Genomic DNA, 72,089 nt, shown 5'->3' on the forward strand with positions numbered 1-72,089 from the left:
CTTAGCCTTAATAATTGCAACTTAAGATTTCTGCACATAAAGTAAACTTACACAGATTAGAACATTATGGTGCATTCACCCCTGCTTTGCTCCTATAAGTGCCAGTTGAAAACTCAAAACACTAGAGTGTACCTTAAAAAGACAAGTGGCTTCCATCACAAATTTTAATATTCATATCAATTCACTGAGATTTTCATGCAAAGAATTTTGATCATATTCATCATCTATCACTAAAATTATCATAGATCCATCCCTACCTACCTACCCACACAGCAAATTTGAAATTACTTTATTTGCAAACCTATCATATAAGATTTGTGTTTGCCAAAGTACTATTGAGTGTAGGACCTATCCCTGAATGTGCTCAACCTACAAGAGAGCAGCACTGTTAAAGCAATCTGATCCTCTCCTTCTCCTTACAGTTATCAAATGCCAATTCCATTTCTTGTAGTGTTGGGTCTTAATGTCTACCTTCACCCTTCCAATACTGCAAAATACTTGAGTCATAAATGATGGAATCCAGCAGACACTGACTTGGACGTTTCATGTTACCTGATTAGCTTTACTACTGCTACAAGGTGCTATGCTCTCTACTGGAGATAACCAAAAGTCAATATCACCCAGCAAAGAACTATGAGAGTTACAAAAAGGACTCACCTGGAAAGACAGGCTGACTTCTACAACAGTGGAAGAAATATGACAGAAGTAAACAACCACAACATGATAGGATATTGTAGCTAAAGTTTTCCTGCCTTGCCCACAGACAGGACAAATCTCTGTCACCTGCCGGTCCCAAAGCCACTCAGACCCAAACAAACAAACAAAAGACATATATTTCTTACAAACTGTATGGCCATGGCAGGGTTCTTGCTAACTGTTCTCATATCTTAAATTAATCCATTTCTATCAATCTATACCTTGCAACGTGGCTCGTGGATTACTGGCATCTTCCCATGCTGCTTATCATGGCGGCTGCTGGTAGTGAGACCTTCTGCCTTCCTGTTCTTTCTTGTCTCCTCTCTGTTAGTCCCGCCTATACTTCTTGCCTAGCCACTGGCCAATCAGTGTTTTATTTATTGACCAATCAGAGTAATTTGATGTACAGACCATCCCACAGCAGATAGAAGGCCACTCAGTGAAGAGTCCATAACTACAATGATTAATGCAGCTGAGAACATGTGGCTAGCCTGACTATAGGCAATAATGAAGAATATACCACCATTATTCTGGGAAATGATCTTACCGCTAAAATAATACATATCATAAATTTTTAGATATACAACACTACAATGATACAATTTACATAATTATGATAATATTATTTCATTTTATATTCCTTATCCAGAAAAAGCAAAATCTGGAAATAATGGAATCATGACTCATCACATAGGGGCTTAAAGTAGGAAAAGACATAGAAATGATGGCTGTGATATTTATTAGCCACGAGTTGTGATTCTGAGAAATAGCAATGTAACCTTGTAAAATGGAGGAAATGGTATAAAAAGTGAGAAAGGTGCAAACCAAGACCAGGATGGTCTGTGTGGCTCTGGATTCAGGAGAGGTTCTGGGGGAGGCACGAGTGCTGAGGATGTGTTGAACCCTCTTCTTGTGTCCATAAAGTATGACAATTATGGAGATGCTGGAACATACAATGAACATAGAAAATACGACTTCAGGGAATACCCAAAATGTCGTATACAATGAATCTACTATTTTGTCACGACTTACAGAGAAGCAGAATTCAGAATCTGTATTTTGTGTCTTATTTTTGCTATTTCTTTTGGTAGACCAGGACATTGGAAAAATTGTATTTACTACCATGTACAGGATCCAGAAGAGGAAAATGGAGAGGCGAATATATTTTTGTACTTTGATTTTAAGATCTTTACAATAGGAGTCACAAGGACTGATAATGATGGCCTGGAAGATACTCAAGAGGCAGGTGGTACTGATGGACATGCTCCTGCCAAGTCTGAGAGCATATAAAATAAGTTGGCATCCAACGTCATTGAAGAACCATTACCACCCAAAAGCTCTCATTACCTGGGGCACTCCTGTAGAGAGAATGATCAAGGAGTTGGCTGTGAAGACATGTGTAAGAATTAAGTCTATAGTCTTTAATGTGTGTTTATTGTAGTAAATGAGTAGATAGTACAATAGAAAAGATACATTTCCCAGTATTCCCGTTGCACTCTGAAGTGAAAACACTATTCTTATTGCCAAGTTCCTGGAGTCCATTCTGTCACTGGCAATTTTACTTTCAAATTATGACTATAATTATGTCTCTGAGATAAATCATGCAAATCAGGCAATACTTGACTTTTTTGACATACTAGTTTCTTGATGTCTGCATGACACACTAAGTTGATTTTCATTTGTAAATTTCAGTGTCCTGGGCATTGTGTATCCTATATATTTCTTTTGTAGAAAAAAAGGAATCTTATTACTTTCACAAAAACAGAAACTAAGTTTCTTGTAAGGATTACTTGATTATGATTGATATGAAGTGTCTTCTCTCTAAGATGAAAGTCATAGAGCTATAGGTCCAAGCCAAACCTCTCAATAATATTAATATGATAAACATTGTGATATCATCTTGATACACATTAAAAATGATCTTGAATATTTTTGTATTATATGATATTTTAGATATAGAAATCATACAAAGGGAGGCAATTTAGAGAATATACAGATCCCTACAGTGAACAGTTTCAAAAAATAGTACAATGGGCAAAATATTCCGTTACTCACCTGGAGGACTGAGTTTACTTAGGTGCTGGACATACTGGCTAAGGATGGTGTTTTAACATGGCAGATATGTCAGGAGAGAAAAGAAATACCCAAAGTCACAGGAAATTCTCTATACTGAGATTCCAAGGCCTTAAATTTCCAATTCCTGTAGGTACCCTACTAGTTTCCAGTGGGTGTTGTTTGTCTTCAGAGCCACAAAAATTTCCAGGTTTGCACAGTGTGATCACGTTTATTAGATCAACTGGTGGGCAGAGAGCTCAGGTGGTACATTTACTATATCAATTTTTCTCATAAAGAAGTAATTACTGATTGAGTCGTCCTGGAATGATACTGAGAACTGCAAACATGGGTGGCAATCTATGAATCACTGTTACAATACTGTTCATCTGGCACCTCCTGTGACTTGCATAGCTGTTTGAAGTGGACAATACTGTTCCCTTCACTACCAAGACAAAACCTGAGGAAAAAACTTATAGATGATTGCCTAAAGCAAAACGGTCATTCTGAGCACTTCAAGCACTTTGAACCCTTGAAGAATGAGAACATGGCCTGGCTGCTTCCACAGACAGTCACTTAATGTTTTACTCAACAGTGATATATCAGTCAGATTTTTAAATATTATATTGCTATAAAATTTTATTTCTATTCTATCCTAAGTTGGCATGATACCAAAATTCAATTTATTCCTACAGAATCTGCCTGGGTCCAAGTTGGATTTGATGAATGCAAGAGATACCTAAGATTTCTTGTAACAGCAAACGGGTTTTATGATTGCTCATCTTAAAACATAAGAATATATCTCAAAGAATTGAACAGAATTGCTTTTATGAGCCTTGTTCAAGACTCATAATCATCTATGAAATATGAAAACTAGCATATAAAATAATTTTGTGCCATAGAAATTAATTTATTACAATGGTGGGCAGAGAGCTCAGGTGGTAAACTGTTTACAGTGTAGGTAAAAGACCTGTGTTCAGTCTCTAGATCTCACATAAAACATAACTGATGTGTTGTAGTACACTTGTAATCTAAGCTCCAAAGAAGCATAGATGGGAATCTGCCTGAGAATCACTGATTAGACAGTTTAGCTTATTTATAGAGTTCCAGGCAATAGCAAGAACCTGTTTCAAGAAGAAACAAGATAAATTACCTAAAGAAGTTCAACCGCACACCCAAGTGATAATCCTCCTAAACTCATAGTGCATAGTGCACATGAACACACAGAGAAAAAAGAACATTAAATTCTTGCTGATTTCAAATGAAATATTATATTTGATAATCTTTAAGTTTATCAAACTGATAGTAAGAAATCCAGTTTGTGAATTGCATTTAACTAAAAAATATATGTAGATAGAATACAAGAATATAAAATATATATGTTGTAACTTTAAACACACAAGAAAATATAAGCTGTGGAGACATTCCCATGGTAAACTTCCTACCCACTTTGTCCAAAGTATGGGTTCAAACAACTTCAGCTATCAATATTAGAAATTGAATCTCAAACTGACACACTATTCTAGTATCACTAAACCATAAGAAATGAGAGAATATGCATTTGTTCCAGATGAGTATCTTTCAAGATTAAAAATTACAATGTCAGCTCCCTTCAGAACCAGGTTCCCAAGTTCAAGAAGTTAAGCAGTCTCAGTGGTCATCAGCACTGAGTCCCAGGACAGACCCAGATCCTGTGGCAGTCGTAAGTGTAGTGCTGCCTAGAAATGTGTTTCCCTCAGAGGCAGTTGCAGATTCCAGTTCCTCCCCGGGATGAGATGACTTTGATAATCTTTATCATACACTTTAAGCTTTTATACTAGCATCTGTTTGTTATCCTGAGAATTTACCGTCAGGTTTATGTAAAAATCAGGAGTTGGAAATGGAAAAAGCATAATCACTGCCCTCCTTCATCCCCTTTGAAGTCAGATTCATTATCACTGGGATGATTCATCAATGGTCTGACAGTTATTTAGTTATATTGTTTTTACACGTAGGGGATTGGCACAAAGTAAGGGAAGCTTTTGCCTCAGTAATTCTGTTTATAGTCCAGAAAGCCTTCCTCTTACTTTGTTCAAATTTGCACTGTTCTATTTCTACCCAGAATAATTTTTGCAGACATGAGTGCTTACCAGACATCTCTTCTATGCTTGTTCTGCCTGCCAGACTGAAGCACACAATTACTGGATGCATTCCTTCTGCAAACCATCAGTTCATGATGCAGCTCCTGATATAACAGTCAGCTCTGTGGAAGTAGGAGGCAGTTCAACTCTGAGATAAAGGATCATAGCTCTATGACCTCATCTCCCTTCAGAACTACAGACTTCTTCCCTGTAAGTTGCAATGATTGCCCTAGCTTTGGGAGTCAAGGACTGTGCTGAAACATTTATTTTCCGATTTGATAATTAATGCCAATGAATGTCCTGTTTCCCAAAGGGAAAAAGTCTTTGGGGAGGCTGCTACTTTTTCATGATCCCTGAAGGCTGAGTGAGTGGGACTGTTCGAGGAACATCAAGCTCTCATCATGTGTTATGTCTCCATAGACTTGTTTTCACTGGATTCTTTTACACAAAAAGAAGTCACTTAGTAGTTTTCAGTTCTCTGTGCTGACCCACTTCCAACACTCAGCAAGGTGGAATCAGTTAGGAATTTGGGAATATCTCATGAAGTAGCAGTAAGAGAAAATCATAGCATCATGATTTGCACTAGAAATCACTGCAATCTTGGTACAACAAGATACAAATTTACTAGAAATGATGGTATGGAATATGCCAGTGAAAGTTATAAATACCATCTGGCTTTGATAGGAATTCTGATCAGAGACATATCCTAGAATAAATTGTATATATAACGTTCACAAATGAAGGCAACTATGTCCATTAAATTGACATAACCAACAGCTATCATTTGAACCTACAAGCCATGAATGGCAACAGGAAAAAATCTAGGACTTTCCCACTTTATTCAAGATTTTATTTTCATTTAATAAATGCTGGTAATGGCATTTCCCTTTCCTCTAACCCTTCAACTACCCTCTCACCTGCCCTCCAATGTGGATCGACCCCCATTCTGTCTCTAATTAGAGAAAACAAACAGGCTTTGTGAAAATTATAATATAATAACATGATAATATAATATAACATATACTTAATATAATAAAACAAAATAGCACCTCAGAATACAACAACACAGAAGGAAAAGTACTCAAGAAAAGAACAAGAAAGAGTAGAGGCTAAGATCCACTTGTTCTCATATAAACACAAAACTGGAAGACAGAGTGTAAACTCAAAGAACATATAGCATAACAAGACAAGAATAAAAACATTAAAAAGTTATAATATCATGTAATTAAAATGAAAGGAAGAAAAGAACCTGAGCAGACATTATAAGACAAGGAACCTTCAGAGGTTGACTTCATTTTCTGTTGGCACATCCCCTGCTGCACATGTGGCCTAGCCTCAAGTGTAGTTTATTTCCCCAGTGTAGCACCATTAGAGAAAAACTAAATTTTAATTTGCAAGTGGTAATCTATTGGAGATAGGTACTTAGATAACAATAGGAGACTGTGCCCACCTCTTCTTTCCAGTCAAGGTCTTCATCAGGTCCAGAAAGAGGCCTGTGTGCACTGTAATAGACTGTTTCCATGGATGTCTGTGCTGTTGTGATGAGAAGGCCTTATTTCCGATTGCAATGTACTCCTCTGGGTCTTATACTCTTTCTGCCTGCTTTTAGGAAGGGTTCTTTGACCCCTGAGGAAATCCTGTTTCAGGATGAATGTTCCAAAGTTTCTCATTCTCTGAATTTTGTCTGTTGTATTTCTGGATTTACTATCATCTTATTTATAAGGAATTTTCTCTGATGATGGCTGAGCAACGCCCTGTCCTCTGAATACAGCAGAATGTCATTAGGAGTCATTTTATTGCTCCATTCCTTTAGTAAAACAATATTATTGGTTTCCCCCTAGGCATGAGTTTAGCTCTAGTCTCAGGTTCTTGGCCACCAAGCCAGTGTTGTGTATGGATTCTGTCTCATGGAGTAGGCCTTGAGTCAGTTCAGATACTTGCTGGTTATGCCCACAAGCTTTGTGCTGCCATTGCACTAGCATGACTTGAAGGTCGGACACCATTGTATATAGAAGGTTTTGTAGCCCGCCTAGTATTTACTTTTATGCTTTGGTAGCATGCAGACCACCGTCCTACTCCAAGAACACTAACTCTTATGGTTAAAGGTTCTAGATATGAACAAGTTTGACGTCCCCGTGATCGATGAGTTGTGTATGTGGTGTCTTCAGCAATAGGGACTCTGACGGTTTGTAGAGAACAATCTATAGCCAAGGCAACAGCTTAGTTTGTTGGGGATTCCTGTGGCAACCATTTAGCTACAACTCAATTAGATGTAACACATCCTAGGCATTGGAAGCTTTATTTGGTGACATGAGATGTCCAGTTGGAGTTGAGTCTCCATTGTTATGTGGTGATTTCATTTAGATGACCTTCATAAACGTATATAATTTAGGAAGATTTTACTACATTAAGTTTCCATAGTACCTCCCAAATGGCCCTTAATATTAGCTGTCTCACCTTTTATTTCCTCCCTTGTCCCTGGATTCTCTCCCTCTCACCATTTGCTCCTCAGATTCAAGTCCCCCCTACAACTCATTCATGGCTATTTTAAATTCCTTTCACAGAGAAATTTCTCTGTCCACCCTAAGTTACTTTCTCTCTACTTATCTTCTGTGGTTCTATGTATTGTTGCTTGGTTATCATTGACCTAAGAGGTAATATCCATGTATAAGAAATATATACTATATTTGACCTTCTGTATCAGGGCTACCTCACTGAGGAGGTTTTTTTTTTTTTCATTTCACATGCCATCCATTTTCCTTAGAACTTCATGATTTCATTTGTTAACATATGATAATATTGCCTTGCATAAATATGCAGCATTTTCTTTATCCAGTCTTCGGTTGAAATACATTTAAGTTCTTCCGCAACGTCTAGCTAATATGAACAGAGCAGCAAAGAACATGGGTGAGTAAGTCTCTTTGTAGTACGATGAAGAAAGAATCCTTTGGATATATGCTGAAGATGGTATAGCTGGATTTTGAGGTATATCAATTCCCATCTTCGTCAGTAACCAATCTCACTGATTTCCATAGTGGCTGTAATGTTTACACTTTGACCAACAATGATTCAGGGTTCTCTTTATTCCATACCATAGGCATCATGATCTGTCATTCATTTTATTAATCTTAGCAAGGCAGGTTAAGATGAAATTTCAAAGTAGTTTTAATTTGCATTTCCCTGATGGCTAAGTCTGCTAAACATTTACTTAAGTGTTTTTAATTCATTGAAGTTCCTCTGAGAATTCTGTTTAAATCTCTACCTGATCATTAAAATTGATTGTTTCTTGATATCCTATCTTTAAATTCTTTTAATGTTTTGAATAGTGCCCCTTTAGCAAAGGAATAATCAATATAAATAAATAAATAATAAATAAATAAACAATTCCCAGTCTGTAGTCTGTCACATCTTAGCCCAGTAAAATCAACTGGGCTAAGATGAGTGAAAGTAACAGTGAACACAAATGGCCATAGTCAAATAAAGGGATTTGGGGAAGAAAGTAGCATGTTTGTATAGGCAACTTTTTGTCACTATAGTAAAATACCATGATAAAGCTCACTTATAAAAGAAATGTTTCATTTGGTCTAATGGTTGCAGAGTGAGTGAGCATAAAGGAGGAAGAAGCATGGTCCAGATAGGAGGCCAAGAGATCACACTTGTGTCCACACAGGAAGTAAGAATGGAAATGAAAGTGGGATAGTGTTATAAATTCTCACATTCTACCCCTAGTAAATACTCATTGCATAGAAACTACTGAAATGTTTCACACACTCCTTACATTTCACAGTCAACAAGAACCAAGTGTTCACATGCCTCAGCCTATACAACACATTTATCTGTCAAACAGCTAGACTACTTTTCTTCTCCATAGGTCTATGGATGTCTTATAATACAAAATTCATTATGTACAACTTTACAGGTGTTAACATAATTAAAAATCAAACATCTAATATTTCTTCTGATACTCAAGGCAATTTTTTAAGTCTCATTGCCCATTTAAAAGCAAAACTCATTAATGCTTGTTCCCTAAGAACACTTTTCTCCCAGGTCATCTAAAGATCAGGAGAGGCTTTTTTTTCTTTTTTCTTTCTTTTTTTTGACAGAGTTTCTCTATGCAGCTTTGTACCTTTCCTAGAACTCACTCTGTAGCCCAGGCTGGCCTCGAACTCACAGAGATCCACCTCCCTCTGACTCCTGAGTGCTGGGATTAAAGGAATGTGCTACTACCACCTGGCCAGGAGACTCCTTTTAATGGCATTAATCTGAACAATTACAGCATCTCTTTTAGGCAATTCGTATGGCTGGAGCGTTAATCTTCCTTGTATTCTTTGACTTTCCAAACCATACACTTTATATTTTATTCTGCCCAATGTGCTGTTTTTCCTGTAGACTAGTATAAGAGTTATCAATAATTAGGATTCTGTGGAGTCAGTGTTATTCTGTATTTAAATTTCCTGGGCAAAATAAATTAACCACTCACTCTAAAATTCTGCACCATATAAACTCTCAGTATGTGTCAATAAATAATCATAGAGTTTGTCATATATCACAAAAATGATTTTTAACACAGTTGATGTTAAACTCCGTGATTCATTCTGGAATCTCTTAAGCCAGTTTTCAAAGTTTACTTTGCTCTCTGTAAAAAACTTTTCCAGATAGCAAGTTGAGTGGCCCATTAAGCTCTGCCTATAGTCCTCAACTGCTTCTCTAATCCAAAGTTCCAAACTTTTTTACATGCCTCCAAAAACAAAGAAGGTCAGAGTCTTCACAGCACCATCCCACTCTGGTAACAACTTACACATTAGTTACTTTCCTGTTGCTATAATAAGACACTATAACTGGAAATAACTGACATTATGTAGAGTAAGTTTGTGCCTTTGTATCCATATAGCCTGTTCATCAAGGCTGGGTAGCAGAGCAGAAAGAAAAAGGCATGGCATCAGGAGCTGGAAGCTGAGTGCTCACATTTGAAGTAGGAAGCAGAGACAGCCAATTGGAATATACAAGCCTGTTAATATCAAATCCTTCCCCAGTGTAGTACTTTCTCCGGAAAGTATAGACCATCCAGTGTGCCCCAAACAGGATTAACAAGAGAGCAACAAGTCTTCATATTCTTGAGGCAATGAAGGATATTTCTCCTTCAGATAAACACATTTTCCATGTAACAAACAGTGACCATACACAGAACAGTTTCTATAACTGTAACTTATTGATGTGAATTACTTAAACTAAGAGAATTGTGTCAAATGACGCCCACAGATAAATCAGATGGACATTGTCTTGTGTGGACTTTACAGATCACATATCTCTCTTGGTTTTAAACACTCAAGAATTTCTCCTAGCCAGAAAGCAAATATTAAGCCTCTAACTTTTCTTTTTCTTCACTAATTGCAAAATTTAATGTTCCAAATTTGTCTTCAAAATTCATGGAGTATTGTTCTAGTTGGACTAAGTGATTTTTTATAATGAATATGTAGCCTTGTATTATGTACTATTTAAAGAACACAGTTGATTTCATTTGTGATAGTTTCATGTAAATTCTTTGATAAGTGGGCTGTGTTCAGATTTTCTGTTGTTGCCATGGTAATATTTCTAATTTTTCCGAGCACATTTCCTTATCATAATTCCATTTAATTTGTAGTAGTTTTATAAAGATTGCAATCGTTTTCAGTGCTGATTATGACGTCATGTTTTTCCTAATAGAGACACATGGCTGGATATCATAAATTTCTGACTAACATTGAGCAAGTGTGGTTACATTGGGAGGTACTGGAATCTGATCACTGAAAATGAACTTCGCTTTGTGGAGAAGAATACAGAGAAGGATGGAGGGGTAAGACACACAAATTTCTTTGCAATATTCCCACACATGAGACCTTCATATTCTCTGGGTCCTCTGTTGCTATTGTCCTTCAGGGATCATAAGAATTTTAAAAAGCCTCTTCAAACACTGTCTCTTTGGAGACACTGACAAGAATTTCATGATCAGCTTTTAGATAGGTAATTGCCTATCAAATAAAATTTGTGAAAAGTTGTTGACTCCCAAAGCAAGAGCTGTCATTGCCTCTTTGGTGAAACGAAAACTTCAGTTCAGAAGGGAGATGAGATCACAGCCACAGACCTTTATTTCACACTTAAGATGCTTCCCTCTCCTTGATGCTGCATTTCAGAAATTTCAGGATGTTATGAAGTGTACACTGACCAGAAATTTCTGCTCACAGAATCAGTCAAGTGAGTAGTTTGTATTTGGTCTGAGAAGCAAATCTAGCTACTAAGAGAAATCTTGGGAAGTGATTATATCTGAAAAGTTGATTCCGAAGTGGGAAATATATGCAGTGCAAATTTAGACTTCAGTTTCTATGAATATCTTGCAGTACCTTTCCACAATCTTGATTTGTTATAATATGTTTTACTTAATGAAGGGATTAGTAAATATAAACATTCAAATATGCATTAATGATAATTTAATTTCTCTCTCTCTCTCTCTCTCTCTCTCTCTGTGTGTGTGTGTGTGTGTGTGTGTGTGTGTGTGTGTGTGTGTGTGTGTGTGTGTGCTTGTATATGAGCATGTGGGCAGGGACATATAAGTTCAGGAGTATACTGTATGTGTGTGTGTGTGTTTGTGTGTGTGTGTGTGTGTGTGTTCAGAGAATAATCTCAGGTTTCTTCTTCTGACACATTTTGTATTTTAAAAATACTATTATAATATTTTTAATCAATTTCTTCAAGTCGCCTGGAACACTCTGAATGTTTTAGACTGGATGGAAAGGGAGCCCCATGGGTCTTCATTATTTTCCATTCCAGTGTGTAGGTGACAGGTGTGTACTACCACACCTGGATTTTTATTGACCTGTGGAGGTTCAACACAGGCCCTCACATATCCAAGGCAATACTACTCCTACTGAACCTTCTCCCTAATCTATAAAAAATTAAAACTTTAGGCTACACTATTCCATTAAATATTAGTTTTCCAGTGTAATATCTAAGAATCAGTGCATTATTTAAGAGTTAATGCCAGGAATCCAGAGTCTGAGTCAAGAGGGCTGCATAAAGTTATATTCAACAAACATTACAAAATGAGAGCCTTTGAGAAGTCAGTTACCAAAGACATAGAAATATAACATTTCCAATCGGCTTTGTCACAACCCTACATCATATCACTGATAATAGTGTCCAGCTGTGGTTTTTTTTTCCATATTGTATTATGGAACATGCAATCATATCTATAATAACAAGTAAGAGGCAGGATCAATCTTGATCTGTGCTTTGTTTTCTTTAAATACAATCATAAATTATGAACATTTGCACTTACTTTGTATCTGTTTGTTGTAAATTTCTTCCTCTTTCATTTATACTGCTTCAGAGCACAGATCATCTGATTATCAGCTATGACTGTGCTATTAGAGGACATGTGGGTAGGTCTAACCTTCAAAGCTCAATTTTACATCATAATTGTGACTTTGACAAAATCACAAGAATAGGATGACTGATGTATAGTTTTATATTCTTTCTATTATACCCAACTGGTCAGATTCCATAATGCTTTCTTCAATGTGATCACCATTTTCTGTGTGGAAGTTGAATGTCGTGTTTTTCCCAAGGAAAGAAGCAGGAAGATGACCAACCTAATCATCATGGCTCAATTAATTAAAACAAGCAATAATTAAAGTAACCCTTTTATATTTGTGTATTCAGACTACATTCTGCTGAGATGGGGTTCAAGAGTCCAGCCTTGGAAATAAGGGAGGAAAGGGACAAGGATTTTAAATCACAGGAGTAACAGGATTCCAAAGGAAGGATTTGACAGGCAAAATAGTTGGCCTTACAGGAGGAGAAGATAGGAATTACAAGTTAGTCATAATGACCTCAGGAAACAAAGATATAATTACAAAGTGATCATAATGTAGTCATAACAACAGTTATTCATAAAAATCTTTGAAACAAAGTTAGTGTTGCAAGATGGTCATAACTTTTTGAAACACATACATGGTTACTATTTCCCAAGTAGTATAAAAACCATTTGTGCCGGGCTTTGGTGGCACACGCCTTTAATCCCAGCACTCGGTAGGCAGAGGCAGGCGGATCTCTGTGAGTTCGAGTCCAGCCTGGACTACCAAGTGAGTCCCAGGAAAGGTGCAAAGCTACACAGAGAATCCCTGTCTCGAAAACCTAAAAAAAAAAATTGTAATCAAGGTTAAAGGTGGAGCTTATCCTTAAGCAACAGATATTAAATCATAAACAGGAATGAACCGTTTGCCTTTATTATATGATGTCTTTTTAGCCTAATATGTAGGCAAGCTTGTTCATCATTCTCTAGACTTATATATTCCTCTCAACTATTTGATAGATACTTAGCATTATTTTTCTGTGTGGGTGGATAAAATATGTAATCAATGTATGCAAGGCCTGTTTAGAAATTATGCCTGTTTGATTAGCATTTAAAGAACAAATGTAATATAGGTAACCATTTTTTCCCATTTTCCAGGGAATTTCCGTTATATCAAATATTCCAGCCCATTGTTGATAATAAGGGTGACCTATTTTCCTCTGTCTGAAATTAGGGTTCTATTGTCTGGGCCCCGACAAAATGAAAAATTCATCAAAGATGGGGAGGGTATTAGGACAATGAGTATTCATCAGAAGCATCTGCTTTGTTGACCCAACTGAAGAGACAAGGAGCAATTACATCGAATGGACTAGATTACATCAGATTTCAGTAAATCCAGGGCTTTCTGATTTTTGTAGAACTTCTGAGGGCTTCCACCATGTAGATCATCTTTGGAGCAATTTGTAGTCTTCACTTGATTGCTAGATAATGTCAACCAGCTGGGTGGAATTCTGCCAAGACACATATAGAGTAGGGACAGAAATTAAAGTTAAGGAACTTAAGGAAAACTTCCACATTTGGATTTTCATACTCAGGAATAGGTAATATTGGAGGCTTGTCCAGACCTAAATACATTGATGGATTAAGTCATAATTTTAAAATTACCTATATAACGATAAAAAACATTAGACCTGTGTTAGAAGTTTTAAGTCAAATTATTTACAGATTTTACATAATTTAATTATATATGAAAAACTTATAAATTCTGAGGTTCAAAAAGCTCATAAAATAGTCTTACAAATTTTGGAATAAGGTTTACACCTTAGCACAATTTAAACAGCTACATGAATCAAGTATTCTAATTTTTTAGCTGCTCTGTTTTCCTTGTTTTGTGCCACAAATCAGGTGGCTTTTCTAACATAGGACAGACACTATCCAACTCCAGGAGCACCTTTTCAATACAGCATAACAACATAAAATTATATTTTCAAATACCCATCCCAAGAGACATCTGAATCATTGCAAAACTGACCCAGTGATTATAAAAAGGTTAAAACTTGATTACTGAAGTAGCTGTGGTAAGATGCAGCAGAGGACTTGGTCCTGGGGTAGTGGAATGCACAAAGCTGCCTAGTGTGGCATACTGTGGAGGAGGGTGTCTGAATTACTCCAGCCCAGTAGTGTGGGAGTGATGGAAGCTAGATCTTGGCCTGTCTCCCATGTGTGTGTGTAACACAGAAACACATACAAGGGACAGAGACAGCAAAACCTAAACCAATACACAAAATGCTACAAGACATGGAGTCAGTGAGAACAAATTAAATTCATCATCAGGGACCATGACAACAAACATTGGGGTCTTCCAGAGTTTCACCATTCAAAAAAAGGAGCTTTTTAAGAAATAGGATTTTTCTCAATCATGTCCTTTTATATCCCAAGCACTAGGAATCCACCAGATGTTTCTTAGGTTTTGGCTTTCCTGGTGGAGGTAGGTCAGGTCTTTCTTATTTCTGTCTCAGTTCCGGTAATGCCTAGCATTCTATGTTGTGCCTATCCATTCACTTGGTTCCTTCTACTACAGAAGGGCCTCAATGTTCCTCAGTGTATGGCCTACCATAGTACCCTGACATTGTGTGCTCAAGTTCCAGACCTTATTTTTTCTTGTCCCTCATTCTCATTAGGGCATCCTCAACATCCCAAGGCAGGTCAGAAAAGGACTAGTGGTTCTGAACGAACTCCTAAGTAAGGAGAAATTGCCAGGTAAACTGTTAAATGTCTCCCTTGTTGCCCTTGATGAGTGAATGTTGGACCTCATCAGATATGCCCTCTGCCTTTTCACTAGATCAGTGTATCAGAGAACAAGAACAGACGGAACCAGGCATCACTAAAGGAGTTAGAAAGTTTTTATGACTACAATAGTAGGCTTCCATGAAAAACAAAAGATACTTGCTGTTTTCATTTTTTAGGATACTGCCATTTGTTCAGACAGTCCGACGCACTGAAGAATTACATTAGAGGCTTTGGAATATGTCTAATGTGTGGATTCCTGGGAGCATCTCTTCAGTTATGGTGGGTCATAGGATTCCTGAGAGGTCCTTAATGGTCCAGTTTCTGAATTTTTCAATTTGCATTAGGGTCTTGACCTCCAAATTTTAATCGTAAAGATGGGAGAAGGACCAATAACCCAAAATATCATTGCCAAATAAAGGAAAGCAAGCAATTCTTATTCCAATTAACCAGCTGCCTCTGTCTAAGTCAGGGTTCCACAGGCCAGTCTTAGATATGAGAAACACAAGGGTTTTGGGGGGTTCTATTTTTTAATAAGAGATTTTCTATTCATTTTAGATATCAACCACAGATTCCACTGTTCTCCCTCCTCCCACCCACCAGCCTTCCCCATCCAACCCAACTCCCTTTCCTACATCCTCCAAGGAAAGGTCTCCCTGGGGAGTCAGTAGAGCCTGAAATATTCAGTTGAGGCAGGTCCACCCCTCCTCCCTGCACCAAGGCTGAGCAAAGTGTCTCAGCATAGGCACTAGGTTCCAAAAACCCAGCTCATACACTAAGGACAGGTCCCGGTCTTACTGCCTGGGGATCCCCTAAACAGTTCAAACTAAACAACTGTCTCACTTATCCAGAGGGCCTAGTCTAGTACCATGGAGGCTCCTCAGCTATTGGGAACAAAAGGATTTTGCAGCTCAGGGGTTGAGATTTTCTAAAGGGGAATTTGGAAGGCAAAACAGGTGGGGTTACAGGAGCAGAACGTAAGCATAATAGAAGCATAAGTCAAAAGGGCCTTCAGAAAGGAAGATATGATTGCAAAGTGGTCATAAGATAGTTATAACAAAAGACAGTTGTAAGAACAGTTTCAAACAAATGTAGGCTTTGGAAATAGTTATAACATTTCAAAACAAATAAAGTTGCTGTTTCCTGAAAAAAGCAATACATAACTATATATAGTTATAATTGTAGATGGAGTATAGCCCAATCTTTAAGAAACAGAAGTTTAATCATACACAGGAACAAACCTAGTTTGTCTGAATCATAAGATGGCTTTTAACCATAAGTTGGAGGCAAGCTGGATAATCATCTAACTTGTTATGGGTATGTTCTCCTCCTGTAACCCCAACTATTTTTCCCACCAAGCCTCCCATCAGAAACCTCACTCTGATCTATAAAAATCTGTCTTTCTAAAATTCAAAGATGAATTCTAGAAACCCAACTAATGGGGAGGCAGCCTGTGTACATGAAACAAAAAGCTTGGTTTATTTAATTGCTTGCTTTCATTAATTTGCCCATGATGATTTGGATCAGTGGTCCTCTTTTCATCTTTGAGATTAGATGTATACCAAAACATAGGGAGAGCTGGTGTTTCCTATATGTTCATTACCTCACAATCACACCAGATATTGGATTTCATTAGCACTATTGGACATTCTTCATTCGTTAATTCCTTAGTAAGTGTGATCATTTTCTTCTTGATTTCCGTAAAGGTGATTCAATTACTTTCATTCCACTGTCCATTTAAAAGTTTGCTGCAAAATATTTCCTGTGTCTTTACTCCACAGTTCTTTATCTGTGAGGAAAAGTGTGCTAGCCTATGTTTATGTCTGTTTTTATAAAACTTGATGATACATAGCCCTTTTCATGATTCTGTTTTTATTGTATAATAAATGTTTTACTATAAAAGAACAGAAATATCCTCATTATGGTGGAGCTATATATTCATTTTATGTTTAAATTTCAGATGAGATATGCATAAGTTTCCTTCATGATGTTGCAAGAGTGGTTAAAGTCATTTTATCTTCAATATGACTTATAATTAGAAGTCCATTTTAAAATTTGAAAGCCAACATCCCTTTTGTTTGTACTCACTGGCCCTTGTTTCTGCAACAGCACTGTGGACTTACTGCTAACATTGACATTTTAAAGCAAAGTTCTACAACTTCTTTCAATAAATATGTACAATTAAAGACATCAGAAGTCTCACTGGAAAAAAATATTTTTTACAAATATTGTTGAGAAAATAATTTTGTGAGTCAGAGTCCTGTTTTATTGCCCACAGTATCTTTGAAGTCTTGAGAACATGTGATTTTCCCACACCAAAAACCAGGTCTCAAAATTTCAACTCACTCTTTTGTCTAGGGAAGTGATTTTTGGAACTGTTTAAGGAAGAAGTTCTAAATGACAGAATGGACCACAAGGATTTGACAATAGGAATAGTGTTCTTACTTCAGAGCACAGTTGGAATTGTTGGGAATTTCTCTCTTCTTTCCTGCTACCTCATCCATTACTACACTGAACAGACATTAAAGACCACAAATTTGATTCTTACACACATGTTCACAGCCAACTCCATGATCATTCTTTCTAAAGGACTACTCCACACAATGAGAGCTTTTGGGGTGGTAGGGTTCCTCAATGATTTTGGCTGCGAATTTCTTTTGTATATTCAAAGACTAGGCAGAGCCATGTCTATAGGCACCACCTGCTTTTTGAGTGTTTTCCAGGCCATCACCATCAGCCCTGGGAATTCTTTTTGGTTGTGTCTTAAAGTCAAAGCTCCAAAGCACATTGGTCTCTTCACTTCCCTCTGCTGGATTCACTACATGTCAATAAATATGGTTTTCCCTGTGTATATGTACACCACGGGGAACAGCAATAATCTGACACATAAACGTGGCTTGAAATATTGCTCCACATCAGGTCATGATGACCTTGGAAGCTCATTATATGCAACGTTTTTTGTTCTTCCTGAAATTTTGTTTTCTGTCATCATTGTTTGGTCCAGCAGCTCCATGGTTGTCATTCTGTATAGGCACAAACAGCGGGTTTGGCATATCCATAGCACCAATGTTTCCTCCAGAACATCCCCTGAATCCAAAGCCACCCACCGCATAATGGCCCTGGTGTCCACATTTATAGGTTTTTATGCCCTCTCTTCCATCTTACAAGGTTGCATTGCTCTCATATATAAACCTGGTTGGTGGCTAGTGAACATTACTGCAATCATTTCTATGTGTTTTCCTACTTTGGGACCCTTTGTTGTAAGCTGGGACTCACAGTGCAAAGGTTGTGCTTTTCTGGAGACAGGAATCCCAAAACCCATAATCTCACCACAGGTATAAATATTATATGATCTCTTCCCCAAAATATATAAACTTTAAGATTCTCTTTTTATATAAAATGTCAACATATAACTAATCTTATAGCCTCTTATCTTCCTAAGGGAAACTGTACTCTAAGTTTGGATTTTAATGTTGTTGAAACTTGGACTTGTAATATCATAGCAGAGGTGAATGAGATAGGTTGTTCCTTTGTGAGAAAATAGTACTGTTTTCAGAAATATTTCTTCATACAATATCCATTTTACTATAGAAGTTACAAGTTTTGTACTTTTTTCATTCAAATTTATTGCATCTCAACTAAAACAGAAATATGTCTGAATTTATTAAGAACTGACACACAAGGGTCAAACTTTATAGATTTATCTGTATTGTTATTTCATAAATTGAAGAAGGAATTTATTAACTTAATGACAATCACTTCTTCACCCTCACTAACTGTAGTTCATTCTCAAACTTATTCTAAAAATAAGAAACTTGACAATTCTATACTGAAAGTAGTGGTCAAAGCATTATGGCCCCTCTGAGGATCTATGAGAAAAGTATGGGGAATTCCCTACACCTATGTGTTTAAGATTTCCATAAATTAGACCCAGGAATGGCTGCAAAGAAGATGTGTATCCTAAACTATATTATATAACTCACATCGGTTCCTAGGTGAATGCCTCTACCGGCACAAAATCTCAGCATTTGCCTATCTACTATATTCCCAGCCAGCAACTATTGACACTGGCTAAGTAAGGTTCCTTGGCTGATTAACCCAAAACAATTGCATGATTACACCTCTCACTGCTGAGCCATGATAGAAGCAGTTAGTTTCCTTATTGTTAATTCTTTGTGCATTTGAAATATGATGACTACTAATTCTGAATTTCCATATTTTTAGATAAAAAGAAACAGCAAATGATCCAACAATCAATAACCTGTTACAAATTGTGACTCTAATTATAATTATATTCATTAAATTTATTTTTTATTTTTAATCTACTTTCATTTATTGATTACATTTTCCCAGCTTGATCACAGTCCCTGCACCCTCCCTTCTCTACTTCCCGTCTTTCTCTCCAACTTCCCATCTTCACACACTTCAAATCAACTCCTCCTTCTTTCTCTTCATAGTATGGCAGGCTTCATATGTATGACAGCCTGACCTGATATATCAAGTTGCAGTAATAACAGGCTTCTCCTCTCCTATTGAGGCTGGTGAAACAACCCAGCCCCATAGCCACTTGTCTTTCTAAGGGAAACTCTAGTCTGATTTTTTGGAAATTAGTGCCTATAACAACATAGCAGAAGTGACAGTATAGAAGGATGATGACACACAGAAACAAAAGTTATGGAAGTATAAACTACATATTGAAATTTGCATTAAGCAGAATATATCCACAGGTAACCCTTTATCAGTCACTAAACGACACAAAATTATTGACAGTGCTGGCAAAGCCATCTTCTGATAATTTTCTCTTATCAGTATGGGAGGCAGGAGGAAATAATTTTCACGTTCTCTGTTCTTCCCATAACTTGGTTTGTGCAAATGATGATATGAACAGTATCTGAAGACAGTCACTGACAATCATTGTACAATTAGATGTTTACAGCCATGACCCAGGGTAGCTGGGGGAGGTCAGAGTGAGAATTCAGCTCAGGGAGTCAGGGAAGAGGAGGCTGAGGTGTGTGCAGTGTCCGCACCTTTACATAGAAGTGGTCAAATGAAAAGAGAAAATGATACGAAGGGGGAAGTATTTTACATGTTTTCACAGGTTAGGTTGTCATGGATAGTGAACTAAACTTGTTATCTTCTTGCTAGAAAAAGGTCATTTTAAATCACTTCCACACTAGGACACATTCTATTTCATGCAGCTTCTGCACTGTATTACAATTTTTAATTTGATTCTGTTTTGTGTATAACCTTAGCCAAAATATCTTCACATCAAACACTTCATTTGTGTACCCTGAGTTTCAGGATTGGGGACAAAATGATCACAGAAGGAAGGTCTGGAAGCATCCATGCTTGGAAAGTGAATTCTGGAGTGTAAATAGAAGGAGTATAAATTGAGTAAAAAAGACGTCCTGTTCTGTGTGATAAGTTACTGAAGGAAATGCTGTTTGGAACTTTTTATTTAATTATTTTTACTAATCCATTATGTAGATAGAAAATGTGATGTTATCTTCTTTATGCATAGGGAAGTGTCAACTATGTTTATATTTTTTCCATTCAGCAGAAGATCACCACAGGTAAATAACATTTTCTATTTGACTTTAATATGGTATCAGTACTGTCCACTGGTTTCTTCTAACTGGACCCACATTAATGATCTGGCTAGAGACCGAGTTATTCCTCCATAGCTCACCCAATGGATCTTAAAGGTACTAATGTGTTCTGCCATTTACCTCACTCTAATCCTACCATACCATCTCTGCTCTGAGGTGCCATTGAAAGCAACATCTTTGCAATTAAAGAAACTGTAGAAAATCAACATCTAGAAGGCACTATTGGGGCAGTAATGACTACAAAGACCTTAAGAGCACATATCTGAAAAATTATTATTAACTAGTCAGATACCTTCAAGAAATCGATTCTCATTTTTGCAATAGCAAATATGTTCTCTTCAGGGATCGGTTAGTATAAATATTCATATTCCTGGAGAATCATTGATAATGGCTAAACACTGTGAAGTTTAGGGCAGTGATATAGGGTAGCTGTGAGAGGTCAGAATGAGAAGGTGCTGCAAGGAAACAGGAAAGAGTAGGCTTGGGGTGAAGAACAGAATCATGCCCATTAAGTTGAAATGTGCAAGGAAAAAACAAAAAAGAGACAAGCTGCATAATCATATTATGATGGGAGCAATGAACATGGCTTAAATGCAATGCCAAGCTCAGGATGAAAGGGAACCAGGAGAACAAGAGAGCTAAGTTGGGGCTTCAGATACTGGAAAGACAGTAAACTGGCCAAGAATCGAGCCATACAGAAACACTGCCTCACTCTCAGAGTTAACTGGACAAAGTAGATATAGTGTCACTCAAAGTCCTGGATAAAGTCCACTCCAAGCACGGATTATTTCTATGGTGTATAGAAAAGAAACCTATAAGACTAGAGGAGGATGTCATCTCTTCCTAGGTTTTAGATCAAGAGTTGAACACCAATAAGGTTTATGTTATTGAGAGATCTTTAAGCTATGCAAATTTGAGCATTTCTTCAACTAAATTAAGGTGCTGTACAATTTTGAATTCTGGAATAAGACCTCAAAAAAAATTGCCCTGGTCAACATAGTACATTGAACAAGCAAAATTTTAGGAATTTATTTTAGGCAAATTTTTTAAGCTGTCATTCAAACTGATCCAATGCCTATAGAAGAGGGATTGTCATTTTGGTATCCTGGAACATTTTAAGAAAACTTGAGAAACTTACTCCAGTTTCAAAGGACACTACAAAATGGTTGCAGTTGAAACCATAGAGCTCCCTTTCATGAGTCTGCAGCACTGGGATAAATGCCCTTCCGTCCATAACCTCCTTATAACCCTGCCTGCAGCTAATCATGAAAACTGTGCTCAAATTATATGAACTCTGTCACAGTTTTCCTTTATATAGTTCAGCAGGCAGAAAAGTCTCTACCATGTGACTCACTCAATAATTTTTGATCATCAAAAAATAAGGATCAACCTATGAAAGGGTTTAGATTAGTTCTTACATAAAACTTGAAGTAAAGTTTAGAGTTGGTAGCATGAGAGCCACACACATGCAAGGTTGTGATTGGTGGAATAGCAATTGGTGTGTGACAAATAATTGCTTCTTAGAGATGCTATTTAACTTTTTTGCCTAAAAATATTTCCCTAAAATTTTGCTTTATTTATTTTGTTGACCATGAATACACAGGCTGAGTATTTCCTCCTGAGCACACAAGGGCCTCAAGCTTCTGGCCACAGTGGCAAGAGTAGTGCCAGTAACACCAAAGATTGAAGAGTTTCTGGTACATAAGCGCATATCTGAGACTGGAAATAGGGACACATCAAAGAGCCAATTCTGTGACACAAGATTATTTCGAGAAGTAGGACAGAGATGAAATGGATTAAGAATCAGGTTATTTTCAGCTGGGCAGTGGTGGTGCATGCCTTTAATCCCAGCACTTGGGAGGCAGAACCAGGCAGATCTCTGTGAGTTTGAGGCTAGCCTGGTCTACAAAGCCAGTTCCAGGAAAGAATCAGGTCATTATTGCAAGGGCCTGTTCCCCATATTTAATCTTTCCTGTTTTAACTCACTATCAAATTTCTATAGACTCCCTACATAATTCCACCAACTGGAACCAATGGTTAAAAAAAAATTAGTCAGTCCGAAATTATTTCATCTCCAAACTGTATCAGGAAACAAGTTAGACTCATTGAGAAATGATAGATATGAAAAAGGATGAAAAGTACTCACAGAAAGATAAAGTGAACAGAAAATCTAGTGAACATAGGTGGGCTAAAGGGACCAGTGTAAAAATCAGGGACTACAGGGTCATTCAATGTGGGTCAGGGTTCACAGGCAGGGACACTCATTATTTCCACAAAGGTTTTAAAAATGACTGAAAATTCAGCATTATGGTTTCTGAGGTTGTTGGTCATTTGAAAAATAAAACACAATTAAGAGCTGTGATAATTTATTTGGGGATAGTTGCCAGGCAAGGAGAAGGGAGACATATTTGATGGCCAGTAGCATTGGTAGACATAACTGAAAATAACTAGGGTGCAGACTTAAGCCCTTGAGATAAAGAAAATGAATGTACACCTCAGAAGATTGAGAGGTAGGTGAGTACTACACACACACTAGAAGGGTTGGATTACAGTCAAGAAGGATGGGTTCATTTTAAACACAATAATCATGTTATTCAGGAGATAGAAGATGTGTTCAATTAAATTCTTCTCTCCTCCTGAAACTGGAATCCACTGTACAAGACATACTCCAAGGATCCTGATGTGGATTTGGATGGTATAGAACCTAATGGGACTCTATTTGGGGTGATGATCTGACACATATATTCACGGGGTTAAGCATCACTGGCCCTGAAAACTATGCTTTTAATCTTGCCACAGATATCATTGGCATGGTTCTATAGGCAGAAGATAATATCTGTGACATACCAAAGTATTTGATAAAGAAAACTAAAACAGAGGGAAACCACAGCAATGAAATGTGTATTATTCCCCCGTATTTAAAGGCAATCAAAGCACCACTAAAAACATGGGATAAAATCAACAGTGTGGTGAGAAGACATCCAGATGAAATAACAGAAGATCAGAGAAAGGAAAATGGCTCTAGGGTATTGGAAGGGGAGATTAAATCTTTTAATAAGATGAGAAAAATTTATGTTATTTTGATAACTTCATGGTGATCAACCCATTCTGTGAGATTGTTTCCTTGTGACTCTCAGCACTGACAAGTTGTCAAAATGAAAGAAAAAGAAAGAAAGAGAGAGAGAGAGAGAAGAAGAGAGAGAGAAAGAAAGAGGGAGGGAGAGAGGGAGGGAGGGAGGGAGGGAGGGAGGAAAAAATGAAGAAACCAGACCTTTGTATACTATAGGAACAGTCATTGTGGTATCATTGATACCTTAAGGATTTCAAAAAAATCTTGAAAAACTTCAGTCCAGCTTCAAAACGTATGGCCATTATGACTGCTGATGAAGCCTCATAAATTCCCTCCAAGAGGACTTTATCTGGGCATAACTGTCCTGGCCAGAGGAACTGTGAGAAACTTCTCTTCAGCCATACCTTCTTATAACCCATCCTGCTGCTGCTCTTGCAGACTGCAACAGCTTCTATGCTTCTTGTCATAGCTGTCCTATATATTGTCCATGTGAAAGAGGTTTTGATCAACAAGACTGACCTTTATTAGCATTGTGATGGGTTTTTATATAAAGCTTATAACTGGGCTACGAATAAGACTTGGAGCCACGAGTATGGATTGGAGGCCATGAGTATGCAGGCATATGATTGGAGAAATATAATTTGTGTGTACCAGTTTATGTCTTAATGCCAGATCAACAGGCTGTTCCTCATGGTTTTGAGTTAATCTGAAAGCCTTCTCTACTAGGTCTGCTGAGTCTCATTTTACCATGTTTCAAGAGAGCTTTCATGTGTTAAAAGACAGGATCTAACTTCAAGAACACACCCCTGATTCATACCCCATTGCCTCAAGTTAGCTCCCATCTCTGCAGTTCCTAAGATCTCTGCACAAGGTGGCATCAACTTGAAATCCAGGGTCAAAAACGTGAGCGTGTGGAGAGGATATTTGATCTTTAAACTGTATTAGTCATGATATGAGACTTGCTGGGATGTTCAGAAATAGAGAGAATAAAAAGGGGACAGGAAAATGAAGGGCACTAGGGAGAACAAGAGTTAGGAGAGGATTAAAAGATGCCAGGGGAAATGTCGGAAACTATAGAGATATGCATCAAGAGTCATAGGCTCAGGCAGGCATTAAAGTCATGAGCAATTGAAAATGACTGAAAGTTGAGCAAAATTACATCCAGGATTTTCAAATCAAGAGGACAGAGTGGGTGGGATAAGATATCTAGGCTGAGGGCAGGTACAGAGTATGGAGAGGCCAACTAAAATTTGCATTAATGTAATTGACTGGAGGGATTGAACTAAAATGCATCCCAGAGGGACAACATGATGGGGTGTACATCATAGACTAGAAGGTCTGTGTGAAAGTCAGGGATGTTGGGGTGTCTGAATTTCTAAATATCACAGCAGTTGGATGACAGAAGATAAGGAAGGTTACTCTGATCACAATGTCTACATCAGATCTATGAACCCCCATGCTCACTTGTCTCCCTAACTGTACTGAACACGGTCATCAGCAAGAACCTGTTACACTAGGTTGTCCAGCATCTCCTGAGATTCTAGCCTGGCATCTGATTTCTACAGATGGAGTACTGAGTGGTGAAAGATCAGGGTTTTTATTTTACTGGATACCTGTTTGTCTTGCTGCTAGACACACTCCCTTCATTACATCACCAAATAAGCCATTTTTTCTAGTCACTGTAATAAAAATGCTCAAAACAATTTATCATAATATGATAAAAATCTCTTATTTGTAATCATGTTGCAAGATATTCTGGGAAAAATAGAGAGATGAATATAGACAAAATATACTGTATGCATGTAAGAAATTTTCAAAGAATACATAAAACATTATTTTTTTACAAGTTCAGCACTCAAGTTGACAATTAATCATAAATATAGGACACAGAGTATCTCAAATGTCTATTGTAGATAGGCAGCAATTAGATGAATTGACATGTAGGTTACTTGACTAGTCCTTGCGGATTTCAAAAGGCCCACTACAGTTTATCAAGCTGGTTGGTAGATAATTCAGAAGCCAGTGTGGAAAGAAAGAAGAGAATCAAATTACCCTAGTCTGTAACATCTTATCTTATTTAAAGTTGGAGCTCAGAATAATGGCCCATTATTCACATAAACTGAAGCTAGGCCATAAAAAGAGTACTTTAAAAATGGCTAGTATTACCAAAGTGACCTATGCATTTGTAGATCTCTTCTAGTATTTCTAAGTACATCTGAAGGAAACCATACTTCTGGGTGCCCTTAGCCCTGTATACCCAATGTGGAGGCTACATCCCACATGCCTGCCTGAACCCTATGCTTTATCTATGGTATTAGATGCTCTTAGTGAAAGCCAGTAAACACAGTTTGCCATCTTCCCTTTCTAACCTGAAAGACCCACACCATGGGGAAGATGTTGTAGCTCTTGGTAGCAAATAGCAGCATATGAGGTCTAACATACTCATGTAAGTTTAAAGATCTATTGGGAAAGGGACACCAGTACCAACTTCAGAAGGTGTTGTCAAGGGTTAGCCACAGGGTTGAACTAGGACAATGGCAGCCAGTCTGGTTCATTGTTTTTCAATTTCCCAAGTAAGCAATGAGCTGCATGTTTCTAAAGTTATGGCTCAAAAGGATTTGTGAGACTTCAGTGATGATGGGGTCTGCTTGAAGCATTCTATTTTTATTTGTTTGTTACAGCCTTCTGTTCTGATACTGTTTAATTTATCCTCCTGTGTCATTCCCAGTACATGCAGGAGTGATGTTTTAAGTCTGAGACAGGAATGGCAGTTAAGGCTCAAAAGCAGTGTGCCAATATATCTTGTGTCCACACAATTTATTTTATACTGTCACTGGTGATGATTTGTGGAAAGTGGGATGTTTATTCATTGCTGTTGGCCATGCAAACTGTTACGACCACTGTAGAAATCAATGTGGAGGTTCCTCAAGAAGCTGAAAATTGAGGTACAATAATGTCAAATCATAGCACTCTTGGCCATATACTCAAAGCTTCCCACATCTTACTACAGTCATAAATGATAATCTACTTTCATTGTTTTCTATGCTTAATAGCCATATTATATGGAAACCTAGATATCTACAAATCAATGAATGAATGATGAAAAGGTGGTACATTTATACCATGGGATATTCCACTATTAATATGAATAAAAAATTTCAGGCATATGAATAGAGCTGGATACAATCACACTGAAAGAAAAGCATAACATGTTTTCTATTTTAAGTGGGTATTAGCTTTTAAGCTTTAGATATGAGTGTTGCATTTAGACTACCTACAGGGCTTAGACACCAGGTAAGAGTCCAAGGAGGAACAATGGGTCTTCCAAAGAAGTAAAAATAGGATATAGCCTTATAAGGAAATTAGAGTAGGAAAACTGGATGGGGAGGGACATAGGAGGGCATCATAGTGTGGGAAATAGAGGGAGGGGTAACTTACACTAAAGGCTTTTTAAAAGTCTCATAAAGGACACTCGTTTAGAAACTTTATATATATAATATATATATATATATGTAATTTATATATATATTATATATATCCAATCAGAGTGACGGCTTCCATCTCCATTCATTTTTAGCAAATTTCATACTTTTTCTTAGTGGGAATATAATATTCCATTTTGCAAATGTGTGACATTTTAAATATCTGTTCATCAGCTATGAAATACTAGGTTCCCCACACTTCTTCAATATGGTCAGTAAAGTATCAATGAACATTAATGTAGTAAGATACTGTGTCCTTTGGCCTCATGGCCAAAAGCAGCATGGCTCGATCATGTGGTAGATGTATTTCTAGCCTTTTGGGGAACATCCATATGTGGTGATATATTGTGTACCCTAATAAAATTGTCTGAGGATCAGAGGACAGAGCCAGCTACTAGATTAGACATAGACATCAGGCAGGAATGACATACACTCTTAACCCTATAACTCAAGAGGCTGAGATCTGTCAGCATCTCTGTGAGTTCAAGGCCACACTGGAAACAGAGCCAGACAGTGGTGGCATACACATTTAATACCAGTACTGGGAAGCACACATGCCTATAATCTCAGGAAGTTATATCTGGGCAGAAAAAATGGTATATAGGGCATGAGGAAACAGGAACTCACTCTCCTTAGGCTGAGGATTTAATTAAAAGATCATCAAGACTCAAATAACAGCCACACTGCTTTCTATAATGGCAGAAATAGTTGGTACACTAAATATAGTGAAGAATTGTCTCACTTTTGGAGATCCTCCCCAGCATTCGTGGTCACTTGTTTCAGTAATCTAGGCCATTAAGACAGGGTTACGATGAAATCTCAAAGTAATGTTAATTTGTATTTCTCTGCTGGCTAAGGATCTGAAATAATTTTTTGTTTCTATGTCATTGATTTTTTTGAGAACTCTATGTTTAGTTCTATACCTACCGACTTTATGATTTTCCTGCTACCCATCATCACTTACCTCATAGCAGACATTATTGCCTAATTTGCTTACACATTCATCTTATGATATTTCGAGTGCAACTGCTTTATTCATCAAGAAGCTTAGACCTGATCCTTGTCATCCTCAGACATCAGTGGAACCTCCATTATCTCTCATTCATATATCCCATTTCCCTGCTCTGCATCAACATGCAATGAAGTATTTCTGATGATTCCTGTTTTATCTATGCCAAACAAACCTAAAGAAAAAACCACTCAGTTTTCAGACATTTTTCAATATTCTATGAGAGCCCTATAAACATCTACTTATGAACAGAACATCTGCAATTTATGTGATATTTAACCCACAAAGGCCCTCTATCTTACCCTGTTTCACTCTGTTGTTCTTTTATCTTCCTTTGAATGTCCATCTCATTCTCCTAGGACCCATTTCTTAAACTGATAGAGAATGAGATTTCACCAACAAACAAATGTCTCAATTGCTGGGGTGCCACTGTTTTAGGAAGTAATGGAAATATCAAAAATAGGACATAGTTAGAAGAGTTGATCATGACTGAGTCTTTGCAGGTTGAATTCTCAGCTCCTATCTGTTTTCAGAACTCTGAAAATTTCAGAATAACTCAAGAACAATCTCATATTTTTGCAATGTCTCAAGTTCATGGTAACTCTCTTCTTAGCATCACCCAATGTCAGGCAATTACTGATGTTATCACTACATTGCTGAGAACCTGGGATGCTGCTAGAAACTCCAAGAACTTGTCTGATCTTGATGCAACCAGCTCAGCCTTTTCTAGCCAGAATAAGTATCAAAATGAGGCAGCATCTTTCACTGAGTGGAATATCACATAATTGGGGGTGGAGGAACAAAGGTGAAAAAGTTCCTGATAAAGCTATAAAGAGTGCTGAATAGATTGTGGAATGCATAGAAGAGTGGCATAGATTGCTTGGGCTATTATTATAAATCTCCAGTCACAGCCTTGTGAAGATACCATTACTCTTTCTCAAATACATGTTTTTATTTAGACCAATGAGAGGTACTATTCTAACTTGAGTAAGTGGTGTAGTATAGGTAGGAGCTGGCTCATGGCAGACTGTGGCTTGTACCTCTGGAGCAGAAGGCATGGTGATCAGGAGCTTTTCCATAACAAGAGATCGAGGCACTGATGTGCTGAAACAGATGTGAATTGACCAAGATTTATGTTTGAAAATGGTATGACTTAAATAGTAGCTGTGGTTGCAGTCTTGTGCCTGTGGAGTTTATCTTCCATCGAACAAAAAATATATCTACAGAGCATCTAGGATATTAAGAATCCATCCATTTGATGTCAAAAGTTATGATAATTTCTTGAAAACATTGATCACTTATCTTGCAAGGCAGTCTGGACCAAAAAAAAAAAGGCTATGAAATGTGTCGCATAAAGGCTATAAAACTCAGGATACCAAGGGATTTGTTATATTTGAATGAAAGGTCCACCATTGGAAAACACTTGAAAGATCTCTATAGTTTATCTTATACAAACAAATATTTCCTCCATAGAATTTTTGTATTTTTCCTTTTTCAAAAATTGGATAGTGAAAAAGCATGCAATTTATATCGCTATAAAAATATTAGAGGATTCTGTATCCTTTATCCATAAAAGCAAAGTCTGGAGAGAGGGGATGACTGACTCATAAGTAAGAAGGGACTCAAAGAGGGAAAACACAAAGTTATAATGTCTGTGATTGTCATTGGCCACCAATTTTGACGAGACAGTAGAGCACTGCAACCATGTGCAATAGCAGTGAAGGTATAAAAAGCCAGAAAGGTGAACACTAGAACAAGAATGTTCTTGGTAGCTCTAGACTCGGGGGAGTTACTGTGGAAGGCTGCAGTGCTACGGATGTGTTGAACTCGCTGTTTGTGCCTATACAAAAAGACAATCATTGAGCTGCTGGACCAAGTGATAAGGACAGAAAACACAAGTTCAGGAAATACAAAAAATGCTATATATGTGGAGATTGTGAATTTGTCATGACCTACAACAGTATAGTGTTTAAAATCTGTCTCTTTTGTTATGTTTTTCCTTCTTAATTTTATGGACATATACAAAGGGAAAAGAATATTTACCATGATGTACAACAACCAGCAGAGAGAAATGTAGACACCAATGTCTTTGGGAGATTTGACTCTAAGATTCTTCCAAAAGGAGTTCCTAGGGCTGATCATGATGGCCTGGAAGACACTCAAGAGACAGATGGTGGCAATGGACATGCTCCTGAAAACCCTTAGAACATACATAAAAAGTTGGTAGCTCCAATCATTGAAGAAAAGTTTCAACACAAAATTGATTATTGTATTGCCTATTCCTTTAGAGAGAATGATCAAAATGTTAACCATGGCCAAATGCATGAGAATTAAATCCAAGGGCTTTACTTTGTGTTTCTTGTAATAAATAACTAGGTGGTAGGCAAGAAAAGAGACATTTCCCAAAATTCCAACTGTATTCTGAATCAAGAATGTTATTCCTATTGCCAAATGCTTGGGGTCCATTTTTTACTGAGCAAAATTTACTTCAAAATGTGCCAACAGTCACTTCTCAAAGAAGAAAATGTATTTGTATAGTTAAGATGATCTTGTTTACCTCATGTCACAAATGCACCAGAATCACATTAGATGAAGACTGAAAACCCAAGGTGGTCAGCACAACATGATCTTAGCCACACTGCTTCTCATAGTTATTTTAACACCAAAGATAACAATCAGTAAGAACTGCTGGAATCTTCAAATGCATGTATTTATGGAGCAAATTCTCATTATATTTCTCACAAATGTCAACACTGAGAATAGGGTCAAGTTTCCTGGTGGAAGCAATGATCACTGAGTTCAAAACGAAAGTATGTTCAATGTTACAAGTCCATTCATACTGGAGAAAATATTTTCTCTTGTCTTCTTCTACAAGGAAAAAATTCAATGTGAATGCCTTTCCTTTATCAATATTAAAATTTAAATTGAAATATTACAACAGGAATGAGAATTTTTCTTTTCTTTGATAATCAGATTTGTTATTTAGCACTAACCATTAGGTGGAAATGATGAATTAGACAATGTTACATTAAGAGATAATGTTTAAATTCTACCCCCTACACATACACATGGAACAATATTGGGGCAGAGTTAAGATGAGAAAAGTAGACACATTCTGCCTAAAGAAATGTTTTCTAACACAATGGAGAAAAAACAGGGCAATGATTCCAGCAGAAATTAGTTAGAAGGATGCAGTACTCTATAAATAATACATAGAGGGAAGAATGTTCAGTGTTCCTATCTGATCTATTATCTGATGAATCACTCAGCGGTAGAAATGTGAAGCAGAAGTCATTGGAAACACTAGCTCTTGGTAAGCATGTAGCTAAAACAAGAATCCTGGCTATTATGTTTGCATTACTTCACACAATTTCTCAAATGAGAGGCTGACAGCTTGTATAATAGATGTACACCTTCCTGAAGAACACCTAGCTTTTACAGACTAGATGAGCCTTCACAGGTAATGCTCAGAACCTACATCCAATTGTTGACATGAAGGCAAATTAATGCAAACCTGTACTTTAGCAGTACAGTGATTGACTGACGTTTGTGCAATGCCATCCTCTACAACAATATAAATGCAATCAGAAGTGCCCTGACAGTACTCACATGCACTAAAATCCACTTTAAAAATGGAAGAAGAGAGCTCCCATTTGGCCCAGGGAGCTCCCATTCAACCCACAGAGCTCCCATCTAACCCACAGAGCTCCCATCTGGCCCAGGGGTAAATATGGCATGGGCTGTGGTTGTAACCTAAGTTTAAGCTCTTGCTTGATGTGTATGAGGCTTTAAATTATGGAAACTTCAGCAATGAAATGGGGACAAGCCATCTTGAGATTGCAGTGACCTCTGTATATTATGAAACAAGGGAAATGACAGAAACTGCATGTGTGCTAGAACAGAATTTTGCAAGACCCACATGACATTGCTACCTTTACCTTAACATAGTGTTTCCAAATTCAAGATGGAAAACAGGGACTGTTAGGAAGACAACATCCTGCTCAGTCAGATGTAGTACTTCCTAGAAACATTTCCTCCATGCAAGGCTAGATCCTAGCTCATTCCTAGGATTAGATGTTTTTCTTAGTTTCATTTCTAAGGTCTATTTATAAACACAAAGTCATTTTCTGAAATTTGTGATTGTCAGACTGCAAAATTATTCTCTGAATTGTGTGTAAAATTAGTGGAAATCTGAATCATGTAATTAACCGAATCCTGAAGCACCTTGGAAATCAGATTTTATCAGGTTTCACAGTTTTCAATAGGCAGCCTGAGAGAGAATTTAGTTACACTTTTGCTACATCAAGAATTAGAATAAGTTCAGGGATGTCTTCTCATTACTAACTTGGCCTATATCCCAGAAAGTCTCCCTGTCTCTTGGCTGAATCTCTACTCTTCTGTCTCTACCAAGAATCAATTTTAAGATTTGTGCACTTACCATAGAACATACCTCTCTTCCTGGCTTTCTTTGTCTTTGAGGATGAGAACAATATGCTCGCCTGACTTTTCCCTCTGCAGAATCTTCAGCTCAGGGTATAGCTCCTGACATGACAGCCAATACTATGAATGAGAGAGCGAGTCCAACCCTAAGATAATGGTTCATATATCTGTGACCTCAACTCCCTTCAGAAATGCAATTTTTTTTCTCAGCTGAAGACATGATGACAAAGCTAGCTTTGGGAGTCAAGAAGTTTTCTGAAAATTTCCACTTGATAATTACCAAAAACACTGGTGAATTCCTTGTAAAGGTATCCAAAGGAAAATTATGTTTGGAAAGGTTCATATATTATCCTGATGGATGACAAGTTCAATGAACATCAAAGTTTCATGTGAGAGAGTCCTCTAAGGAAGTTCATTTGCTTCTTTCAATGTGTCAGATCTCTTTGGGATCTTCTAAACAAAATCAAGTTAATTATTATTATTAACTTTTGGATCTCATGTGCTGCTCACTCTCAGATCACCCACCTGAACAGTCATTCATGATTTCTGGGAATTGTACTGAAGTACAAGTAAAAGGGACAGAGTGACATTATAATACATGCCAGAAATCTCTCCTTTCAATGGAACCCAATGCAAATAAATAGGAATTAATAATATGAAAATATGATTGCCTAGTTAGTTATATACCAAGCAACACCTGAAAGTCTAAATAGAGCTGTAACCTAGAAGAATTAACATATGCAATCATTCCTCACAAATGACATCAAATGTATCCAATAAATTTCACACAATGAATTGCCACTTTCTCTTTCTTAAAACACTGAATAGAAAACAGAATAATATATATTTATATATATTAATTAATCAGATAAAGAGAATGTATTTTTCAGCATTTTATGAAAAAGTGTAAGACTTAAAGGTTGAGAATTTACCTTCTGTCCTGCAGCATCTTGCTTTCATGGTTTTTCAACCAACATAGAAATGAGAGAGGTACAATTTATACCAGACCACCACCAATTTCAACATACAAAAAACCTTTGGTTTGAAGCTCTCTCTGTGCTTCAATAATTCTCTAAAATAAGTTAGGAACACAGAAACTGCCATAGTTACTACAGGAAAAGAATAGTTCTCAAAATGTCCCAAGTAGAATAAGATAGAATAAAATTCAGGATAGTAATTTCTGTGCAAAGCATTTTTGCTCGGCCATGCATATGCTCTACTACTTATCTATACATAATAGAGACATATTAGTTTTATAGGGGACATGAGGAGACCATTAGTATTCAGAGTTCCAAAAGTGGATAGTGTCTTGGCCATGGGGTCAACCCAGGTCTACCCTTGCAGGCAATACAACCACAAAGGTCAGGTTCAGTAAATCAATTATGGTGATAGGTATGAAGATTTACAGGATGTCAGAATTGATCATCTTGCATAATCTGATAAGTATAGACCCACTTGAGCCTCCCACTTGTGATCCTGTACTGGCCCTCCAACAATTTGGGCCATCACATAAATCAGGAGGAAGAATGATTTCCTTAGAACCAGAGTAATTTAAGGAAGACCTTACTTCACACAGGCTAAGGGAGAGTCATTGATTGAGGAAAACAACAAAGAGAAGATTCTGCTGCAGGGCTTAGTGGGTTTTGGATATGGCAAGAGGCATATATGACATGGAAAAAAAACAGAAAAGTGAGCAGGAAAAGAGCACAGAGTGTCTGGGGTAACATAGCAGGTATTACAGAGACTAGTGAATGTGTTTCTTTCATACTGCATAATTTGAATACCAGAAAATGTTTTATTACTCATTTTAGGTAAACATATAATCTTATATGTCACATTAAATGAAATATAATTGTATTTTTAATATACAGTGACATTTAGCTAAGTTGTAGATATTTCCTCTCTGTCCCCTGGGATGCAAGGTTGTTTGGATTTACAGGCAAGAAATCTAACAAGAAGGCCTTGGATATGAGAAGATAGAAAGATTTGTTAGACATTCCACAAGAAATTTCCATGATCCCAATGGACAGAGAAATCTAAACAACTTAGAGAAATTTCTGTAAATAGGGAATATCTTGACAATATAAGTATTTTCAAAAAGTTATATGAGTTGACAAGAAAAAAACAGTGTGTGTAAAGATAATCAGAAAAATGCAGGGATCATTCATAGGATATTTCACATCCTGACTAGTAATCTTGCCAGGAAATTTATGTTTAACTGGCCTATAATTTATACTGAAACATTCGTTTAAGTTCTTTCAGCTGAACCATTCCTTCACCATCTAAGAAGGATGAGTGCTGTATTTCCTGTACCAATAAAACTATTGTAAAAAATTACATTAAAAAAATCAGACTAGGAGGATGTACATAAATTTCTAAATGGTCTTATTAAATAAAAAAAGGAGCCAAATATAGGGGTGAAAGCCTGGGAGAGATCAGGGAAATAAAGAAAGTCACTTTACCTTACTAACTCTGGAGCTTCCAAATGCAAGTTACTTCCTGTCTACTCAGGTCAGTATGCCTTGCTGTTCTGCCCCTCTGACTTGCTCTCTCAGTTCAGCTACATCACTTCCTCTTCCTACACAGTTCTATCACATACTATCTGTCTGCACAGACCTCAAGACCTTCATGATTAACTAGTTTTGGAATTTAAGGCATGTGCCCTACACCTGGCTCTGTTTCCAGTGTGGCCTTGAACACACAGAGATCCTGCCTGCTAAGTGATAGGATTAAGGGCATGTGCTACTGCTGCCTGACTTCTTTGTTTACTTATAATAGCTGGCCTTTTTCCTCTGATCTCCAGGCAAACTTTATTTATTAAAGCACAAATAAAATATCACCACAGGAGAAATTTTGTCTAGTACATGTATCTGCTTAAAGTGTGGACCAAAATATATTACCAAAGATTTTTAAGCACTACCTGGCTCCAGTTATATATATATGGTGCACACCTTTAATCCCAGCACTTGGAGGCAGCGGCAAGTGGATTTCTGTGAGTTCAAGGCCAGCCTGAACTACAGAGCAAGACCCAGGATAGGCACTAAAACTACACAGTGAAACCCTGTTTTAAACACCGCCCCCCAAAAAAAAACAAAAAAAAAAAACCCAAAAACCTGGACAATGCATGAGGGAGATCCTGGATTTAAAGATGCTCCACTGCATGACTTGTCTTTGAAGAGATTGATGTCAGCTGCCCCCCTGTGGTTTTACTCTAGAACCAAGTGGGCCTGGGAATCAGGACTGCTAGAGGCATTATCCACTGAAGGTCCAAGCCTGGGGGTGAGAAGAGGAGGGGGCACTAGATTCCAGGGAAGGAGCTGGATGAATATTACTCAGTGTCCTGCTGGTGCCAGAGAAGAATCAAAGGAGGTCCAGGGAAAACCTGCTGTGGAAGGTACACTAGTGAGTGTCCTGTCTCTGTCCCTGCCTTGGGAAAGGAGAGCCCCAAGAAGGGCATTTGATAAATTTAGTTTCAAAATTTAGCATTTTAATGTCACTAACTTATACTATGGGTTTGGAGTGGGAAAGACAGAAGGACATACAATATGTAGTTTGGAAGGTTAAATGGGTCTCATGTGATGGAACTGGAGAGGAGAGGTGTGGTAAGGGGTGCAGTAAACTGTGACACATAGCTGTGGGCAACTTGACCTTCAAAAAATTAAGAATATAATCAACCCATTTATAAGTCACAACAGTCACATTCAACAAATGTCTCCAGATTGAAATCTGTCTTAGATAGTCATTGAATTGCTGAGATAAAATTCCATGACCAAAAGCAATGTGGTGAGGAAAGCATTTGTTTCATCTTATAGTTCCACATTAGTCCTTCACTGAGGGAAGACATGGCAGGGATTCAAGTCAGGAATCTGGAGGCTGGATTTGATTCAGAGCCCATGAAAGAAGGCTGCTTAACACTTTGCTCCAATAATGCCTAGGACCTCCAGTTCAGAGATGATTCCCTCCATAGTGGTGCCCTACACCTATCTTTAATCAAGAAAATTGCTGATGAGCTTACCTATAGGCCAACCTTATTGAGGCATTTTCTCAATGCAGTCCCTCTTCCTAGATGATGCTAGCTTGTGTCATGTTGACATAAAACTGACCACTTTTAAAGTGGTAAACAGAATAGTCACATTCTTTAATGAATATATTTCTAGCAAGATAGAGGCATGCTAAAGTCACCTTTTGATTTAGACAGCTCTTCCTGAGTCTGACACTCGGGGTATTTTTGGCCTGGATCAGGAATTCTTGATCACATTGATGGGGAAGGCCCAACCCATTTTCAGTAGGACCTCCTATGGGCTAGTAATCCTGGGTTCTATAAGAAAGCAGGCTGACAACAGAATGGGAAAAGATCTTCACCAACCCCACATCTGACAGAGGATTGATCTGCACAGTATATAAAGAACTCAAGAAACTAGGCATCAAAATACTGAACAGTCCAATTAAAAAATGGGCTAAAGAGCTAAACAGAGAATTCACAAAACAAGAACTACAAATGGCTGAAAGACATTTAAAGAAATGCTCAACATCCTTAATCATCAAAGAAATGCAAATCAAAACAACTCTGAGATACCACCTTACACCTGTCAGAATGGCTACAATCAAAAACACCAATGACAGTCAACTTTGGGGAGGATGTGGAGCAAAAGGAACACTCCTCCACTGTTGGTGGGAATGTAAACTTGTACAACCACTGTGGAAATCAGTATGGTGGTTTCTCAGAAAATTAGGAATCGAACTACCTCAAGAACCAGCCATCCTACTCTTGGGCATATACCCAAGGAATGCTGATTCATACCATAAAGATACATGCTCAGCTATGTTCATAGCAGCACTATTTGTAATAGCCAGAACCTGGAAATAAGCTAGATGCCCATCAATGGAAGAATGGATGAAAAAAATGTGGTACATATACACAATGGAGTACTACTCAGCAGAGAAAAAAAATGAAAGCATGAAATTTGCAGGCAAATGGATGGAACTAGAAAAAATCATCCTGAGTGTGGTAACCCAAACCCAGAAAGACAGTCATGGTATGTACTCACTCATAAGTGGATTCTAGATATAAAATAAAGAACAATCAGACCACAACCCATAGAACCATGGAGGCTATATATATAGCATGGAGGTCCCTAGGACGACTGTGGCTTATAATAAATTTCGGTTTTACTCAATTATTGAAAAAAAATAGCCAAATGAATGGAAACACAAGAACTATGAACCAAAGGCTGAGGTGCCCCCAGCTGGATCAGGCCCTCTGAATAGGAGAGACAGTTGATTGGCTTGATCAGTTTGGGAGGCAACTAGGCAGTGGGACCAAGTCCTGTGCTCATTGCATGAGTTGGCTGTCTGAAACCTAGAGCTTATGCAGGGACACTTGGCTCAGTCTGGGAGGAAGGGACTGGACCTGCCTGGACTGAGTCTACCAGGTTGATCGCAGTCCTCGGGGGAGGATTTGCCCTGGAAGAAGTGGGAAGGGGGGGTGGGCTGGAGGTAAGTGTAGGGTGTGGGAGGGGGGAGAATAGGGAAACCTGTTGCTGATATGTAGAACTGAACGGTATTGTAAAATAAAAAAAATAAAAAATAAAGATAAAAAAAGATAGAAAGCAGGCTGACCAAACCATGAGGACTTACCAGCAAGGAGCATTTTTTTACAGCTTCTACATCAACATCTGCCTCCAGTTTCTGCCATGTTTGAGTTCCTGTCCTTATTTCATTCAGTACTGACACTGATATGGAAGCATAAACCAAATGAACCCTTCCCTCCCCAAGTTGCTTTTACTCATAATTTTCTTTAATGGCAATATTAATACTAAGAGGGTATGCTGAGGTAACAGCTCTTCAATATTTTTATCCAGTTTACTGGAGGATTTCCATTTGTTAACTCAGCAAAGTCCTTCCAACTGACTGGCAGTGATCTTACTTCATTAGGCTAGGAGCCCAAAATGGGGATATGAACCTCCTATTCACCCATTAGCCCATTCAGAATTCCCAAGATCCCTACAGTCTGATCCCTAGGATCCTCCACTGGGTATTAAGAAAAAACTCACACCTGCTTTTCCTGGCCCACACCTCTCACTTTGGAGCTACCCAGAGTACTTAATTGTGCTTGTCTGATGTGGTGATATTGTGTTCCCCAATATATTGTGCACACTAATAAACTTATCTGGGGTCAAAAAACAGAATAGCTACTAGATATAAACGGCAGAAAATGGTGGCACACACACCTTTAATCCTAGCATTCCAAAGGCAGAGATCCATCTGGATCTCTATGAGTTCAAAGTCACACTGGAAACAGCTAGGCATGGTGACACACATCTTTAATGCCAGGAAGTGATGGCAGGAAGCAGAAAGGCATGCAAGGCATGAGGGCCAGGAACTAGAGCTGGCTAAACTTTTAGACTTTTGAACAACAGTACAGCTGAGATCCATTCCGATGAGGACACAGAGGCTTCCAGTTTGAGGAAACCAGATCAGCTGAGGAACTGTCAAGGTGAGGAAGCAGTGTCTGGTTCTGTTTCTCTGATCGTTCAGCATTCACCCCAATATCTGGCTCCTGACTTTGTTTTTATTAATAAGAACTTTTATGATTCGTGTTACAGTCCAAAGCCTTCCATCCCCCCTAAAATGACCAGAACACCCAAGTATGCCACTCACACCTCCCTTTCCAGCAAGTTTCATTACTCATCCAAGACTACACACATTCTTCTTCTCTCATGGGAACACCCCGAAGTCTTAATCTCTTTGTTCTAGGACCATGTTCCTCCTTCTCCATGCACAGCTCTCCTAAATATTTCCTCCAGCTACAGCTCAGTACATTTACCTTTGTTTCTTTTCTATCAATAATTACTTAAATTATTGCAAATCCAGTCAAAGACCTTGTTCCACCTCTTATTGCTCCTCTATACTCATAAAATCCACAATGTCCCTGTACTCTTCTTGATGTGTAATAAATTTCTCCTGCTCCCTTTCCATACATGGCCACAAAAAAGCAATGATAGCTGCCAGTCAGGGGCTATTATCTCCCTAGATATATGCCTCACCAGGACCTGTTCAAACAATTAAGGAACATGGTGAGGCTCCTGGTCCAGTGACTTCAGATATGAGGGAGTAAGTGACATGAAGAAGAAGGACTGCAATAGAGCCTGCAGCCCTAATCATAGCAAGAGAAGCAAAAGAGGGAAAACATCATAAAACTAATGAATGATGGGTATAGGAGAGGAAGAATACTATTCCAAACCCTTCAGTTATATATATGGACTCTCTCTGTTCAAGTATTTCAACGCAGAGAAAATTATTAAATATTAATTTTTGCCAATGTAAAAATGGTTGTTCATTTTCTTAATATTGAGGTTTAAAACTTCATTGAAATAAGTCAAGACAAACTCTTTAAACAGAGATACAATTTTGAGAAAATTTCATTCTGCTATTTAACTGATCGTTTAAGTTTTCTTAGAATTTATTTTCAAAAGCAACTTATTTCATTGGAAGAAGAGGCAAAATGTTGTTGATCTTTCTTGGCTTAAGAAAGGACGATCCTGTTAAAAAAATCTTCAGTGGACAGATTGTAATGACTTCCAGACCAGGAAAATGAAGTTTATAGTCAAAATACTGGTTTCTTTGAATGTGAGTGCCCCATGTCCTACTTCCCGAAATTCTTCTGGTCCTGTTCACATGCACTGCCTTTTTCCTTGTTATGAATTTTTAAAATACTTACATCATCTACATTTCCCTTCCATACTGATAATTCTCTAAGACTTCTATAATTTTGTGGCTAGCTGAGTCCTGGACATTTCTGCTGGAATGCCTAACAGTGATGACCAACCTCAAAGTCTAAGAGTAACTTGGTTTGCTTTGTGACATGTTATTTCCAAACAGACTTCCCCAGATCTGGTGATGGAAATACTGAACATTATATGGCTTTCAAAAACTTAGTATACATTTAAGATATTAGATGTATATCACCTACCGCAATATTTATAAGTGTTTCATTTCATGTGGTATTGGACAATTATGTTTATTTAAATTGAGTAAGAAAATACAAGGTGGGGTGAGTTTAATGAGAATGGTCACCATAAGCTCATATATTTACACGCTTAGTTCCTAGTTGAACGATTCCCAAAGGATTAAAAGGATTAGGAGGTGTGGTCTTCTTGGTGGAAGTATAAAATTGTTGAAGGAAGTATGTTACAGGGCATGAGTTTTGAGCTCTCAAAAGCTTACTCCAGACTCAGTGTCTCTCTTTCTCCCTACCTACTCCCTAAAAATCAGGATGGAAATCTCTCAGCTACTTCTCCAGGACCACACCTCTATTCTTTCCAGCACATTCTCCACCATGATAATGGACTAATACTCTGATGTTGTAAGCAAGCCCCCTATGAAGTGCTTTATTTTCTGTAAGTTTCCTGAGTGATGGTACCATTTCACAACAGTAGAATAGTGACTAAGTCCCCCCACCTGCAGTTTATCCAAGAGATCTTAATAATTTCCCCTTCCTGGAGTCCTCCATGCCTGACACTCTTAGGGTCCCCCTTTTTACCTAGCTTCTCTGGGCTTGTGGACTGTATCCTGGTTATCCTTTGCTTTGCATCTAATCTCCACTTATGAGTGAGTACATACAGTGTTTGTCTTTCTGGATCTGGGTTACCTCACTCAGGATGATTTTTTTCTAGTTCCATCCAATTGCCTACAAATTTCATGTCATCATTTTTTATCACTGACTAATACTCCATCTTGTAAATATAACAGTTTCTTTATCCATTCTTTAGTTGAGGGGCATCTAGGTTGTTACCAGGTTCTGGCTATTATGAATAATGCTACTATGAACATAGTTGAACAAGTGCCCTTGTGGTATGATTGAGCATCTTTTGAGTATATGCCTAATAGTGTTATTACTGGGTGTTGGTAGGTTGATTCACAATTTTCTGATAAATCCTCATACTGATTTCCAAAGTGGCTATACAAGTTTGCACTTCCACCAGCAGTGGAGGAGTGTTCCCTTACCCATATCCTCTCCAATGTAAGCTGTCCTCAGTGTTTTTTTTTATCTTAGCCATCTTATAGATGTAAGATGTTAGCTCACACTCATTTTGATTTGCATTTCCATGATGGCTAAGGATGTTGAGCAATTCCTTAAATGTCTTTTGAACACTTGAAATTCTTCTATTGAAAATTCTCTGATTAGATCTGTACCCCATTTTTAATTGGATTATTTGATATTTTGATATCTAGTTTCTTGAGTTCTTTGTATATTTTGGACAAGAGCATTAGTGAATGGGATGGTTGAGCTGGGGGAGGGTTGGAGTAGGAGAGCAATGAAATAGATATCTTAATAGAGGGAGCTAGTATGGTGTTAGCTAGAAACCTGGTGATAGGGAAATTCCCAGAATCTACAAGGATGACCCCAGGTAAGACTACTACCAATGATGGAGAGGGTGACTGAACATGCCTATATCAGTAATCAGATCAGGGAATAACCTAACTGTCATCATAGAGCCTCCATCCAGTAAATGATGTAGCAGATGTAGAGATCCAAGGCAAAGCACCAGGTAGAGATCCAGGAGTCCAGTAAAAGAAAATGAGGGAATATATGAGCAAGGAAGGGTCAAGATCATGATGGGAAATTCTACAGAGAAAACTGAACCAAGCTCCTGGAAATTCACTAACTCTAGTCCAACAACTGTGGAGCTTGCATGGGACCAAACAAGGCCCTTTGCCTGTTGAAGACAGTTATATAGCTTGGTCTTTTTGAAGGACCCTTGGAAGTGTGATCAGAATCTATCCCTGGTGCATGAACTGGCTTGACAGAGCCCATTCTCTATGGTGGGTTGCCTTGCTCAGCCTCGATGCAGGGGTGAAGGGTTTGGTCCTGAGTCAAGTGAATGTACCAAGCCCTGTTGACTCCTTACCTTTTTTGAGGAGTGGATGGGGATGGGTTAGGGAGGATGTGGGGCAGGGGAGTTGGGGGAGGGATGGGAGAGGGAACGTCGTTGGTGTGTAAAATTTAAATAAATAAAAAAATAATAGAATAGTGACTAAGGGATGTATGTTCAAATTTACTTTAACAGGTAAAATAAAATGGTAATAGGTCTTATTCTTACCTGGTATGCTTCTATAGATTCAATATTTACTTCCTGTTGTGTTGTCAGATTTCCAGCAATTCTGTTCAAACACCAAGGCCTCTTTCCCCTTACCTATTCCCATCAACTGCAGCATCAACATCTTCATTTTACTCCTTTTCCTCAACCTGGAACTTTCCCCTCAGCTGCCAGCTAAAGGCTTTTTTTTCAGGCTATATTTCTCTGGAATTGCAGTGTTATTCTTGAATTCTGTGATGTCTTAAAAAGCTAGACAAAATTGGTTGACCCTAAGAGTCTTCTTCTACCAGATTAATAGGGTGGACAATTCTAAGTTTTTTGAGAGTCTCTTAGCCCCTCATCATATTTGGCTTACACCATCCTCCCTCAGTGATTGTGATGCCTTCAGGGGTTAACCTGTCTTCCTCACCCCAGGACACTATTGACTATTAGAACTACAAGTGCTGTAGATATTTTCATGACATCTATAAACCAAATGTGCCTTCAACTGAGATGTAGATAATTTGTAGATAACATGCCTGTCAAGACAATAGTATTTTCTGCATAATGCACAAATTATTTTCTGTGATTTTAATGTATCTTGTTTTACTCAAATCATTATGAGAACTGTCTTTTCCTGTAATAACTGTAGCAGCTTTCTGTGTTTCTAACTCATTTTATGGAATTAATAAAACCTAGAGAGGTCTGCAACAACAGGGATTTCAGGTGGGTAGGAAGTAATGGTGGTCTGGATTTTATCTATATTGTTTGTTTGTCTAAAATTCTCTAAGGGGGATAGACAGACAATTAAATTTTCAACCTTAAATTTATGTGTCTTCATTAAATGATAGAAAAGAAATTCTCCTTATTTTCTCAGGAAAAAAATGACAGTATCTTCTCTGGTTCAATTCAGTGCTTTTAGGAGAAGGTAGTACTGGGCCATGTGATATATAATGCATAAAGGTGAGGTCATTTTGAGGAAAGATTGCATATATAGAATTCTCTAGGAAAGGGCATCATTCCTAATTCTAGTCATTGCTGAGATATAGCTGTAACATTTCACAGCATGTGTAAAAATTTCTAGTGTATTTTCACTCAGTTTGCAAAGAATAAAACAAAGACTATGATTTCTAGTGTGGATTGCAATGCCATGTATTTCTTTTTCTTTTAGTTATTCACTGGAAATTCCATACACCTAACTGACTGTGTTCCTTCTTTTAGTTAATCTAAAAGGAGCAACACCCAGATCAAAATTTAACAATTTACTTGTTTATTTAGAAGAACCTAGAGAATATTTGTCCCACAGGAAAAAAATGTACAAACTTCTATTGTAAGAATCTAACACATGAGATTTTGATATTCAATGCACCTTCCCTCAAAGTGGGGATCAGGGATCCCGAAGACATAAGAGCCTGTCCAAACACTGTCTCATTGGATACACTCACAAGATAGTCTTCAGTAATTAGCAACTGTAAAAGTTTCAGAATGTTCTTGGATCCCAAAGCAAGTGCTGTCATTGCCACTGCAGGTGAGATGAAGATTGCAGTTCTGAAGGGAGTTGAGGTCGCAGATCTATGGACATTTATCTCAGGGTTGGCCTGCATCCCACTTCAATAGTGTTGGCTGTGATGTCAGGAGCTGCACACTGAACTGCACATTCTTAAATGGGAACAGTTCAGGTAAGCATTTAATTTTTAGTCTCAAACTCAGAGAAAGTCAAAAGAGGGAGTCTGTTAAATGTTCACATCAGGAAACAGGATTCTGTATAGGAACAGAACAGTGATAATTTTGTCAATGACTAGGAATATTTTCTTAGATATTAACAGAGTTACTAAGAAAAATGCTACTGACTTTGTACTAATTCCTAATGTAGCAAGATCTTCTCTTAGGCAGTCTACAGGATACTGCAAATTGCAATGAAATCTGATGTTGAAGGCTCATAAGAAATTGTTAAATATTTCATTTATATTTCCATCTCCTTATCATTTACGTGAAACATCAACTAATTTTACAGTGTAACATTCACAGAATCTGGTACAAGACTCAATGTTGATAGCAATATTACTACTGAACGATGAAATTCATCTAATCCTGCATGTGCATAAATTAAAAAACAAACAGTATCTGCACTTCTTCAGGAGTATAACACCTTTCTGGGCAGCACTGCAACCACAACTGGATAAAGAGCTGTGTCTGTCCTAAAAGTCAATGGTGATCACCATCGTGGCTTTGTTTCTGTTTACCTGGGCTATACAATGTACAGGTGAATTTGACATTGCCATTGTTAGTCCTATACAATACTGATATGGGACAACTCTCTCTTTTGTTATTTCTCCTTGCTTAGTGATATTCTGGTCTGACTAATATCTCAGGATAGGTTTTCCAATTTCTATTGCTGATGCTGCTGGAACTTAGAACCTTATGCACGACTGGTAGGAATATAACCATCAGGTTGCATCTACACTCAATACTTACCTTTTTGCATTCAATTCACAGATTTCATAAGATTTCATATTCATCACATTCTATGTATATGATATTATTTTGGTGTCATTCATAAGTCTTGATTTATTAATAATAGTTTGAGTTGACCTAGGGATTAGTAAATAAAGCTTTTAAAATAAAATGGCTTGCACCTTCACATCTTTTATGTGTACATGTGTGCCTCTATCTGCATGCAGGTGCTCTTTCTTGTTCATGTGGAAAGGTACTTTTGTGGGACGGCTTCCTTGGGTAATTTTTCAGACATGTTTTATGTTCTTCTATTTGAGAAGTGCCTTTTGCTTATCAAGTAGTCTCAGAGTATGTTAGTCTTTCTATTAAGCCAGCCCTCCACACCTTTCCAAAATCCCTCAGTGTTCATCCTAGAAATGCAGATCAGCACAGTCAAAATTTTATGTGAATTCTGGAGACTGAATACAGTTCCTATCTGGTAAGGAAAGAACTGAAAGTGATTAATGAAATCCTCAGTTTTTAATACTTTAATGTGTAGGCCACACTCAAGTATTAATTTTCACATTTTATACCAGATACAGAAAGTAACATTGATCAATAATTTATTTAAGAGATAATTTAGTAATTTATCCCCTTGAAATATATACATATGTCTGGTGGAAAAATATATTTTGTGTCTCTGCTATGCTTATCAAAACTGACTCAGACCTAGGCAGTTTTTGTGATATTAGAACACTATTTGTAATATTAGAACACTATTTGAGCATAGCCTTTAATATACTGCCAGTGGTTGAGTACAAGTTATGAAAAGAAACATAGTATAGTTTGAGCACTAAAGACTATGACAGACATACCACTGCAGATCAAAAATTTTGCTTTAATTCTGGCCATGTTCGTAATCTCAAGTTTCTCCACTGCCCACATGGCATTATTAATTTTGATGGTGATTTTCCAAATATTCTGTGTAGTCTTGTATTTTCAAATCAGAGAAATTCATTTTGTACAACAAATTGTTATTCAAACCATAGAAGTTATAAAATGAGCAGCATTGTAACAGTGATTCAAAGATTGTCACTTTTATGCATTTTTCAGTTTATGTCTGGAAAGCCCCTAAACACAACAAAACCTTTAGTAATTATGTTTTATAATTTGATATGATATAACAAATGCTATGGCTGCTTCTTGTGAAGAATCCCTTGACTCCCAAGAAAAATATCAGTCACGGGGAAATGACAGAGTGCCTCTAGGCTTGGAAGAGCCAGGAGTGGTGGACAGGTCTCAGGGCAAACATGGATGCTTGATTGATTAACCTTTTCTCATCATCTCTTCCTTGCTTCACTTACTGAGGGTTCAGGTCCTTATTTCTGATTCTTAAACATAGGGTGCATAGTGCTGCTCCACATTGTCTTCCAGGTAGCTCCAAGACCTTGTCACCATTTATGTCACAACAAATATCAATGAATTTGTGATTTTATTTATATCTTAACTGATCTTAAATGACAGTTACCTCATTATGTCCCACATAGAACAAAATACAAAACATTAGCTTGTTGTGTCAATATCAGGAAACCTAACATGAAAGCAGGAGAGTGTCAGAACACACTAATCCCTTCTGCAATACAGAGAAAGACAATGTTTGAACACACCTGTCCTCCTACAAATGAGATCTTGCCAACTAACTTTCTTTCAATTCCAAGTCATCAGATAAGTAATAGTGTACTACTGGGTTATTTGCAGGAATGAAATTGATCGAACATTGGTTCATATTTCTGCAGTCTTTTTTAAGAGGACAGAGCACTACTTCCATGTGTTGTGACTTCCATGAACTGAAACTTAACGAAGAATTCATATACTTTTTGAGGTATGTTCAATGCATCTGAGTTTTATGAACTGTGGTGATATTGTGTTCCCCAAAATATTGTGCACCCTAATAAAGTTATCTGGGGTCAGAGAACAGAACAGCCACTAGATATAGAGGCCAGAAAATAATGGCACACATGCCTTTAATCCTAGAATTCTGAAGGCAAAGATCTGCCTGGATCTCTGTGAGTTCAAGGCCACACTGGAAAAACCTAGGCATGAGGTGACTCATGCGTTTAATCCCAAGAAGTGATGGCAGAAAGCAGAAAGGTATTTAAGGCGTGAGGACCAAGAACTAGAGCTGGTTAAGCTTTTAGGCTTTTGAGCAGCAGTTCAGCTGGGATCCATTTGGTTGATGAGTCATAGGCTTCCAGACTGAGGAAACAGGATCAGCTGAGGAATTGGCAAGACCCTTTAGGATTCATGCTACATCGAACACACTGCTGATTTCATGTACATCACTGCAAAGATGGCATTGACATGAACACAAGTGAACAACAGTACTGATGAATTCATATATGTGTGAATTTCTGTGCTTTCAAACTATTGCTTAAATGCAAATTCTGAGCAGCGTGTATGAATATTCCTCCAAAAAAGTAAAGTCATACATGTTTTGCCTACACACTGACTTTCATTTGGGAATTGGATGAAGGAATGTGAACACCACCAGAAGTTCTTGAAATTCTGGCATATATTGATCCTTACTAATTGCTATCAAAAACAAATTTTATTTTACATTTCTATTGATTGATGACACCATAATTTGCACCAAAAACTGGTGGAATTCTTCCCCTATTTATTTTTCCTTTGACACAGTGTTTGCAAAATTTCTGTTGGAATGGATCACATATTTTCACTCAATTGTGCATTACAAACCCTCACAGAGAACCCGTCCTCTCCCAACACTCTCCTCACACTAACTGTAATGATTTAGACATGAGTAAGAATATATGTGTTTGTGAAATAGGATGATATTTTTCACTCTTAATGTAACCATATTAAAATTATAACTTGAACACAGTAATTAGTACTATTTAACTGACGAATGAACAAAATTTTGCTGGTTCTATCCTTTTTATTTTTCTGTTTAAATTAAGACAAAAATGAACTCACAATGGATTTCTTTAAAGGAGAATAAGATGACAGAAGACTTTTTCTTCAATATGGGTAGACATGTTAAATTCAGTTTCCTTCTTAATTGTAATTCACAGATCGTTGTTCTCCTAGGATAACTTTGCAATATTTTTAAATTTGATTTTTTAAGAAATAAAATGAAAATCCTCTCTCTTATAATGTGCATCTGAAGACATCAGCAGTTACACTGAAAGTTCTTATGCATGTCAAGATGACTTTGAGTTGGAATTTGGAAAGGTCTTGCACTGCTGTCCACACAGGGTTTCTAGAATTGAGCTAATGTGACTTCCTTAGTTTACTCCACTGCTTCATGTATACAAAGTTCATCACTTTACTCTCAAAAATGACTGTGGGAGTATTTTGAAGTAAAAGATGCTCATTGACGAAATGGACTCCAGGAATTTGGCAATAGGAATAATATTCTTATCACAGAGTACAGTGGGAATACTGTGAAAATTTTCTCTTCTTTTTGACTATCTAGTCTTTTACCAAAACAAAAAGAAGTTAAAGCCAATGGATTTGATTCTCATGCACATGATTATGGTCAATTCCTTGATCCTTCTAATTAAAGGATCATCCAACACGCTGGCAGCTTTTGGTATGAAACAATTCTTCAATGACTGGAGCTATCAACTCTTTCTGTATATTCTTAGAGTTTTGAGGAGCATGTCCATTGTCACGACCTGCCTCTTGAGTGTCTTCCAGGTGTTCACCATCAGCCATGAGAACTCCTGTTGGAAAAAACTTAAAGTCAAGTCTTCTTGGGACATTGGTCTCTATATTTCTGTGTGTTGGATTTTTTACATCATGGTAAATGTCATTTTCCCAGTGTATATAGCTATAAAAGGTATTAGAAAAAAACATAACAAAAGAGAAAAATTTTGAACACTATACTGTTGTAGGTCATGACAAAATCACAGTCTCCTTATATTTAGCTTTTTTTATGCTTCCTGAAGTTCTGTTTTCTGTCCTCATCACCTGCTCCAGCAGCTCCATGATTGCCAATCTTTGCAGGCACAAGCACCAAGTCCAATACATTCACAGCACTCATGTTTCCCACAGAAGATCCATGGAGTCCAAAGCAACCTACAACATCTTGGCCCTAGTGTCCATCTTTCTGGCTTTTTATACCTTCTCCGCAATCTTACATGTTTGTGCTTCTCTAACATATGATAAAAGTTCATTGTTGGTGAACATCACAGCAATCTTAACACTATGTTTTCCTATTTTGGGCCCCTTCATCCTTAGAGCCAGGACTTTACCCTGTCCAGTCAATGCTTTCTATGGAAAAAGGATATAAAACTGTCAAGGTGATTATAACAATATAACTATAGACTTTTACAGAAAATCAAATATTTTCAATTAATACACAATGCTGTAAATACGTTGCACTGATTGGTTGATAAGTAAAATGCTGATTGGCCAGTAGCCAGGTAGGAAGTATAGATGGGATAAGCAGAGAAGGAGAATTCTGAGAAAAGGAAGGCTGGGTGAGAATATGTAAGCCTGCCATCCACTGAGCAACATGTAATGGCCCACAGGTAAGGCCACAGAACACGTGGTGACAGACAGATTAACAAAAATGGGCTGAGTTTAAATGTAAGAGCTAGTCAGTAGTTAGCCTCAACTAATGGTTGAGAAGTTTTAGTTAATATAAGCCTCTGTGTGTTTACTTCAGTCGGAGCAGCTGCAGGACTGGCTGGTGAGAGACATTTGTCCTGACCATGGGCCAGGCAGGACACAGAAAAACTTCCAGCTATAAACAGTAGCTAAGCTATTTGGACATAGGCCTTTTGATATTTTAATTGACATTTTTGTTGCCTTTCCTTGTGACAGACTGTCTTGAGGAAGACATGCTCAATATATTTTCCCCAATTTGTCATCAGGTAGACAGATACATAGTATCTTGGCTGCTCTAAACATTTCATAGTTTGAGTGTAACTAGCCCATGTAATCTCACAAGTGGCACCATTAAAAAGTGTGGCTGTTTTGGAGTGAGAGTAGCAATTTGGAGCAAGTGTGTCACTGCAGGCAGGCATTGCGGTTTTCTGTGCTTGCTTAGAATTCTGCCCAGTAAGTGAGTTGACATCCTGTTGTCTGCAAGAAGTAGGACTCTCCACTACCATTTGCCAGAAGGCTGACATGCTCCCAACATGAAGATAAAGGATTGAACCTCTGAAACTGTAAGCAAGCCACCCCAGTTAAATGTTTTTCCTTTAATGAGTTGTCATGGTCATGGTATCTTTTCGGAGTGATAAAACCCTAAGATAAAAGACATCATAAGGAAGCTACATTCCATGGGCACAAATCTCTGCAAGCACAGTTGCTGATAAAGCCATGAACATTCACTATAGGAAACCTTGCTTAATTCAAAACTGCTCCCCCATACCAACCTCCCAAACTCACTGTCGTTTATAAACCCTTAAACATTTTTGCTGAACCTATTCCAAGTTACAAGGTCCTTCTGCTGTGATCCTTGTAATATCTATTGTCAACCAAGTATGAAAGTAGGTATAGAACTGTCACAGGAGCCCAGCGGAGCGAACACACCATGGCTGCCCTCAACTTGATGGAGGCGGTGAAACACAAGATCCAGGCCGTGCAGCAGCAGGCAGAGGACTCAGAAGACCACATGCAGGTCCTGCAGCTTGAGCTGGGACAGCTAGCACAAGCAGTTCCAGAAACCTGAAGGAGATGTGGCTGCTCTCAAACGCCGCATTCAGCTGCTGGAGGAGGAGCTGGACTGTGCTCAGGAGTGACTGGCCACAATCCTGCAGAAGCAGGAGGAGGCAGAAAATGCAGGAGATGAGCATGAGAGAGGCATGAAGGTGATAGAGAACCGAGCCCTGAAAGACGAGGAGAAGATGGAGGTCCAGGAAATGCCTCTCAAAGAGGCCAAGCACATCGCTGAGGAGGCTGACAGCAAGTACGAGGAGGTAGCATGTAAGTTGGTCATCCTGGAAGGTGAGCTGGAGGGAGAAGAGGAGCGTGCGGAGGTGTCCAAACTAAAGTGTGGTGACCTGGAAGAGGAGTTCAAGAACGTCACTAACAACCTCAAGTCACTGGAGGCTGCTTCTGGAAAGTATTCTGAAAAGGAGGTTGAATATTAAAAAGACATTAAGCTTCTGTCTGACAAGCTGAAGGAGGCTGAGACCCAAGCTGAGTTTGCAGAGAGGACAGTTTCCAAACTGGAGAAGATAATCGGTGACCTGGAAGAAAATCTTGCCCAGGCCAAAGAAGAGAATGTAGGCTTACATCAGACATTGGATCAGACACTAAATGAACTTAAATGTATATAACTCAAACCAGGAGAGTCCTGTTCCAACACCAACATGACTCCAGAGAGTGTGCCATGTCTTCCTCTCTTGTAAGAAGTTCCTCTTGTTACTGTGTCTCCACCTTGCTGGAAATGCCAAGCAGATAATGAATTCATGACCAAATATTTTGTCAAGCTTTGAGTACCACTTAAGTTTCTTTCCTTTTCCTTTCAAATGGCACCAGCTGCTTCAGCTAGTCTTATTCTTAAATTGTGCTTATTCCTAAAATAGGCAGGGAATTTCACACTGAGTGTAGTTGCTTAAGGCTGAGGACATTTGGTTCCTGGGAATTAGTCAGCCCCACACTTTCAAGCACAGGCTCAAGTATCTGATAGTATCTGGTCACCATTGGGGGAAGTTATGGGAGGCTGGGGTTTGTCACAAGAAAAAGTGTAGGAATTTTCCACCTAGAGAAAAAATTAAAAACGGTGTGCTATGGCAACTCAAGCCTGATCACACTGAGTCGGCTCCACACTCCACTGTGCAGAACAAACTTCCTTTAAGCATTCCAAGTGAGGATGCTGGGGTGATTGACCACAAATATATCCTTGATGCTATTCCGTGCACATTTTCCTTTCACACCAAAATTGTTCTCTGAGGAGCAAATGTCTTATTCTGTGACTGGTCTGCTGTGGTCTAATGACATGCTCAGCAAGGAATATGACCAATTCCAAGCCTTTTCAGATCAGTCATGTCAAAGATTGCTAGCAAAGCCAGGCACAGTGGGGCACACCTTTCATCCCAGCACTCGGGAGACAGAGGCAGGTAGATCTCCGTGAGTTTGAGGCCAGCCTGGTCTACAGAGTGAGTTCTAACCCAGCCAGGGTTACATGGTGAGATCCTATCTCAAATAAGAAACAAAAATGCTGTTAGTCATCAATACATTGAGGAGACTGTTTTAATAACAAATGCTGAGCAACAAAAGGCCTCACCAGCAGCAAGGTGATAGAAAAATAAAGTGGTTAAACTTCATCTCCATTGTTCAGGGAACAACAAATTGAAGCTTGACTTTGCCAAGGCTTGAATTCCTTCAGGAATGACACTAGTAAAAGACCAAGAAACTCCTGATTGAACTGGATGTGGAGTATTCTGCAGCCTGCACTTTTTTTTTGCTCTGTTGTAGTTTTTCTTTCTCAGTTAACATCTCAGACTGAAACATTCCACATTCCCCAGCACCATAGGGACAACTCGAGTTTATAATCCTGACTGAAAATCACCTGTTTCTAGCCTATCTGAACACCTGCCCCTCACTCCTATTTATTAAGCATCACACTTCCAGGGAGGTGAACTTTTAGCTAACTGTGCAGTTGAATAAACCTACTCTGTTCTTTAGATTCTTGCAGTTGTATCATATGTAATAATATCACTTTTTCTACATTTTGGTCAAATAAATTTTTACATAAACAAAAACACCCAAAACAAAACAAAAAATAAAGTAGGTATAACATTTGCAAAGGTTCTCAGCAAAACCCATATTTGAAAAAGACTAAGTGTGCCTATATAAGAATTATGACTTCAGATTTATAACCTGAGTTCAAGTATTCCATACCCATCATCTAAATATGCAACAATCTGTCCACCGTTCCTTTTAGATTAGTAAAGAAAGCTTTTTTTCTGTATTCCTCCATCACCAATTATGTAAAACTCCACTCAGTAGAAGACGATGCCTCCTTGTGGTCTTTATTATGGGTAGAGAAGACTGAGTTGGTATCAGGAAGAGAAGACACAATATTGGACCATACTTCAGCTCCCAGCAATGTCAGTGACAACAGGAGTGACAGCTTGAGGTTACTAAATAGTTGTAGAGAGTGACAATGTGCAGCTTATACTTCATATCTTGAAGATAAGACATTTACAAAGAATCGAGACTCTTCACACATTACTGTAAGGGTTCCAAGGATCTGACAAGAGTTGGAAGCTGAGAGCCTAACCTGTAATGATTCACAGCCATTTCTTCTAGTAGATTCCACTTTTTGATGTTTCCATTATATTCTAAAATACTGCTACCTCAATATTCAAGATGTATTTCTTTTGGAGAAAAAAAAGGTTCATACCATATCAGTCAAGGAAATGGAGCCTATTAGGACAGAATGAACAAGGAAGATAAGAATAATATGCATGAAGACTGAAGTATTGTAGGCCAAAGCGTCTGTGTGGGTGACTAGGAACCAGAAGAAAATGACATGTATTGGGCTCCAGGTAGAAGTTTACATTGGTTTTGAGTAATTCAAATGTCTAAAAATTTGGAAAAGCTCCATTATATTTCATCCATATCTTCCTTGTTGCTGGATCCTAAGGGCTCCTGGGGGAGGGTGAAAAGTTGCAGCATCAGGGACACAGACACTGGTAGTCAGTTGAAGACAAACAGGAAACTTGTTTACTCAATAATGGAGAAGGCCTTATTATAACCTCCTCCCAGGACCCAAGGTGTGTCTGAATTTGTTGGAATTGGATGGTCATCTCTCATTTGTAGTGGGTAGCCATGCCAGCTTTGATCTGGAAGTTCCAACCCCCATGAATGGCTACCTATTACACTCATTGACTGGTGATGATTAGGAAATCTGAGAGCAATCAGGTACTCTCACAGCACCTGTTGCTAGGCCTTTAGGTAAGCTCCGGGTTGGCTCATAAGGAAGTACATTGTGTGTATGCATTGGCAACTTTTTTGAGCCAATTTCCTTGAATCTATGGGCCTATCCTACTACAGTGAATGACTGTGGGGTCACCTTTTTCCTCATGGTCTGTTGGCCACCAGTCCATAAGGACAAGGACAATAAGCAATGACAGAGAATTTGTATGGCCTGTGAACATGACAGAGAGATTTCTGGGAGACACCTTCTGTGAGCCTATTCAGCTTTATTCCAGAGTACAGGGAATATATAGAATTAGTTAAGGTAGATGGGGAGGCACATAATTTGCATTAAACAGCACACTCCTATCATAAAACATCTAGTACACATCTTATTTGTCATATAGAGAAGCATGGTCCCATCCTAATGCTTCTAGCATTAGTGACTAATTACAATATGGTCAGAAGGGGAAAGTTTCTGCAGAGAACTGCATCCAGGGTCATACAAGAGATAAGTCAGGCAATTCAGGCCTAAGTCTCCAAATAAGGCCATAAAGATAACAGGAAACCTTCCACCAAGGGGGAAGTGATTTGCTCATGTTGCTGAGCTCAGAGAGAGCTGCCAGGCCATAGTAGACTGCAACCTCCAACCAGCATGGACTCCCAACAAGTGACTATATCAAAAGATTATTTTTCAGATACAGGGGGAGCTGTTATACATATGAACTCACAGTTGTTGTGATGTCACACAAAATACCTATGCAATCTCAAGCCAGACAAAATTCCAGTATGGAATGTGGTAGTAGTCATGACATGTCATCTCTGTCTCAGGAGATATTGATAATTTATGACTTTTGGGAGAAAAATGGTGCATTCTCATGAATAGTGTAGCTCAGAATAAGTTGACAATACTACAGTTGAAAGCCACACATTCAAAAATATATGGGTAGCACAATTGGCCTTGATGAGTTTCCTAAGAATAAGTATACAATGTTCAGTGGCTATGAAATGTAGAAGAGTTTGGGGAGAGGAGTAAGAAAGATTAAAGTTCAATGAAATGTATTATCATAAACTTACAAAATGATAATAAATAATTCTGATAATGGAAAAGAAATAAGAAAAAATAAAGCTATAACATGGGGGTATTGAAGACTGATGGGCTGCTGTGATCCTCATAACACTCATTGAGTTCTGGGATCATTGCTCATTGAAGAACCTGACTATTTCGTAATTTATCACAAAGGCTGTAGTATTGGCATATAGATGCTAAAAAACTACTACAATAGTGCTCCTTGTATTGGTACATATAAAGATGAAAATCTGCTGCCAGTGGCACTAAGGATATTTATCTCCAATCTCTGTAACACAATACTTATATGTGTCAGTGGACATGGCCACTTAACAGTGGCAGCAGACAGAGAAACACATTATATCAGGCAATTAATATAGTCCTACAATCTTGTGTAAAAGTGAAAGAGAGTTGTATACTTCTCATATCTCTGTTTCTATTGGCAGTGTAGGAAAATATATTTGAACACTAGATACATAGGAGACTGCTATAGATACAATGCTCTCCTCTCAGTCTCAGACTGGCCATCTACTGGTATGTTGGCTTCATATGCTGGAGCCTGATACAGAAGGGTGACTCAAATGCTGTCAGAACCAAAGGCAATAAAAAAAACTATGGGTATAGACTGCTGGAAGGAGAACCAATTATCACTGAGATACCTGAAGTGTTATCAATCATAGATGTAGAAGTGCCCATTTGTTCAGCTACACTAACTATTTTAAAAATAAAAAATGTCTGAATTAAAATTGCATGCCAACAACTGCTGCCTGCTTTCAAAAACATTGTTCATTTTAAATATCCTAGGTGCTACGTATTAGTGATAATTATAAAGTCATCAAATCTACCATCACCTAAGAGATAAGCCATACATCCTTGTGAGAGACTTTCTCCTTAGGCTCAGATGTGCCTGTGAAATATGGTTTTTAATTGCATAATCAAGTAGGAAAGCCCATCCCATAAATGAAATAGAACCATGCAAATTTAATTTTTAAATAACAATTTTATTATTATTTAAATTGTCACACATGTGGGCAATATTCTGAATATATTCCTATTCCCCACTCCTCAACACGTGTACTGTTTTTAAACAATTGAATCCAGCTGGTGATGTCCATATAGTTAGGACTGTGGGATCATCCACTGGGGCTTAAACAACCATCTAGATGTCACAAACTACAAATAAAAGTTACTGTCCGTATCCTAGCAGCCACCAATTGCCAATTGCTATTCAGTTAAGTGTGATACCTTGGGAGTCTATTGACCATTCACATTGGAATTGTTAAATGACTTGATCTTATCCAGGTTTTAAGCAGGTAACCACAGCTGCCAATCATTTGTGAGTTCAATATACATGAAATGAGCTGCAGACAGCATTTTAAAGCATTCATTATTTTTCACTTCTCAGTTCTCATGATTTTTTCTTTAACTTCAATGATGATATCTCTGATTCTTGGAGTGTAGGGTGTGATATATAGATATAGATAAAGATAAAGATATAGGTATAATTATAGATATATAGACATAGAGATACAAAGGTATATAGATAGATGATAGGTAGATAAATCAATAGATAGATAGAGATAAATAGATAGATCACCCCACAGATATATGTGTGTGTATGTGTGTTTGTGTCTATGTATGTTGTATGGGGCTGTGTGTCTCTGTGTGTGTCTGAGTGTGTATCCCATCTAGGGTTGGTCACTCACAATGGTCATGAATTCTTAACACTTTTGATCACTGTCTCCTTTAATCACTGCAGACTGAATTAAGCAACTTCATTCACCAATGTTTAGAGCAGCATAACTCTCTAGATATAAACATATAAATTAAGAAGAAATTTTTCACAACCTTCTGGATTCATGAAAATTCATAAAAGCCTTCAGAGTTCTCTTTCTTTCTCCAATGACTGCTAAAATCTAATTTTCACAGTTAGGTTCTTGCAATGTGAAGTTTTTAAGTATAATTAATATCACTTTCAATGTGTTAGGAGTAGGGCAAAAGAAAATGATTCAAGGCTCACTCAAGATCTGAGCACAGAATTGGCAGATTTAGAAAGGGTTCCTGACATCCAATAAAGCCTGCAAACCGAGGCTGAGACAACACATGGATACATGGCTCACCCCTCCATACCAGTTTCATGATCCATGATTTCAGGTACTTGTGATCTACCTTGGGTCTTGTGAAAAATCTTAGAAGTAAAGACTGTTTCTGTGTGGTGTGTTATTTTTTAATTAATTAATTTATTTTATTAAGGAATATTTTATTAATTTTCCATACCAATCACAAATCCCTCTCTCTTCCCTCCTCCCACACCTCCAACTATCACCCAACCCACCTCCCCATTCCCTCCTGCAACAAGGTAAGGCTTCTCCTGGGGAGTCAGCAGAGGATGGTCTATTCAATAGAGACAGGTCCAAGCCCTCCTCCCTACAAAAGGCTGTGCAAGGTGTCCCACCATAGGTATTGGGTTCCATGCCTGATGATGCACCAGGGATCAATCCTGATCCTACTGCCAGGGAGCCCCTTAAGAAGATCAAGCTACACAACTATCTCAATTATACAGAGGGCCTAATCTAGTCCTATGCAGACTCCATGGCTGTTGGTCTAAAGTTCATGAGTTCCCACTAGCTTGATTCAGTTGTCTCTGTAGGTTTCCCCATCATGAACTTGATGCCCCTTCCTCAAAAAATCCCTCTTCTCTCTCTTCAACTGAACATTTGGTGCTCAGCCTGGTGCTTGGCTGTGCATCTCTGTATCTACTTCAATCAGATACTGGATGAGGCCTCTATGATGACAGTTAGGGAATTCACCAATCTGACAACAGGGGTAGGCCATTTCAGGTACCCTCTCCACTATTGCTCATAGTCTAATCTAGGGTCATCCTTGTGGATTCCTGGGAATTTTCCTAGTACCTGGTTTCTCCCTATCACCTTCCTTAGAGATGTCTTCCTCTATCATGGTATCTCTTTCATTGCTCTTCCAGTCTATCCCTGTTCCAGCTTGACTATCCCATTCCCTTATGTTCTCATCCCTCTCCCTCTACCTTCCATTGCACCCCCTCATCCCCAGTTTACTCATGGAGATCTCATCTATTTCTGATTCCCAGGGTGATCCATGTGTCCCTCTTAGGGTCTTCCTTGTTAGCTAGTTTCTCTGGGACTGTGGGTTGTAGCCGGGTTGTCCTTTGCCCCACATATAGTATCAACTTATGAGTGAGTACATACCATGTTGCCCTTCTGAGTCTGGGTTACATCACTCAGGATGATATTTTCCAGCTCCATCCATTAGCCTGGAAATTTCATGATGCCATTGACTTTTACTGCTGAGTAGTATTCAATTGTGTATATGTACCATATTTTCTTCAATTGAGGGGCATCTAGGTTGTCTCCAGGTTCTCACTATAATGAATAATGCTGCTATGAACATAGTTGAACATAAGTCCTTGTGGTATGATTAAGCAGTCCTTGAGTATATGCCCAAGAGTGGTATAGCTGGTTCTTGAGGAGATTGATTCCCAATTTTCTGATAAACCACCATATTGATTACCAAAGAGGCCATACAAGTTTGCATTCCCAACAAGAGTGGATGAGCATTCTGCTTGCTCTGCATTATCTCCAACATAAGCAGTTATCAGTGTGTTTTATCTCAGCTATTCTGACAAGTATAAGATGGTATCTCAGAGTTATTTTGATTTGCATTTCCCTGATTACTAAGGATGTTGAGCAAATCCTTAAATATCTTTCAACTATTTGAGATTCTTCTGTTGAGAATTTTCTGTATAGCTCTGTAGCCCAATTTTTATTTGGTTTGGTCATTATTTTAATATCTAGCTTATTGAATTCATTATATATTTTGGAGGTCAGCCCTCTATCAGATGTGGGATTGGTAAATATCTTTTACTATTCTGTAAGCTGTCATTTTGTCTTATTTACTGTGTCCTTTGCCTTACAGAAGCTTCTCAGTTTCAGGAGGACCCATTTATTAAGTATTACTCTCAGTGTCTGTGCTACAATTAAGGAAATTGTCTCCTGTGCCAATGCAATTAAAATTACTTCCTAATGTTTCTTCTATCAGATTCATTGTAACTGGATTTATGTTGAGGTATTTGGCCCATTTGAACTTGAGTTTTGTTCATGGCAATAGATATGGATCTATTCGCAATGTTCTACATTGCACTCATGCCAGTACCATTTGTTGAAGATGGTTTCTGTTTTCCATTGTACAGCTTTGGCTTCTTTGTCAAAAATCTGGGGTTCATATGTGTGTAGATTATTGTTACAGTCTTCAATTCAATTGCATTGGTCCACCTGTCAGTTTTTATAACAATACCCAGCTATTTTTATGACTATAGCTCTATAATAGAGTTTGAGGTCAGAGATGCTGATGCTTTATTATACAGGATTCTTTTAGCTATCCTGGGATTTTGTTTTTCCATATGAAGTTGAATATTGTTTTTTCCAGGTCTGTGAAGAATTGTGTTGAGATTTTGATGGGGATTGCATTAAATGTGTAGATTGCTTTTGGTAAGATTTCCATTTTTATTATGTTAATCCTACCTATCTATGAGCATGAGAGATCTTTCTATTTTCTGAGATCTTCATCAATTTTGTTCTGCAGAGAGTTAAAGTTCTTGACATACAGGATTTCACTTGCTTAGTTTGAGTTACCCCAAGGTATTTTATATTATTTTTGGCTAAGGTAAAGGGTGATATTTCTCTGATTTATTTATTAGGCAATTTATCATTTATATATAGGAGGCTACTGATTTTTTTAGTTAATCTTGTATCTTGCCACATTACTGAATATGTATGTTTATCAGCAGAAGAAGATTCCTGGTAAAATTTTTGGGGTCACTTATGTGTACTATCATCTGCAAATAGTGAAATTTTCTTCGTTTCCAAATTTATCCCCTTGATCTACTTTTGTTGTCTTATTAATTTAGATAGTACTTCAATTACTATATTGAATAGATATGGGGAGAGTGGACTGTCTTTTCTTCTTCCGATTTTAGTGGAATCACTTTGAGTTTTTTTTCCATTTAATTTGATATTGGCATTGGCTTTCTGTAAATTGCCTTATTATGTTTATGTATTTTCCTTGTTTTCCTGATCTCTCTGGATCCTTTATCATGAAGGGGTGTTGGATTTTGTCAAAGGATTTTTCAGTATCTAATGAGATAAACATGTGGGTTTTTCTTTCAGTTTGTTTACATGAATTATTACATTGACAGATTCTCATATGTTGAACCATCCTTGCATCTCTGGATGAAGCGTACTTGGTCATGGTGCGTAATTTCTTTGATGTGTTCTTGAATTCCATTTGCCAGTATTTTATTGACTATTTTTGCACCAATGTTCATGTGGAAGATGGGTCTGTAATTCTCTTTCTTTGTTGAATCTTTGTATGGCTTGAGTATCAGGGTAACTGTAGCCTCACAAAAAGAGTTTGGTAATGTTCCTTCTATTTCTATTGTGGGAACAATTTGAAGAGTATTGGTATTAGCTCTTCTTTGAAATTCTCATAAAATTCTGCACTGAAACCATCTGGCCCTAGGTTTTTTGTTGTTGTTGTTGTTAGGAGACTTTTAATGTCTGTTTCCTTGGGGGTTATTGGTCTATTTATTTTGATTATCTGTTCTTTATTTAATTTTGCTATGTGGTACCTATCCAGATAATTGCCCATTTCTTTCAAATTTCCAATTTTGTGGAGTAAATTTTTTTGAAGTGTGTCCTGATTATGGTCTGAATTTCCTCATTGTTGGTTGTTATATCTCCTTTTTCATTTCTATTTTTCTTAATTTGGATGTTTTCTCTATGCCTATTTGTGAGTTTGGATAAGTGGTTGTCTATCTTGTTAATTTTCTGAAAAAAAAACTATTCTCTGTTTCATTTTTTCTTTGTATTGTTTGCTTTGTTTTCCTTCTATTGATTTCAGTCATCAATGTGATTATTTCTTGGTGTCTATTCCTCCTGGATGAGTTTGCTTCTTTTTGTTCTAGAGCTTTCAGGTGTGCTGTTAAGTTGTTAGTGTGAGATTTCTCCAACTTCTTTATGTGGGCATTTAGCTCTATGAATCTTCCTCTTAACACTGCTTTTATAGTGTCCCATATGTTTGGGTATATAGAACATTCATTTTCATTGAATTCTAGGAAATCTTTAATTTCTTTCTTTATTTCTTCCTTGACCCATTGGTGATTCAGTTGACTATTATTCAGTTTCTATGAGATTGTATGCTTTCTGTAATATTTGTTGTTGTTTTTGAAATCTAACTTTAAGCCATGCTGGTGCGATAAAATACAGGAGGTTATTCCAAAGTTTTGTATCTGTTGATATTTGCTTTTTGACTGAATATGTGGTCAATTTTAGAGACGGTTCCAACTGGGCTGTTGAGAATAACATATATTCTTTTAGTGTGGAATGTTCTGTAGATTTCTATTAACCCCATTTGAGTCATAGCATCTATTAGATATCTTATTTTTCTATTAAGTTTCTGTCTGGCAGACCTGTCATTTGGTGAGAGTGGTGTGTTGAAGTCTCCTACTACTAGTGTGTGTGGTTTGATATTTGATTTGTGATTTAAACTTTAGAATGATTCTTTTACATGTGTGGGTGCCCTTGAATTTGGGGCATAAATTCAGAATTGAGACATTATCTTGATGGATTTTTCCTGTGATGAGTATTTAATATCCTTCTCAATCTCTTTTGATTGATTTCTAGTTTGAAGTCTACTTTATTAGATATTAGGATGGCTACACCTGCTTACTTCTTAAGTCTATTAGATTGGAAATTTTTTTCCCAGCCTTTTACTCTGAGGTAGTGTCTGTCTTTGAAGTTGAGGTGTGTTTCTTGTATGCACTGAAGGATGGATTCTGTTGGCCTGTGTCTTTTTGTAGGCAAATTGATATTAAGGGTTATTAATGAGCAGTGATTGATAATTCCTGTTATCTTTTAGTGATAGTGCATGTGTATTTCCCTCTTTTGGGATTTGCTGCTGAGGGATGTTCTACTGCCTTTGTTATCATAGGTGCTTCTAACTTCCTTAGTTTGGAGTTTTCCTTCAAGTGCTTCCTGTAAAGCTGGATTTGTGGATAGGTATTGTTAAAATCCAGTTTTGTCTTGGAATATCATGTTCACTCTGTCTATAGTGAGTGAAAGTTTTGCTGGGTATAGTAGTCTGGGCTGGCATCCATTGTCTTTTAATGTCTACAGTTACAGTATGTCAGTCCAGTATAGTCTGGCATTCAGAGTCTCCATTGAAAAGTTGGGTGTTATTCTGATGGGTCTGCCTTTAAAAGTCACTTGACCCTTTTCCTTTTCTGCTCTTAATATTTTTTATTCTGTATGTTTAGTGGCTTAATTATTATGTGGTGAGGGGAAATTTTGGGGCTCTAGTGTGTTTGGCATTGTATAAACTTCTTGAATTTTCACAGGTATTTCCTCATCTAAGTTGTGAAATTTTTCTTCCATGATTTTGAAGAATATATTTTCTGTAGCTTTGATTGAATATTTTTCTCCTCCTTCTATCCCTATTATTCTTAGGTTTGGACTTTTCATGGTTTCCTGGATTTCCTGGATGTTTTGTGTTATGTCTTTTTTTGGCTTTAGTGTTTTCTTTGATGAATCTATTTCCCCTATTTTATCCTCCATGGAAGAGATTCTCTCTTTTATCTCTTGTATTCTGTTGGTTATGCTTGCATCTGTAATGTCTGTTCATTAACTCAGACAATGTATTTCCAGCATTCCCTTGGTTTGCATCTTCATCATTGTTTCTATTTCAATTTCTGGGTCTTGAACTGTTTACCTCAACAGTTTAATTGCTTTTTCTTGGTTTTCTTGACTTTCTTTAAGAGATTGGTTGATTTCTTCCATTTTTTGTTTGTCTTTTCCTCAATTTCCTTAAGGGAATTTTTCATTTTCTCTTTTAAAGCCTGTATCAACATCTTAAAGTCATTTTAAGGTTGTTTTCTTCTGCTTCGTCTACACTGTGATGTTCAGGTTTTGCTGTTTTACAACCATTGGTTTCTGGTGGAGCAATGTTAATATTTATTTTGTTGTATGTATTTTTTCACTGGCATCTACCCTTCTTTTCCTCCAGTAGGTACAAGAAGTGCCTATGTCTGAGCTAGAGCTGCTTTTGGTCCAATCTGTACATGCTGTTTCTGTGTCTCAAGGGTCCAATTGTCACTCTTGTTCTCATTGAATCTGGAAGATTCTGTGTCTGAGGGAACTGTTCTTGGTCAAATCTGAGATTGCAGGTTGTATGTCTCAGGGATCCACTGAGGTCACAGGAGGATGGGTGGTTTGGGGGTAGTGAGTGGGTCCTGTAGATTGCAGCATCCAGTGGGGGTGTTAGTGGGGAAGGCTGCCTGTGGAAGTCTTCCCTGATGCCTTGCAACTGAGGCAGTGATCAGTGGGGATTGCCAGACATTGTTTGTACCCCAGGGCTTAGGACCTAGAGGCAGGACTTTCTGGGTGGGAGAACAGTCAGTCACCTCTTGGTCTAAACAGACCTGGTGTATTCTGTGTCTCAGGAAGCTACTGAGGTCACGGGACTATGGGTGGGATTGAGGTAAGGAGTACATCTTGTAGATTGCCGGGTCTGAAGGGGGGTATTGATGGGGAAGTCTGCCTACAGGAGTCTTCAATGCAGGCTGGAAGTACGGGCAGCCTGTTATGTTATTTTAACTTTTCTATTACATTATTAGTTACTATTATCTTCTTACATGGTACATAAAAATATGTCTCATAGGTAGGTATGAGTGTAGGCATAAATATTTGGGAGAGATGTAGTATGTATGTAGTCTGGTATTATCTGTGATATCACACATTGACTGGGGTTTTGAAACACCCTTCTGGGAGGAAGATAGCCTCTTCCATTATACTTCCCTCACAGGATTACAACTCTTTTTCTAAATCAATCACCTCTTCTGTTCAATTTATATTCATGTATTACAAAAGAAACTATTCCTGGAGGAATTTATTCATTTTGTACATAACATTCATTCATCCAATGCACAATTTTGAAAATCATGCCTTGACTACTGTGTCAGTTACTGTTTTTTTCTTTACTGTCCCAAATTACCTGACAGGAGCACTTTAAAGAGCAACTTCATTGGCCCATGTTCTCCTTTGGAATCAGTACAGAAACTCAGCCTAGAATATGGAGCCATTCATTCTTAGTTAACTTAGTTAAATTCCCTAACTTCATGTACACAAACACATATATGTAAGCATGTCCCCTCCCACTCACCCTTCATACATACTTCTTTGCTTGTCTTCCTGCACACGTACATATAAAGTAAATAAATGTAAATCATTTTGAAGTCCATTACTTCTCATGCAAATTTGAAAACAGTTTGAAGTTGTGCAAATGTATTCCTTTTATTTATACTATTTCTTTATGTTCCTTAAGGACTCATGATGATCGATCTCAAAATGTAAAATCAATTTAATCTGTAACAATGTCAGATGTTTAAGTCCTACCATTCTTCAGAAGGACAAAGTCCAAAGTCTCTTATGACATTCTAGATAATATTCTAACTGAGGCATCTTATAAATTTAAAAGATAGAAACTTATTTACAGTATGCAATAGTAGAGAGTGAACTTTATTGTTCCAAATGTAGAAATGAAGGCGTAACAAAGGCCACTTGAATGAACAAGGCTGAAACTCATTGAGGCAGATATCGACTTCTGCATCTCATTGTTCATCGTCTATTTTTAATTTTGGTATCATTTGCATCAAGTATGCCTCCAGGTTTGTTGCAGAATACAAAGCTTCTATTCTAGGCTGATTTCTTTCCAAGTCTGCTGCCTTCTTTAGAGAATATTCTAGGTTTCTGGTATTACCCACACTGAAGTTTCTATTTCAATATAAGTTTCATGTCCAAAACATTGTACATGGGGCTCTGTACATGTTAACTGGGTTTGTCACCCTACTGAAATCTTTGTGTCAATCTCCTTGACCCTATACCTTCCACTTTGAAAATCTTCAAAACCAGATCGATGGGAAGGCTATTCCTTAGATGTGCTGGTATTTCAGCATGTGTTGTGGCTCTCCTCTTTCACAGTTATTGTGGACTCTGAGTGCAGTACCAGTTGGGACTTAAAATTACAGTCCTATACAGTTGTTTTTCAAAGAGCAAACACTTTCAACTTCATCCTCAAATCAGGGGCTCCTGTTAAATTAAATTGCATTTTTGTAAATTTGAGGCTTCAAAGAATAAGATCTTGCCATAAGAGTATCTGCCCCATTGTCCAGAGCAGAGTATGGTGTTTCTCATTAATGGAACTAATCTCTTCAACAGGAACCTACCCTCTCTGCATCCTAATGGTCTGCATCTTTAAATGAACTTCTTTACTTACCAAACTCCACATTTTCTGCATTTGTACTCTTATCTGTAGAGCTGACTTTGAATACTTTCTACCAAATTCATTCATTCTCTGCAGAAACACTAAGCAATATTTCAATCAACAGAAAGACATAGAGATGGGTAAGTACATGCAGCTTTACCTACTTCTTCTCTTATGACATATGCATGACCTTCAGTTCAATGAAGAAATATGTACACAACATGGTGCATTGAAAAATAATCTTGGGTGTAGAATGATAGGTCATGTCCTTCAAAACTCTATATTTATAAAATGAGAGCAAAGTATGACTGTAAAAGGTTAGATACTGGGAAAAACCACACATTATCCGCACATCTCATAAGGTTAAGAGATTTGTGTATTCTTTAATTTATATTAATGACAACACAGAATCTGGACACAGTGAAGTTATAAAGACTAAGCACCAAGGGGCACATTGTGGAAAGACACACAAAAATTAAGGCTGAGATGTTCACTAGCTACCAGTTTGAATAATCAAAATGAACAATACAGACAATCATTATGGTACAGACTATCTAAAATACAAGGACGCTGGACGCCAGGGCCAGGGTGACCTGAAAGTCTCTAGACTAAGGAGAGGTCCTGTTGAAACCATGGGAGCTATGGATGTTTTGAACTTGAAACTTTTCCATCTACAAAAAGAATGACAACCATGGAGCCACTGAATAATGCAGTGAGCACAGAGAACAAAATTTCAGGGAACATTAATTTGGTTTTGTACACTAAACCTGTAATTTTATCATGATATGCAATGGAACAGATTTTAAAATGTAAGGTTTATATCAAATTCTGCTCCTCCAGTTAGTATACTCATAAACAAAGAAAACCATATTTGATTTCATATACAAAACCAAGGAGTCAGACAAAGATAATTCAAATTACTTTCCAATTTTGACTTTATGACCATTCCAAAAAAAGTCACTATGGCTGATAAGATGGCTTGGAAGATTCTCAAAAGGCAAGTGGTGCTGATGAGTAGCCTCCTGCCAACTCTGTTAACATAAAAGTCTGCATCCAGATTCTTTAAAAAAAAAAAAACCCTTTTAAGCCAAAAGCTGCTGTTATATGAGGAACTTTTTTTTTTTTTTTTTTTTGGTTTTTCGAGACAGGGTTTCTCTGTGTAGCTTTGCGCCTTTCCTGGAACTCACTTGGTATCCCAGGCTGGCCTCGAACTCACAGAGATCCGCCTGACTCTGCCTCCTGAGTGCTGGGATTAAAGGCGTGTGCCACCACCACCCGGTGAGGAACTGTTTAGAAAATGATCAGTTGGCTATGATGAGATTTTGAGAATCAAGTCTGTGTTCTTTACTGTGCATTCACTGCAGTAAAAATGAGCATAGTGGGAAAGAAGAGAGGAATTTCTCACAATTACAACTGTGGTCTGCAATAGCATGAATCCTATTACCAGTTCCTGAAGTACATTCTGACCCTCATAAAAAATATTTTTCACATGAAAGCAGTGATCATTTCCCTAGCCAAAATAAAACACTGATTTTGTGTCTATCTTTGTGGTGCACTGAAAGCCTAGAAGCTACTTTTTTCACTAAAGAATGCTAATTACTTTTAAAATGTGGCTTTTTTATTTTTGAAGTAGGTATTTCTAAAATGTGTCACTAGTAAGGTATCATTAAGGACTAGATAATGATGGTTTGGGAAAAACAGAGAAATGGAGAATATTGACAATTGAAACATCCTCCAATACTCACATTAAAAGCAGAGTTTTGCTTCTTATTTGGAAAAGGAGCAAATTCAATCATTACTCACAAATGACCAATACAGTTCTCAATGGATCTATCAATCCCAGAATCTAAACTGGAATAACAAGCAATAAAAGTATAAAATAAATAATAAGTATATGTCTGAGGTCTTAAAAATGCTTTCTGTTCTCTATTTAACTGGGAATTTCATGCATGCAAGTAATAATTTTGATCAAATACATCACCATCTCTTCACTTACAATTCATTGAAAGTATCAACTACCTATATATTTCACAGGTTTCTCCTCCTCTCTTACACTATTATCCCTGAGCTGTTGGTGGAAAGAGTGTGATGTAGATACCCTATTTAGAGCTAAGTACTTTATGGTGCTGTGGGATAATGCCATTGTACACTGGTTTAATAAAACACTGATTGTACAGTAGCAGACAGGATGTATAGGCAGGGCAAGCAGATAAGGAGAATTCTGAAAGACGAAGGGTATGTCAGGAGTCACCAGCCAGACACAGAGGAAGCAAAATGACAAGGCAGAACTGAAAAAAGACACCAAGCCATATGGTCAAGCATAGACAAGAATTATGGGTTAATTGAAGTGTAAGAGCTAGTTGGTAAAAAGCCTGAGATAAGAGTCAAGCAGTTATAATAATATAAGCTTCTGAGTGATTATTTCATAAGCAGCCCACAGGACTGCAGGACCTGGCAGGACCAGAGAAACATTCTGACTACATTTTACACCCAACATGGGGCAAGAATTTCCACCTAAAAAAGAGAAAGATTGGCATCAAAGACACTCTATATGGAGTTTATCTTCATCTTGGCAAAAAATGTCATTTAGGCAAGAGGCTGTTCTTGCCTGGACTACCGATAGATAACATGCTGTATAAACTGGACATATAGGACCCAAAAGAAAATGACCACTGAATTTGCCAAAATGGGGCAAAATGGTTCTTCAGGTTCCTGCTTCTCAGAGGAGACTGCCAGACATTTTACAGACACAGGGAAGAGTGACTGAGAGGCCTGTCTTATTGACTGAAGATAGAAACCCCAACATTACAGAGGAACTTTGGGTGACTGTCCAGGCAGCCAACTGTCTCTCTCATTCTAGATATTTTGAAGTTGCTTACAATGCTCTTCCTATTTACTTAGGTAATATTATATCCTCCTGGAGTCTTTGATGTAGTTGAACACTAGATAGTTATATTTTTCCTTGGTTGTGATAGAAGATAAATTAAATATGAAACTTTAGTCATACAAATTTAGGATAATAGAATATTTCCTTTAATTTTGCCAAATGCAAATAGAGTAGATATTACAACTCTAATTCTGGCTTGATAACTATGCTATTATAAGTAATGTTACTATGTTAAAGTTAAAAACTTCCTTTTTGATTAGACAGAAAAGAGGTAATGCTGTGGGATAATGCCCTTGTACACTGTTTAATAAACTTTGACTGGCCAGTAGCCAGCAGGAAGCATAGGCAGGGCAAGCAGATGAGGAGAATTCTGGGAAGACAAAGGTTTGACTCATGAGTCACCAGCCAGACACAGAGGAAGCAAGATGACAAGGTACAACTGAGAAAAAGATACCAAGCCATGTGACTAAACATGGATAGGAATTATGGTTCATTTAAGTGTAAGAGCTAGTCATTAGCAATAAGCCTGAGCTAATGGCCAGGCAGTTATAATTAATATAAACTTTTGAGTGATTATTTTATAAGTGGGCCATGGACTGCAAGGGCCTGGCAGACCAGAGAAACTTTCCTACTCCATTATAGTATCTCATTGATATAGTATGCATTGACCACTTATGATTCTGTACATAAATTATCTACTGCCAAAATAAGCTTTTCCTGTTGATGCTTGAGAGATGTACTAATCTATGAGTATAAACGTAAGGATTTAGAGGTAATTATTGCCCTATTTATTTAACATTATTATTTTATTAGCTTTGTTCCAGTGCCTATGACATAGACTGGCACAAGTTTTTGTTCCAGTTAGTAGTACAATGTATGAGCTGCACCTTCTGAGCAAAGGCTTACATCCAAACAGAAAGTCTTTGTTTATTCACAGAGTATTCAGGAAACTGTTGTTATCAGTGGGAAAATCTTGTCAGGTTAGGTATTTTTTGTAACTTACAGGGTTCCAGCTGAGTAATACTGTTGGTTTTTTTTCTAACTTCTAACATCATGGAACCTTCTAGAACTATGAAGACATTGAGTAAGGAAGCAGCTTGCCAGATTTATATCCCTAGTCCTTGATCCAGTGTATAGTCTCTTCAGAAGATGTTCTGAAAATTATGCTCTGAAGGATAAAAAAATACAGAGGCAGCAGTCTAAGAAATGTCAAGAACTTGGAGTTACTTTCATAAAGTACCCAGAATGAGACATGTATAGCTGTTTGAGAACTGAATTAATGGGCCTCAGTTCAAAGTTAGTGCGCAATGTAGGAGGTGAAGTGAAATAAATGAGCATCTATGAGCAATGTGAGACTTGTGGACCAGTCTTGAATCCAAGAGCATGAGAGTCACTCTGAGAGTTCTGATAAGTGAAATTTGTAATTTAGAGGACAGTGGTCTATCATATATGTTAAAACACAAAAGTCTTTCAAGTATTTCCATAAGATTATATTCATACCAGAATCCATGGAGTTTATTCTGAATACTGAGTCAGCTGACAGGAATCTTTAAACATTCTGTACTGACTGTGCTGTTACAGTTTAGACTTAATAGGGAATGGAGATAGAAGCTATTTTGATAGTATCTGAAACTGGTGTTCTTCAGTTGCAACAGAAAAACTGAACTCCACTCTCTGTTGCCCACCTCATCTTGGGGCCAGAGAGGAGCTGGTCCCTTCAGCTGTGTCTCCTAGCCTCTGGTGGCTGCAATCATTATTGAGAGAGTGCCTGGATCCTGGGCACTGTCCATTCCTGCTGACTGACAGCCACCAGAAGCACATGTTCAGTGACTGTAGCTGTAATTAGGACAAGGCAGGGCTCTTGTTTCCCGGGCTTGCTATAGCTTTTCATTCCAACTGACAGCATCTCAAGCACTTCAGGAGAGGGCATTTTTACCTCCCTTTAACTAACGATGAGTAACTTCCTGCTACCTAGAAAGAACCTCAGATATTAGCACTAGAGCTCTTTTACAAACCAGAGATGTTCAAGTCAAGTTTGCAATCCTAGTTAGTTTGGGGCTGAATCCTCTGCCACAGCACCCTGTTATCCCTGAGAATATCTGCATCCTTCTCACTGGGTGGGTATTTGTTTCTGGCCAGAAAAATGGAAGTTCCAGAAGGGAAATCCCACATGTGTCATTTGTACCTATATTGCTGGGCATCATAGCCTGTATAAAATCGGGTACCCCTGATGATGTTCTTCAGGATTTTAATGACCACCTCAAAACACAAACATGGATTCCCTCACTTGACTTCCTGCCTCTATATGTAGAGCTGGATTTGGAGGATGAGGACAATCCACCAAAGAAACCTCCTGTACAATCTCCTCCCACGTCACCTCTTACAGAGGGACTCTGTATGCTTGGCCAGAACTCCCCTCATCCTCATGCCCTGCAGAACATCACTGTGATTCCCTTAATGTAAAATCACCCTCAGTAATTAAAGCCTGTCCCGATCTGGCACCTGAAGTCCCTTATGCAAGCCTCAACAATTAAACATCACTCTACTAATCCTTTCACCTTTCCAGTTACTGTAGGACCTAATGCAGCCAACCAGCCTTGGTTCCTCACTCCTCTTATGGATCTCTCTTTGATTTGTAAAGAAGCTAATGAATTAGATCTCTGACTTGCCATATTTTTTGAACTGGTGCTGCAGCAATGGGCAATGCATTTGCAACCTATTATGATTGGTCCCATTTAAGAATAACAGTACTGAACCCTGCTGTTTTTCTTAATTGGTGAGCAGCCTATGAAGAACAAGTTTGAAGTGCAGCATGCCTAAATATTCAATATAATATGCTATTTCCCTAAACATGCTGACCAGCAGGGCCAATATGTTAGTCCCATGACCCAAGCCCAAACTGGCCAGCATGCTATATTCAGCAGGTCTCTGAACTTTCATTTTAAAGCCTTGAATTCTGCGCTCCTCAGGATCCAACTGCATACTTTCACAGTCTGATACAGCAGCCCAGGCATTGTTTACTGACTTCTTAGCCTGAGTCAATGAGATGTGGAGGAAATGGGTGGATCTTGGCTAACCAGGAGATGATCATGAAAGAGGTTGGGGGAATATTGGAAGGGTACAGAACAGTCTGGGTTTAGAGGACCCCCTGTTACTTGCTGGGCTAAGGGGTGCCACTCCTCAAATTTTATGGAACTTGTGTGAGAGCTCTGAAATTAATATGGAAGGGCCTAATGCCCTACCTGCAATGCAATTGCAGGAGTGCAAAATTGAGACAATCCATAAATGGGTGATCACTACTCGACATCTCAACCCCAGATAGGACCCAGAGCTGCCTACAGCCTCCTCAATGAAATTATTAACTTCCATAATAAGGATCACGGCAGTCCTCTCCAAACCCACCTGACAATTCTGCTAGGCGCTGTGGTCAGACAGGCACCTTCATGGAGACTATCCTACAGCTAGGCCCAAGACAAATGCTCCAAATGCCGAAAAGGGTTTCATTGTGCACAAAATTTCAGGAGCTCTCCCCAAGTTCCTTAAAATTTGAGGAGAGGCACCCTCAGCCAGGCAAGTAACAGGGGTCCTCTAAACCCAGACTGTTCTGGACCCTTCCAATATTTCCCAACTGTCCCATGATGACCATCTACCTGTGGCAGACCCACAGGGGTCTGGTAGACAATGGGCAGAAGCCACTGTAATTCTTTTAATCATGCTCAAGCTAATGATAAGCTTCTTCCAGATTTAATGTTTTTTTTGTAAGTGGCCTTGATCGTGT

At 38.0% G+C, this 72,089-nt stretch overlaps 2 protein-coding genes and 3 pseudogenes across 2 annotated transcripts; 3 read left to right on the forward strand and 2 right to left on the reverse strand.

The window, feature by feature from the left end:
• Positions 1-1,323: 1,323 nt before the first annotated feature.
• LOC114688780 lies at positions 1,324-2,299 on the reverse strand (annotated as a pseudogene).
• Positions 2,300-17,387: 15,088 nt separating this feature from the next.
• LOC114688786 (vomeronasal type-1 receptor 4-like) lies at positions 17,388-18,323 on the forward strand. Its single transcript, XM_028863298.1, has one exon. The coding sequence runs from the start codon at positions 17,388-17,390 to the stop codon at positions 18,321-18,323; it is 936 nt and encodes a 311-aa protein (XP_028719131.1).
• An 11,392-nt stretch (positions 18,324-29,715) lies between these two features.
• LOC114688785 (vomeronasal type-1 receptor 2-like) lies at positions 29,716-30,662 on the reverse strand. Its single transcript, XM_028863296.1, has one exon. The coding sequence runs from the start codon at positions 30,616-30,618 to the stop codon at positions 29,716-29,718; it is 903 nt and encodes a 300-aa protein (XP_028719129.1). The 5' UTR covers positions 30,619-30,662.
• Positions 30,663-48,506: 17,844 nt separating this feature from the next.
• LOC114688781 lies at positions 48,507-49,419 on the forward strand (annotated as a pseudogene).
• Positions 49,420-50,670: 1,251 nt separating this feature from the next.
• Positions 50,671-51,418, forward strand: LOC114688783 (annotated as a pseudogene).
• Positions 51,419-72,089: the final 20,671 nt, after the last annotated feature.

Source organism: Peromyscus leucopus, chromosome 1 (genome assembly GCF_004664715.2).
Source record: "Peromyscus leucopus breed LL Stock chromosome 1, UCI_PerLeu_2.1, whole genome shotgun sequence".
Taxonomy (NCBI): Eukaryota; Metazoa; Chordata; class Mammalia; order Rodentia; family Cricetidae; genus Peromyscus; species Peromyscus leucopus.

What these genes read in the sequence shown, in the direction of transcription:
- LOC114688785 (XM_028863296.1), bottom strand. Translation starts at nt 30,618, where the DNA reads ATGGACCCCAAGCATTTGGCAATAGGAATAACATTCTTGATTCAGAAT.
- LOC114688786 (XM_028863298.1), top strand. Translation starts at nt 17,388, where the DNA reads ATGGACCACAAGGATTTGACAATAGGAATAGTGTTCTTACTTCAGAGC.